This window comes from Sorex araneus, chromosome 5 (genome assembly GCF_027595985.1).
Source record: "Sorex araneus isolate mSorAra2 chromosome 5, mSorAra2.pri, whole genome shotgun sequence".
NCBI lineage: Eukaryota > Metazoa > Chordata > Mammalia > Eulipotyphla > Soricidae > Sorex > Sorex araneus.
In genome coordinates this window covers 43,725,686-43,779,774 of record NC_073306.1, presented here as the reverse complement: position 1 = coordinate 43,779,774, position 54,089 = coordinate 43,725,686, and the positions used below count along the sequence as shown (strand labels likewise).

Genomic DNA, 54,089 nt, shown 5'->3' with positions numbered 1-54,089 from the left:
CCTGACAGTCCCTTAGCTCACCTCTCCTCACTATTGCAGAGGAGGTGCCAAAAAAGGGCCGGGGAGGGGGTTGGGGGTGGAGAGCATAAGCATGTTGAGACAGTGCCAACAGCAGCCCTTCCCCAAACCACGGACAGCAGAAACTGGGAGCCCAGCTACCATACATGGTCAAGGAAGAGCAGAAAGGTGGTGCCTCGTGCTTGAGGCAAGCAGGGCAGAAGGCTGAGTGGGCACAGCTGCGGGAAGGGGTGTCTGATTTGGGGAGGGGGCCAAGTGACGGAAACAAGAAAGCAGTGTTTCAGGATGGAGAGCTAGTGCTCGTTTACCTGGACCCACTCCTGTTCTACCATTCCTAGAATCCAGCCATGGTCCTGCTCAAAGAATCAAGAATGACTTGTGTCATCGAGCCAATCCCAGTGCTCCAGGATGCAGGCCTCTCCCTGTAGGCCCTATCAGCAGTGGCCAGTCCTTCCTGGTTGGGAAACAGTTTTTCTCCTACGTTGTGCACCGGGTTCAGGCAGACATGGGGCAAGGAATAATGGGCGCACGCAGAGAAACCACTCCAGGAAACAGCTGATGGCCGCTCACTTTATTGCCAAGTACACACATATTTTATAGAGGGTCTCGGCTTAAGAGGATGGTCCAATCACATAAAGTTTAGCATTACTGACCTGTCACCTTTCCAACTCTGCTTTGCCCTGGCCCATTCCCAATTAGGGCTAGACACAGTTAGGAATGACTCGCTAAGTGTAGGTGACAATTCTTAGGGGGTTGGGTGAGACTCAGGGCCGGATACCTGATGCTTGTAAAATGCGCCCAGACACTCCCTACCGGGTCACTACCCAGGGACAGGTCTTATCTGCTATGCAGGGACAGACCTTATCTGCTCTGGTGCCTGTTGCCATGCTCCACACTTCCCTGGCCAGGGAGCTTGGGCCAGGGTAGGGTGTACCCAGGTCTGGGCTTTCTCTCTTGCTGAGACATGCTTTGAAGGCAGCAGTTGAGAACCCACCCCTGATCTGTCTCAGCGCTGTGGAGGCCTTACCTCCATGCCCTGAGCTGCCAGCAGGCGGTGCTCCGTGCCTCCTTCACATGTGCCAGCCAGTCCCAGCCCTCTCACCTACTGAGCTGTGCCCCAGGTCCCTGCAGTTCCCCACCAGGCACACCAGGCTTTCTTTTTTTTTTTTGCTTTTTGGGTCACACCCAACGATGCTCAGGGGTTACTCCTGGCTTTGCACTCAGGAATTACTCCTGGTAGTGCTTGGGGGACCATATGGGATGCTGGGGATCGAACCCGGGTCGGCTGCGTGCAAGGCAAACGCCCTACCTGCTGTGCTATCGCTCCAGCCCCGCAGCTCCAGGCTTTCTTGTAAGGGCCTTTCCCTGCACAAGTGGGAGTGCCGGCGGCAGCCTGGAAGCAAGTGCTATGAGAAGGAATCACTCCTCAGAGGAACTCATCTGAGAAGAGGGAAACATTTCAGGAAGCCTATCCCAGCTGATAAAAACGGTTATCCCTCGAGGATTTCCCTCCCAATCTGATGGAGAAGACTCAACAACTAATAGGGGGACCAAGAGATAGTTTAGAGGGTAATGCACTTGCCTTGCATGCGGCCGACCCAGGTTCAATCCTTGGCACCAGATATTATCCCCATCCCTGACCCCCATGCACCATCAGGAGTGACCCCTAAGCAAAGAACCAGAAGTAAGCCCTGAGCACCTCAAGGTATGGTCCCCAAATAAAAACAAAACCCAAAAGAGACCCAGTAAGTGTATCAGGTTGGGAGTGCTGCGTTACTTAAGGAGCACTGTAGCACTGTCTGTAGCACTGTCGTCCTGTTGCTCATCATTTGCTCGAGCGGGCACCAGTAACGTCTCCATTGTGAGACTTGTTACTGTTTTTGGCATATCGAATATGCCACGGGTAGCTTGCCAGGCTCTGCCGTGGGGGCGAGATACTCTCGGTAGTTTGCCGGGTTCTCTGAGAGAGATGGAGGAATCGAACCTGGGTCTGCCGCGTGCAAGGCAAATGCCCTACCCGCTGTGCTATCACTTCAGCCTATTACTTAAGGAGAGATTATATAATCCTCTGGGCAAAAAGAGTGCCTTGAAAACCCCTAATTTGATAGAAGTGTCAGCACCTTTGAAGTACCCCAATGTGACAGGAACAACCCAGTATTTCCTGAGGAGCCCTAGTCAGATAAGAATAAAGTACTCTTGGGAGTCTGTGTCTATTTCTGCTCTCCCATATCCGCTTTGCTTAGTATCTCAGTGACCTGCCAGTAGGTCAAAGTTCAACCCTGTTTAATTCTTCAGTGGGGGCTAGGAATATGGCTCAGTGGGAAGGCACCTGTCTGGCATGTGTGAGGCCCTGAGCTTGATCTCTGGTTCTACATGAGATTCTACATACACCCCTGGGCATGCCAGGAGCGATCCTGCCCTAATCCCAGTACCATCTGCCCAAGTACCAACAACAACAACAACAACAAAGGAGGAGGACAGGAAAAAAGTGACAGGCTGGAGCACAAGCTCTGCATGCAGGAGACCCAAGTTTGATTTTTAATTCCACATGGTTCCCTGAATATCACCAAGTGTCCCAGGAGTGAGCACTGAGCTGGGAGTAGTCCCTGACTACCACCAGGTACGTGTTCGAAACCCCTCACCTAATTATTCATCTATTTATTTCTTTTTGGCCAAACCCTGCTGTGCTCAGAGGTTCCTCCTGGCTCCACACTCAGAGGTCAGTGCTGGTGGGGCTCAGTGATCACTCCTAGCAGGGATTGAGGTATCATTTACGGTTCTAGGGATTGAACCCAAGTTGGCAGCATACAAGACAAATGACTGCTGTACTATCTATTCCTCCACCAGTGTTTTTTTAAAATTAAGATAGGGGGCTGGAGTGATAGTACAGTGGGTAGGGTATTTGCCTTGCCCACGGCCGACCCGGGTTCGATTCCCAGCATCCCATATGGTCCCCTGAGCACCATCAGGAATAATTCCTGAGTGCATGAGCCAGGAGTCACCCCTGTGCATCGCCAGGTGTGACCCAAAAAGCAAATAAATAAATAAATAAAATTAAGATAGAAACCTCCAATGACTCCTCACAGATTTCAGAATAAAGCTTATGGTCACAGTCATGGCTTCAAGGTCTTTGCTCTCGTCCCTGTCTTCTCTGTGTTGTTAACTTTATAGAGACCCTGTGAGATAAATCAAGGTTGCACAAGCTAGGCAGGTGCTCTACCCCTTGAGTTGTCTCTCGGGGCTCCTGTCATCTCAGCTGCTCTCTCTTGCTATATCTCCCTCCACCTCACTCTCTGCACTCTCACCATTCTTTTTTCTTTTCTTTTTTTTTTTTAATTTTTGGGTCACACCCAGCGATGCTCAGGAGTTACTCCTGTCTCTGCACTCAGGAATTATTCCTGGTGGTGCTCGGGGATCCATATGGGATTGAACCCCAGTTGGCTGCATGCAAGGCAAATGCCCAACCCGCTGTACTATCGCTCCAGCCCCTGCACCCCCACCAATCTGGAGGTCCTGCAGCTTCCTACACATCTGCTCCCATCTACTTGCAGTTCTCTCCTGCCGGTGGCTAACTCCTCCCCCTCTTCCAGGACCCATCTAGAGCTTCTTCTTCTCAGGGGGCTCCTTTTTTTTCCTCAGTGCTCCTCCTCTTAGCTGCAACCAGCTCACTGAATTCAAATGAGCCATGTGGAACTCTGACCTCCGCTGATCTGTCTGAACTGTCTGAACTGGCCACCATCTCAGCCTCTTATTCCTCCAACGTGGTTAAAGAAAGGAATCAACCATTTTGTACTCTGGATAGGGGAGAAGTCTGTCTCCCTCAAAACACAAAGACTCCTTCAGGACATCCTCCTGGATCACATCAAGTGGAGACAGAGTCCAGTCCTTGGGGCAGGGCTGGAACCAGTTGTGTGTGTGTGTGTGTGTGTGTGTGTTGCTGTTGTTGTTGATGCTGGTGGTGGTGTGTGTGTACATTTCATTTAATGCAAAGAAGTGCTTTTCCATCCAGCAGCTAGGATGACTAGAGTAATGAGCTCCTGTGGGTGTGGCAAGGGGGGGATATCCACCTGGCAGGATCGTTCCAGGAAAGTCTTCAGAGTTACACACACACACACACACACACACACACACACACACACACACACACCCCACACCTATGAAGAGTGTAGCAAGGGAGGGACCAGAATGATAACACAGTGGGAAGGACACTTACCGTGCCTGTGGCCCACCCAGGTTTGAATCCCAGCATCCCGTATGGTCTCCCAAGCCCGCCAGGGATCATCCTGAGGTCAGGGTGTAAATCTGATCAGAGCCAGCACTGCCAGGTGTGGCCCAGGGCAAAGGAAAAAAATTTTAAAAGACTGTAGCAAGGGAGAGCCTGGGAGAGGACGGGCAGGTGCATTACCTCTCCAGGGACCCATGCAGCTATTCCCAGCCAGGCCAGGCAGGTTTGGCTCAGTGCCACAGCGGGTATGCTGGCCTGCTTGGCCTGAGCCCCGGGGTGAGCCCTGACACACAGCAACTCCTTGTCCTCAGCTCAGCTCCTGTGGTGCATTTAGGAGCTGGCTGGAGTGTAGATGCACCTGCAGATAGGGACCAAGCCGTGGGAGCCAGCGTCCAACCATCCTGGCTTATAGCCGACTTCTCTGGGCCGGCGCTTCCCCCTGGAGCTAGGCTACAGCGGGTGGGGTGAGCTGGAGCACACACCCTAGGCAAGAAACTCGCCACGCGTGGAACCCAGGTCTGAGACTCAGGTCTGAGTGGGTAGTGGTTGGAGAGTGGGGGGACCTCAGGAAAAGTCTGGCGGCGGTGTTCAGGGATGACAATGAGTGAACTGAGCTTCTAGGGGCGGGACCGGCAGAGGCATGATCAGAGAAAGGCAAGACATTGACACCTAGGAAGGGGCGGGGCCCGTTGGCGGCAGGAGAGGCGGGGCTCGCAATGACACCCAGGAAGGGGCGGGGCCTACTGGCGGCAGGAGGGGCGGGGTTCGCAGTGACACCCAGGAAGGGGCGGGGCCTGTTGGCAGCAGGAAAGGCGGGGTTCACATACCCTCCACTTGGTGGACGCTACACACTTTGTGGAGCTGAGCCCTGGGAAGCTGCGCCCCAGCGTGCCGTCATCCACCGCGCACGGCAGCATCTCGGTGCCAAGGGGGTGGGGGGTAACTGAGACACAAGCTGAAGTTCTGGTCACTTCACTTAGCAGCCACGTGTTGTTCTGCAGCCTAGGGAGGGGCAAAGGCCAGTCCCAGGCACTGACCTGAGTGCTCAGTCCCCGCGCCCCTGCCAAACTCAGTGCACCCGCTCTCCCCGGCCCCCGACGACCACCTGGTTAGCTACTCGCTTGCAGTAGCGTTCTGAAGGATGGACGTCCAGGTGTCCCCAATCTCAAACCCTTGCGTCGGTGGGAGAACAGAAAGGAGGGGATGACGGATTCCAAGGTGGGCAGCGCCTGGAGAAGGAAATGGGGACAGCTGGGGAAGGTCGAATGATCATCTCGTTGGCGCTCCCCCAGCCCCAACGGCTCCGCAACGCCCACCTTTCCACGTACTCCAGACCACCCTGCACCTTGTTCACGTTAGCTGTGCCCTAGGGTAACAATGGGTGCTGAATTGCCATTTTATTCCCTCCATGTGTGTAGCTTATGGTACACGGGTGCACCCCCAGCATATCTCTATGTGTCATTTTCATGACCTTGATGTCCACCTGCAGGGCCGTGCAATGATGCCAGAATCACCCGCAACACTGGGGTGATTTTTTCACGGACCTAGGCTTCATGCCCTCACCTGCCTGAGGAGGAGAAGGACGGGTTATTCAGAGGGACCTGCTCCAGGGTGCTGGCCTTTCTCCCTTCCCCGCTCAGCTGCTCTCGCCTCAAGTCTGGGGACACCCCCACCCCCCCCCCCCCACACACACACGTTTCACCTCTTCTTGAATTGCCGACAGCAGCAGCCACAGCATCAACCACAGGTCTGGAGTCTCCTGGGGCCCGGGGGCCAGATGCAGGTGGTGGCCAGTGACTGTGACACAGTGGGGGCGCCTCCTGCCACACCCCAGCTCAGCCTGGGCTGGCTGGTGCGATCAGCTGGTAGAACCGCCTTGTCCCGGGAGGCCCAGGGCTGAGTAGGCGACGGACAGCTGCAGGCAAAGGGACAAGAACTGGCTGGACAGTTGGTGAGGCCTGTGGTCTGGTGGAACAGCGGTTTAGGTTAAGGAGGCCCTTTTGAGGAAGGGATTTCCCCCTCAAACCAGGCCCTCTTGATGAAGACCACGGCCAGAACCTGCTAAAGACATCTGGATTTCATCCAGCTGGGAAGACGTTTGCTTGAAGCTCTAAACCTCAGCCTGCATATCTGTCTGTCTCTGTCTCTCTTTCTCTCTTCATACATGCATATGTGTTGTGTATGTGTACACACACATATATATACACACATATATATGTACACACATATATATGTATGTGTGTATATATATATGCATATATATATATATTGCATCAGGTGGGTGTGAAACTGGAAACTAGCTACTTCCTTCCTTAAGTGGGTCAGGGTGGGGAGAATCCCTTGGTCCACCTTAAAGGCAACTACTGTGGTGCCCCCATCCTCAGACCCCACCTGGCCCTTCCTGCTGGAGGTACCCTCTAGGGAGGCTCCCTACAGCCCTCTCAAGTCCCTCCTGCCCCAATCACTCAGTCTTTTAACCAAGTGTGCATCATCTTTACTCTGGTGTTGGGATCCAGTAATGACTCAGGAAGGCTTGGTTCATAATAGAATTTTCAGTGTGGCAAGATATCCACTTAAGCAGGTAAATTATAGTGGATTAAATAGATTTACTGAAGGATTTATGGGTTCCTCCATCTGATTCTTTCCCCCGCCCCTCTCTCTCTTTGCTTTTTGGGCAATACCCAGTGGTGCTCAGGAATTACTCCTGGCGGTGCTTGGGGGAACCACCTGGGATGGGATGCAGAAATGGAACACTGGTTGGCTGCAGGCAAGGCAAGGGCCCTCCCCGCTTGTACTACCACTCCGGCCCCCCCTTTCATTTCTTATACACTGACCTAACCTGTGTGATGTACTGATTAGAAGAACCAAATTGGCTCCTGCCTTCAAGGGGCCTTACTAGCCTTTGTGAGATGCAGCTCAGGGGGAGAGCACTTGCCAGTTTGCCTTGCACTCCTGTAAAGCCCTGGCTTTGATCCCCAGCACCCCATGCATTTTGAACCCTGCCATCCTGCTCCAGAAAATAAAAAATAAAATGACAAGGGGACTGCTATGAGACAATTGATATTTGTGGATGTGAACCATAGTATCATGACCATTTAACGCATTCACAACTCTGTCCCTTTTTCCTTTGTTTTGTTCTTGGGTGACACCCAGCAGTGCTCAGGACTCTGGCTCTGTGCACAGGGGTCACTGAGGTGCTCAGGGGACTTTATGGGGTGCTGGGGATCAAACCCAGGCTGGCTCCATGCAAGGCAAACGCCCTACCCTCTGTACTTGCTCTTTGGTCGCCACAACTGTTCTTATGTACAGTTCTTGAGGGATTTCCAAGGGAACCTAGAGTTCCTTAGGGTACAGTTTGAAATTAGCCACTGTTCCAACAGAGCAGCAGAGACTAATGAGAGTTCCTCTAGAATCAACAGCTGTACCCAGGTTTTCTGGGCGCCAGGCCAGGCCTTCAGACACCGTTCCTTTGCTAAAGGGCCAGTTTCTTGTTTGAGGTCTGGGCTGGCCTCCTGGCCCCCCTCCCCCATCCTCTTCCCGGACTTTACTGGGGTCTTGGTCTTGGGAAGAGGGCCAAGTCTGTTGTGGATGATGCTTTCCTTATCCTGCAGCCGCTTCCTTTCTGGAAACTGGGTGTCTCCTTTTGGGCAAAGACAATGGAAAGGATCCAAGAGGTCAGAGGGACAGGGTTCCTCCTGGCCCCATCCGGAGGAGCATCACGTGGCTCTGTGCTGAGCCTTCAGGAAAATCCCAGCCTTCACACTAGGTTTCCCACACCCACTGGCCCACCCACCCTGACACTCGGCCTCTCTTCTCACCTGGAACCTTCCCCATCAGCCCCTTCTTTTGTGCTCAGCTTCTGCCACATCTCCTACCAGACTCACTTTTAATCCTAGAACTGCAGCCTGGCTGTCATATACCACCATGTCCCTGGTGTCACTGAAATTTCAGGCAGTAGGTGAAGAGGAGGAGGAAGACAAGGAGGCTGAGAGCCTAGACTCCGTGAAGGCACTGACGGCCAAGTTGCGGCTGCAGACACGGCGGCCGTCATATCTGGAGTGGACGGCCCGCATCCAGAGTCAGGCCTGGCGCCAAACACCACTCCAACCTGGGTTAGGTGGGCCTGGGACCATCTGTGGCTTCGCCTCAATGGATTCTGCCCTTGAGTGGCTCCGCCAGGAGCTGGTGAGTCTGGCGGGGTGGACAGCTGTGCGGAGGGCCTTAGGATCAAGACCAGCATCAGGGGTGTGGGAAGGGAAAGAGAATAGACCCAGAAACTGCCCACTTATGTGGCTGTGTCCTGGTTGTGGAGACCAGAATTGATTTGCCTTTATTTGGGGATTCTTTTTTGCAGGGAAGGGTGGCACACCCAGCAATACTCAGTAACTCAGGTGTTACTCCTGTCTCTGCAGTCAGGAATCACTCCTGGTGGGCTTGGGGGAACAAAAGGGATGCCAGGGATCACACCCGGGTTGTTTGCATATAAGATAAGAGCCTTCCTCACTGAACTATTATCCCAACAGTGACTTGAGGACTCTTTCTTTTTCTTTTTTTTGGGTCACACCTGATGATGCACAGGGGTCACTCAGTCTCTGCACTCAGGAATTACCCCTGGCAGTGCTCAGGGGACTATATGGGATGCTTGGAATCGAACCCGGGTCGGCTGCGTGCAAGGCAAACTCCTTACCCGCTGTACTATCACTCCAGCCCCTGACTTGTGGACTCTTGCTGAAGGATTCCATTCAATATACTGTTGCGTGCTCCTGCGGCTCAGGGGCTAGTCTTTATTCTTGGTGGACACCAGTTAAAGGTGGGAAAGCATGCCCCCCCTTACTTTGGGAATTTCTATGTCCCCCAGATTAAGTTAAATACAAAAGAAGACAATGAGTGCACCAATCTGAATGGAATCTTGGAGCTCATGGTGATTAGGTGATTCTTTTCTTTTCTTTTTTTTTTTGCTTTTTGGGTCACACCCAGCAATGTACAGGGGTCACTCTTGGCTCATGCACTCAGGAATCACCCCTGGCGGTGCTCAGGGGACCATATGGGATGCTGGGATTTGAACCCGGGTCAGTCGCGTGCAAGGCAAACGCCCTACCCGCTGTGCTATCACTCCAGCCCCTAGGTGATTCTTTTAATATTAAAAAAAAATTTTTTTTTTTTTGGCGTGGGCACCGTATTTCTTCTTTGTGCTCAGGGGTCATTTCTAGTGAGGCTCAGGCAGTCACATATGGTACTGGGAATCAAAACGTAGTCAGCGTACGCAAGGCTTAACCCCATGCAACCTTTCTGGCCCCATTCTTAAAACAGCATGTGCAGGGTTTAGGATATGGCTCAGTAGTAGAACACTTGCCTGTGAGGCCCTGGGTCCACGATCCCCAGAAACACCTTCCCACCCCCACACACAGACACACACAGACACACAGACACCACCCCCCCCCCACACACACATACAGAATGCAGGGGCTGGAGACATAGTTCAAAGTTCCCTTGCGTGGGGCTCACAGGGGCTCAGTGGTTCAATCCCCAGCACTCCAGATGGTTTCTTGAGCACTGCCAGGATCCCTGAGCACAGAGCCAGAAGTAAACCCTGAGCACCACCGCGTGTGGGTCCTTTTCTCTCCTAGCCACTCCCCACAAAGTTCAGTTTACAAGCTGGGAATTCCTCTTAGCTGATGCCTGGAACTCAGGCATCTGCATTTACTTACTAACTGGCTGATTAGTGTGGTTTCAGAGCCACAGCGTGGATGGAGACATGAAAAGCGCGCAGGGATGTAGATGGGGTGAAGGGCGTTGTCTGGGAGGGCGGAAATGGCTCCTTCCACCGCGGACCTCTGCAGCAGGCTCACGCCCCCTCTCGGCCGTAGCTGGACATGCAGGCGCAGGACCGGCAGCTGGCAGTGCAGTTGCTGAGACTGCGGGCGCAGCTGCACCGGCAGAAGGTGGACCAAGCCTGTCACCTGAACCAGGAACTGCTGGACGAGGCCGAGATGGAGCTGGAGCTGGCCCCGCCGCTGCGGCACCTCGGCCTGACGCGCATGAACATCAGCGCCCGGCGCTTTACCCTCTGCTGAGGGACCCCTGCCTCTCCTGGGCTCTCCTCCTGCGGCCCTTCTGGGGAAGGGTAATTGAGGGAAACCTCAGAGCCTCCAACCCCTGGCTGTGTGGACGGGGGAGTTTGGGGGTTCAACTCATTTCTCTGGGGGTAAGGCCCTAGACAGCATCCTGTCGCCCTGCTGCCCTTATTGGGGGGAGGAAGGGAAGAGGAGACCCCTATAGACCTCCTGGCCCCTTATTAAAGTCCTTTCTGCTTCCCAGGAAGATTTCTGCAGTCTGTATTTTGTTTTGGGAGCCACACCCAGCGATGCTCCGGGGTAACTCTTGGCTCTGTGCTCAAGAATCACTCCTAGGGGCTGGAGCCATAGCACTGCGGGTAGGGCGTTTGCCTTGCACATGGCCGACCCAGGTTTGATTCCCAGCATCCCATATGGTCCCCTGAGCACCGCCAGGAGTAATTCCTGAGTGCTAAAGCCAGGAGTAACCCCTGCGCATCACTGGGTGCGACCCAAAAAGGAAAAAAAAAAAGAATCACTCCTAGTGGACTTTGGGGACTATATGGGATGCCAGGGACAGAATCCCAGTCAGCTGTGCAAGGCAAGTTTCTACTCGATGCACTACCGCTGTACTCTCTGCAGGTGGGACTCTGCAGTCTCTCTCTCTCTCTCTTTTTTTTTTTTTTTTTTTTTGCTTTTTGGGTCACACCCAGCGATGCTCAGGGGTTACTCCTGGCTCTGCACTCAGGAATTACTCATGGCAGTGCTCGGGGGACCATATGGGATGCTGGGAATCGAACCCGGGTTGACCGCATGCAAGGCAAACGCCCTACCCGCTGTGCTATTGCTCCAGCCCCGACTCTGCTGTCTCTTATTCCACCCAAGCTTGCTGCTGGGACCAAGAATTGCCCTGAGCAGGGCGGGTCCAGAGGACTGATCTTTTTTCTTGAGTCACACGCACTGGGCTACTCGCAGCATTCTGATGTGGGTGGGATGACTCAGGGAGCATACAGCATCCGGGCCTAGGGGGCAAACCCAGGGCTCCCCCATGACCTCTGAGCTATCTCCCCTACCAAGCATCCCCACTCCCCTTAACTGCTCCAGCTCCATCTCACTAAGGATTTCAAATCCTCAAACCCCAGTGGAAGGCCACTTAGGTTAAGGGCAGCTGCAGAATGCGGGGCCTGGTGATGTGTGCGCCAGGCTGCCTCCCCGACAGATTCCGCTTAGATTTTGATGAGCGCTCTGACCTCTGAGCGGCTTCTGTACTTTTGTTTTGTTTTGTTTGGGGGACTACACTTGGCAATGCTCAACAGTTCCTCTGAGCTCAGGAATCTCTCCTGCCAGTGCTCAGGGGACCATGTGGAATGCTGGGGATCAAATCCAGGTCAACCGTGCGCAAGGCAAGCAAGCAGCTGACATGCTGTATTACGCTTCAGCCCCTGTTCCTGTACCTTTAAGGGGAAATGCTCCTTCTGGCCCCAAAAGCAGTTGGCTATGTCACAGTAAGCACTCAATAAATATGGCCTAGCAACTTTGTCAGCCTTGTCACCAGTGACATTATCCCTGGGGCCAGAGAAAATGTAACAGGCTGAGTGCCTGCTTTGCATGCGGGACGTCCAGCTTCAAGCTCGGGCACTGCATAGTCCCCTGAGTACCACTGGGCGTGAGCCCTGAGCATCAAGCTAGAAGTAGCCCCACCCTGCTGGGAACGGGCCCGAACCAGGAATGGGCTGAGGGAGCTTCGTTCTGGCTGGGCCTGCAGCTGGGACTCTGTGTCCTTCCGAGTTTTTTTGGGTTTTTTTTTTCGCTCTGTGTCGTTCGACCTTTGTTTCCGCTACTGTCTTTGTCTGACTTTCCAACTCTGGTTTCCTCTCCCCCCCCAACACTTCCTGTCTCCCCCTTCCCTCCACAGCTGAGGTGCACAGAGCAGCGGCTTCCACCTCACAAACCCCAACAATGCTCTGCGGCCTCCCCTCCCCCCAGCCTGCTCACCCTGCGCAGGCTCGGTGGCGGTAAGGGGGGGATGCGGGGGGTGGGGGGCAAGGCTGCATGGGGCCTAGACTCCCCCATCACAGGCCCGTAGCAGCCTGGCTTCAGGGGAAAGGGAGATTTTTTTCGTTTTTTTTGTTCGTTTTGTTTTTGGCATACACCTGGGGTGCTCAGGGTTTACTTCTGGTCCTACACTCAGGGGTCACTACTGGTTGTCTTGGGGGACCACAAGGTGGGGCTGGGAATCAAACCAGGATCAGCCACACGTGAGGCGGTACTATTGCTCCAATCCCCAAAAGAAAGATTCTTGGTGGCCCTGCTGCCTGTCACAATTCCCAGCTGCTGGCATGGAACAGAAGTGTCGCCCTGAGCTGCCTGTCCCCGAGGGTCTGGGCCCAGGATCTGCCGTGTCTCCGTCTGTCGCAGGAGAGGTGCTTGGCCTTGGCCTAACTTGCCCTGTCCTCCTGTGGGAGTCAGGGAGGGCAAGAGCCTGCCCTCTGCCCATGGCTAGGCCGTTCCTCTGCCCTCTGGGACACCAGCGTTGCCTTGCTGGTCTCACAGCCTGTCCGTGAGAGGGGCCTTAGCCTTTCTATGACAGGGCAAAGTCTGGTGCCCTGTGCCCTGAGCAGATGTGGCCGTCACCCTGTGGTCTGGCACATGCCTGTCTTCTGTGCTCGGCACCCCTTAAAGCAGGAGAACGGCCTCTCCTTTGTCACCTTGGTCCCCACGCTTTCAAGACAGGTCACTCAGCTCTCGGTCTGTGACATAAAGGGCCCTGGCATTCCACTGGACATTGCTTGCTCGGCCTCCATGGGCCCCAAAGGCGACCCTGGAATCTCTTGTCCAGGCCCCTCTGGGGGGCAGGGGGATGTTCTGCCAAGTATCCGCCCTCCATCTTCACTGGCCCCCGAGTAAGCAGGACCTGGCGGAAAATGTGTGGGACCCTTAAGGGTTGAGGGATGGGGGGCTATGATGGCAGGAAGCTCGGGGTGCTGGAGGCTTGTGGTTGGGTTGCTGGGGCCCCGGTTGGCTGCAGAGCCCTCAGGAGGAGGCAGGAAGTCAGCGTGGGACGTGGGTGCGGGGAGACAGTCGTGGCGGCGACAGTGAGGGAGCTGCAGCTGTCTGGGCAGCTGGGCTGAGCCAGCAGGACCATGTGAAGGGGCCAGAGGGCTCCTGGGCTGGGCAGGTAAGGAGCACTGGGAACAGGGCTCTCAGGGCCGTGCTGGCTGGCTAATGGGGGGCTGCTCGAGGCCAGGCCCCCCCACTCTGCAGCAGCCCTTCCTCTGGGGCCAGTACGGGGCTGGGGGTCAGGTGGGAGGCCGGTGGAGTGGCGAGGGTCACTCTCTCCTTGGGAGTTTGGGCTCTTGTCTTGCTACCCCCGTCTGCAATTGGCACATCCTTACTGGGAACACAGTACTTAGAGTCTGTCACGGGACTATGGGGTAGGAAAAGGACCCTCCGAAATTCCCAAGTTCCCAGCAGGGCTGAAATGGGTGTGTGGGCTTGGCACACAAGAGGCCGAGGTTCAGTCCTGGTACCACATGGTTCTCTGAGCACTGCAGGGAGCCACCCCCCCGCCACCCAGCACAGAGCCGGGAGCAGACCCTGAGCACCAAATATGGCTCGGAACAGAGCAAAATAAGATAGAAATCCCCAGGTCCAGTCCATCCCATGACGGATGAGCCTCTGAAGAGGGTGAAACTCTGAGGCGGGCCGGGCACTCGCTGTGCAGCTGCCCGGTGGGGCCTGGCAGGGGCAGGTCCTGGGTCCCCCTTAATTCTCCCTTGAAGCAGGCGATACGCAGCCTTGAGGTGGGGCCCTTGGAAGTTCTCTCATGCTGTGATGGAGCCAGTGATAAGAAGCTCCTCAGAGGGGCCTGGGAGATAGCCCAGGGGCTTACACACATGCCTTGTATCTGGCCGACCCTGCTTCCATGCCCAGAACCACAGAAGGTCTATGAGCACCCCCAGGAGTGACCCTAGAGCACAGAGCCAGGGATAGGCCTGGAGCAGTGTGCTGGCTGCAGCCCCCAAACAAAACCGAAATTAAACAACCCCAAACCAAACCAGAATCTCCAGAGAGAGAAAGGTGTCGTCCAGAGCATCGGGATGGACATGTGAGAAGTGACAGCATTGCTAGAGCGGATGGACGCTGGTGGGAAATATGAGGGGATATTTGTCATCCAGGATGGGCTTCCAGGGCGGATGTATCTGACCGGATGCTGGAGGGGAGAGAGGATGGTGGGAGAAGGGCTATTTTTATCCTGGACCGGGCTGCAGTGGCTCTGAGTAAGGAATTTCCTTCAGGAAAATTGCCGTTCCAGCCTCTGCCAAGTGTCACAGGATGTACCTCTTCTTATTTCAGCTGAACATGCACGTGCTCATGTGTGTGTGTGTGCGTGCACACACACACACACACACACACCACTGCGTGTACTGGGCCAGCAAAACTAGGCCTTCAGGCTCCAGGAAAGTCAGCTACCTGCCTACCCTCTCACTTTCTACCTCTGAGCCTTCATTTCTGGGGGTTGCCCCACCTGCCCAGATTTTCCAGTTTCCTCTGCCACCCATCGGCCCTTGGAGTTTTTCTTTTCTTTTCTTATTTTAAAAACTTTTTTTAGGGGCCTGAGCGATAGCACAGCGGGTAGGGCGTTTGACTTGCACTCGGCAGACCCGGGTTCAATCCCTGGCATCCCATATGGTCCCCCGAGCACCGCCAGGAGCAATTCCTGAGTGCAGAGCCAGGAGTAACCCCTGTGCATTGCCGGGTGTGACCCAAAAACAAACAGAAAATTTTATTAGTGAATTACCATGGAGTACAGTTACAAACTTATGAACTTTTGTGTTTGCATTTCAGTCATACAATGATTGTTTACCCATCCCTCCATTAGTGCCTATTCTCCTTTGGAGTTTTTCTTCACCTTAAGTTTTCACCTCTGGTCATGGTGCCAGTCTCTCTCCCAGCCCAGCTTCCAGACCTTCAGTTCTGGACAGCACCAGGAAACACGGCCCTCTGCCGCACTCTGCAGAGGCCTGGCCAGGACAGTCGCCCGCACTCAGCCCGTGCACAGAGCTGGATCAGAATAAGATCCCTCAGCTGCAGACTCAAAGACACAGACACTTCTCGAAGGGGAAAATGGCCAAATTATGGGGCAAGAGCTGAGGGTTTAAGGATGCAAGGATGCATCACTGAGATGATCCCGAAGGCTGAATCACCCCAAAAATGATCCAGAAGAGTAGAGGCCATTCTGAGGACAGGCACCCATTCTTTTTCTGTTGTTGTTTTTGGGGGCCCAACCAGGTTGTGCTCAGCTATCACTCTTGCCAGTGTTCAGGGGATCAACCATATGCAATGCGGGGGATTGAATCTGGGTTGGCAGCAGGCAAGGCAAGTGCCTTACTCCTGTACTATCTCTACCGCCCGAAAGATCCATCCTGGAGAGTATCTAAGACATAAAGCGAAGACCTCTGGGTTCTTTTCCTAGGTACCATGAGGGCAGAGAACTTAGGGCAAGATCAAGTGCCAGAGGATCAGTGGGTGTGGTGTGCTGCAAAAGGCATACATTTTATTTTATTTTATTTTATTTATTTATTTATTTATTTATTTTGCTTTTGGGGTCACACCCAGCGATGCACAGGGGTTACTCCTGGCTTTGCACTCAGGAATTACTCCTGGCGGTGCTCAGGGGACCATATGGGATGCTGGGAGTCGAACCCGGGTCGGCCATGTGCAAGGCAAATGCCCTACCTGCTGTGCTATCGCTCCAGCCCCCATTTTATTTTATTTTAGTTTTTGTTTTTCTGGGCCATCCCCAGCTGTGATGAGTGCTTACTCCTGCTCTGTGTGCAGGGATCACTGCAGGCGGCGAGCACCTTACTCAGTGTACTATCTCTCCAGCCCTTCTGGGGCCACTCTTACTATCTAGCTATCTAGCTGGTCTGACCATTCCCCCTTACAGTGTTATTTAGGGAATCAAAGAGACGATAGTGACAGACAGGGCTTCTCTCTCTCCTCCCTCCCTCTCCCTCTCTCTCTCTCTCTCCTCCTTCCCTCTCTCTCTCTTTCTCTTTCTCTCTCTCTCTCTCAATGCAAATGGTGCGCCCAAGGAAGACTGTTCAAACCCAGAATTACTCTCAGCACAGCAGGCCACTGAACCAGCGTTCCTCACACTTTGTGGTGCGGCTTTGCAAATTAGCTTGTTTCCTGTGTACAGTGGGTGTGAGAATCCAAGACTGATCCACAGGAGAGCCTCTCTCTCACAGACACGGACACACAGATACACACACACACACACACACACACACAGGTGGGCATGTGCACGTTCCCTGTCCCAAACCCCACACAGATGGAATCTACACATGCATACTGGAAACTGCTGTGTATTGATGTTCAGAGACAGAGGCAGGAGCTCCACACATACTGAATACTACAAATCAGTACACATAATCACAATTTGACAGTGTCACGGCCGAGTTCCATTTAGTGAAAGCAATTCTGAGGGGAGCGTGGTGTATGACTGATGGGGGCAGGTAGAGCCGAGCTGTCCAGGTATGTGACCCCCAACGACACTCTTCAGGGTTGGCTTAAAGCAGCCAGAGCTGCACTTCCGACAAGGCAAGCTAGTGCCAGTTCCATGGGCAGCATGGAGGAAAGGTGTTGCAGGGCCAAATCAATATGAACTCAGCTAACTCCTGTCCCTTTGGACCTCCTCGTTGGCATCAGCTCGCTGGAGTTCTCCCAATCCCTGTCAAGAAGGAGTCTCGCTGATTTTTGTCAAACATGGTGTCTCCTAAACTTCCTGCTCACAGCATCTTTCCCTGCGTCATCAAGTCCACACCCGTGCCTCATGGGCAGAGGAATGGAGAGGAGGGAAGCTGTGCAGCTGATTTCCCACATATGAACACGGGTTTTTTTTGTGTGTGTGTCAGGGTAGGGGGCCACACCTGGTGATGCTCAGGGCTTTCTCCTGGCTCGGCATTCAAGGCTCATTCCTGGTGAGCTCTGGGGACTACATGGGATGTCAGGAATCGAACCCAGGTTGGATGCGTGTAAGGCAAACACCCTACTCACTGTACTACGGCTCCAGCCCCATGTGAATGCGCTTCTTGGCAGAGTCTCTGCATTGGTGGTGGGTTTGGTGTTTTTGTTTTTCAGCTACAAAATTAGCACATGACTGTTTCTATAAAAAAAAAAAAATTCAAACAGTCCGGAGACATATAAAGAAAACCAAGAACTGCACAGCGCTAATCTCACTTCTGGGGTATGCTGGCTGTGAGCCATTTGGCAAACCTTCTTTCAGGCTTTCTCCTATGCACGACCACTGAAGAGCATAGCAATGAGCCTCGTTGCTGGAGGCAGGGAGACCAAGTTTCGGCTCGTCACTCCACCACTAATTTGTTTGTTATGAACCTCAGACATATTGCTCTACCTCATTTAGGCTTCATTTTTTGCATCTGAAAAAAACGGGGATTATAATATCATTTACGTCATAGGATTTTTATGAGAATTATCTGAAATCATGCAAATAAAGGTTTAGCAGAAGAACTAGACATAAAAGAATCCCAAGTATGTAAATATACTTGAATGAAAATGGGCTGTTAATCTACTGATAATCTACTTTCTGTTCTGTAAATTGCTGACCATGTTATAACTGAGATACATTTTTCTGTCAGTGGAGAGAAATCTACCCCATATTTTTTTGGGGGATGCTAGTTATCGAATCCAGAATCCAGAGCTTTTTATATGTGAAGTGTGTACTCCACTAGATTATTTTTTAAACTGTTTTTGCTAAATGATAGGTTGGAAACAAGTAATTATGAGCCACTGCACAGAGAGAGAAAGAGAAGAAAAAGAAAGAAAGGAAGGAAGGAAAAAGGGAGGGAAGGAAGAAAGAAAGGAAGAAAAGAGAAGAAGTAGAACATGTATCCCACAGGGGTGAGACTCTGGGTTCAATCTACAGCATAGACACAAGAAATAAAAATGGGTAGGTTGGTTCATGAACAGTAGGGGTGATTCTGAGAAGCTCCTGGCAGGCTATTTTGTGTTGTCAGTACGTCAGGTATCCCACACTTATCAGCAGCAGTCAGGCCCTGTAGAAAGGACTGAGTCCCAGGGCTGCTGTGCCCCTCTCCAGGGGTCAGGAGCAAGTGTATGGGCTCACTTGGGTCCCTGGTGCTAACATGTGAGGTGCTCCCTGGCATTTTGGATAGTAGGTCCTCTAGCTAAAAACTGACTCTTCTCACTGATGAGACCTGAGCCCAAAGTTCAGTGTGTGTATATGTGTGTGTGTGTGTGTGTGTGTGTGTGTGTATGTATACATATCACTGTATCACTGTCATCCCATTGCTCATTGATTTGCTCGAGCGGACACCAGTAATGTCTCCATTGTGAGGCTTGTTACTGTTTTTGGCATATCGAATATGCCACTGGTAGCTTGCCAGGCTCTACTGTGAGGGTGGGATACTCTTGGTAGCTTGCCGGGCTCTCCGAGAGGGATGGAGGAATCAAACCTGGGTCGGCTGCATGCAAGGCAAACGCCCTACCCGCTGTGCTATTGCTCCAGCCCATACACACACACACACACACACACACACACACACACACATATATGTGAGATATATATATCTGTCACTGTCACTGTCATCCCGTTGCTCACTGATTTGCTTGAGTGGACACCAGTAATGTCTCCATTGTGAAACTTGTTGTTACTGTTTTTGGCATATCTATTACATCACGGGTAGCTTGCCAGCCTCTGCCATGCGGGTGAGATACTCTCGATAGCTTGCCGGGCTCTCCAAGAGGGGCGGAGATATATATATATATATATATATATATATATATATATATATATATATATATATGTATACATATTACATATACATATATATATATATATATTTCCATTTGGGGCCACATGCAGTGGTTCTCAGGATCTTTTCCAGCTCAGTTCTTAGCGATTTCTCCCAGTGCTGCTCAGGGACCGTGAGGTGCCTGGGATGGCACCGAGGCCTCCTGTATGCAAAGCATGTGCTAGGCCCGTTGAGCTCTCTCTGCAGCCCAGTGATGTATTAGCTTGTTTATGTATTTTCATTTCTATTTTGACTGGTGATACTGGTTTTCCATTTGCCATAGGAAAGTTTCATTTTAGGTAAATAATACATTAAAAGTCAGTAGGTGTGGGGCCAGAGCAATAGTACAAGGGGTCGGGTGCTTGCTTTGCATGCGGCCAACCTGGGTTTGATCCCCAGCATCCAGGAGTGACTCCTGAATACAGAACCAGGAGTAACCGCTGAGCATCACCAGGGTTAAGATAAAAACAGAAAACAAAGCAAAACAAAACAAAACAAAAAACAGGACAAAACAAAAAATAAAAAGGTGGTGGTTGGCTGAAGAACTAAAAATCAAGAAGGGTGGAACTGGAGAGATAATACAGTGGGTAAAGTGCTTGCCTTGCATGCAGCCGACCTGGGTTCGATATCCCTCTTCCCATATGGTCCCCTGAGCACCCTCAGGAGTGATCCCTGAGTACAGAGCCAGGAGTAACCCTTGAGCATCCCCAGGTGTGGTCCCTCCCCCAAACAAACAAACAAACAAACAAACATCATAAAGGAAAAAAAATGATTGTAAATTTTAGTCTACTGGGTCAGAGAGGTAGTTTCTGAGCACCAAGCCAGGACTAGTCCCTAAGCATAGCTGGGTGTGGTCCCAGTGCAAAAACAAACAAACAAAAAATGAAACCACTTTTTTACAAAAGACTAGAAAATGCCAGTTTCGGGCTGGAGTGATAGCACAGTGGGTAGGGCGTTAGCCTTGCATGCAGCTGACCCGAGTTCAATTCCCAGCATCCCATATGTTCCCCCAAGCACCGCCAGGTGTGCATTGCCAGGTGTGACCCAAAAAGAAAAAAAAAATAGAAAGAAAATGCCAGTTTCATGTAATAAAATACCCATGGAGGCAACCTTGACTCAAATACCAACTGTTGTCATGTATCCAGTCCTTACTCTGTACCAAGCACCAGGCTCAGCATTTTATTATCTGGGATCATTTACATATCATATGTAATGCTCACAACAGCACTGGATGCAGATCCTATTTTTAGTCTTATTTTGCAGTTGAAAGAAAATCATCTTGCTGCTCAGGGATTTAGTAAATAGCCCAGAGAGAGGTTCCATACCGGTGACTGGTAGGCTGTGGCCTGAGCTTGGATCACTATGAGGCGGATGTGGTGAGCTGAGCCTCCATGACTATCTCAGACACAAGAACAGGACTAACAGGATTGATCCCTGGCACCCCAGAACTCCCCTGGGCTTACTCCTAGAGCCCAGAGCCGAGAGTAAGCCCTGGTCATTGCTGGCTTTGGCCCTCAAAACTGACCAACAGGGGGCCGGAGCGATAGCACAGCGGGTAGGGCGTTTGCCTTGCATGCGGCCGACCCGGGTTCGATCCCCGGCATCCCATATGGTCCCCCAAGCACCGCCAGGAGTAATTCCTGAGTGCAAAGCCAGGAGTAACCCCTGAGCATCGCTGGGTGTGACCCAAAAAGCAAAAAAAAAAAAAAAACTGACCAACAAAGCAAGCAACAAAAGCAAAGCTGCAGGGATTGCCGTGCCTTAAGGAAGATGCTGTCCTCCTAAAGCCCCTCGTTGCCACACACACAGGGGCGCTCAAGGAGAGGGCCTCACTTGAAGTGTTGCTAGGTACATTCGAGTTACTAGTTACTAGTACTAAAACCAAATACCGGCTTTAGTATCGGGGAGCTGGCTCAGAGAGCTGAGTGCTGGCTTTCACGTGGCAGCTTCTGGTTCAATCTCCGGCACCATGTGGTCTCCTGAGCACAACCAGGTGAGGCCCTAAAACCCTGAAACCCCCAAAATATCCATTTTAGCTTAGAATAATTCTTGATAGCCCTATTTATAGCACTGATGAACCAGTAGTATCAGTTCTATGTTCCAGTCTCTTCCAGCTTGTGAGAACAGATAGTTTTTCTTTGCCTATAAGAGATGTAGCTTTGGTTCTTTGATTTTTATTTATGTATTTTTTGTAAGCCCACAAACTTCATTCAAAATGGCTGGGGACGTTGGGGGGTGGGGGGGAAGTATACTGTGATTCTTGGTGGTGGAATATGTGCACTGGTGAAGGGATGGGTGTTCTAGCATTGTATAACTAAGACTTAAGCCTGAAAGCTTTGTAACTTTCCACATGGTGATTCAATAAAAGAATAAATTAAAAATAAATAAATAAATAAAATACGATAAAAAAAATGGTTATCAGAGCCAGCGAAGCTAGATCAGGGGCTAGGGGCACATGGTTTAAGTGTTTAGGGGTTCAGAGTTTCACATCCAGTATGTCATGACTCTCCCCAGCACCATCAAGTGTAGCCCTAGAGACCCCCAGGTACCTCTACATGTGGTCCTGGTGGACCCCAGCTCTGCTGGACCCAATCATTAGACATCAAGGTTGTGTTTGCTAACTATCTCCTGGGTGTACCCTGGGACCCTTAGTATTGTTTGGGGGCTCCCTCCACAACCTTCCAAAATAAAAAGGAAAGAAAAAGCCAAGAAAATGTTTTAAACTATTTTTGACAGATTTTGCCATGAGGTGGCCTTGGGGGATCAGCCTGCCTGCTTTGGACACAAGCAATAGACAGACCCAGGCCGGAGACCATCATATATTTTGGACAAGTTGTCCAATAAGTGAATAGATTTAGAGTTTTAGGAGGAAAATAATGTTCCCCCGCCCCATTTTTGTATGTTTGTTGTTTTTTCGGGGGCTACTCCTGGCTTCCTTCTGGCTCTGTGCTCAGAGGACTGACTATATGTGGTATTAGGGATTGAATCAGGGTCAGCCAAGTGTCTCGAAAATGCCCTACCCATTCTACTATCCTCTCCAAGACCTCACTCAGGTTCTTGCACTGCTAAGTTATTTTTGTGGTTTGTTTTTAATCTGAATACACTGTTAAGTTATAAAGAAGCACAAGTTCATTTGCTTCCTTTCTTTCCTAGTTGGTATTTCTCTATATCCTCCCTCCCTCCCTCCCTTCTTCCTCCCTCCCTCCCTCCTTCCTTCCTCCCTTCCTCCCTTCCTCCCTTCCTCCCTTCCTCCCTTCCTCCCTTCCTCCCTTCCTTCCTTCCTTCCTCCCTTCCTCCCTTCCTCCCTTCCTCCCTTCCTCCCTCCCTCCCTCCCTCCCTCCCTCCCTTCCTCCCTTCCTCCCTTCCTCCCTCCCTCCCTCCCTCCCTCCCTCCCTCCCTTCCTCCCTTCCTCCCTCCCTCCCTCCCTCCCTTCCTCCCTTCCTTCCTTCCTTCCTTCCTTCCTTCCTTCCTTCCTTCCTTCCTTCCTTCCTTCCTTCCTTCCTTCCTTCCTTCCTTCCTTCCTTTCCTTCATTTGGGCCATACAAAGTTGCATTCAGGGGCTACTCCTAATTCTGTACACAGAGATCACTTCTGGCGGGACTCAGGTAACCAGGTGGGGTGCTGGGGATTGAATCAGTGTCAGGTCTATACATGGGAAGAGCCCTATCCGCTACACTATCTCTCTGGTCCCATATGTTTTTCTTTTTTTAAAATTTTTTGGCATTTTGTGTCACACCCAGCGATGCACAGGACCTACTCCTGGCTCTGTACTCAGGAATTACTCCTGGCAGTGCTTGGGGGACCATAAGGGATGCTGGGGATTAAATCCAGGTCAGCCACGTGCAAGGCAAACACCCTACCTGTTGTACTATTGTTCCAATCTGTTTTTTTTTTTTTTTTTTTTTTTTGCTTTTTGGGTCACACCTGGCGATGCACAGGGGTTACTCCTGGCTTTGCACTCAGGAATTACTCCTGGCGGTGCTCAGGGGACCATATGGGATGCTGGGATTCGAACCCAGGTTGGCTGCATACAAGGCAAACACCCTACCCACTATGCTATTGCTCCAGCCCCCTCTTCTTTTTCATCTTGTTTCTAATGTATAGAACACAGTGTAGGCCCAGCCTGGCAAAGTAATGTCTGTATATGGAGATAATCACTGTATCATTGTCATCCTGTTGTTCTTCGATTTTCTCGAGCGGGCACCTGTAACATCTCTATTACACTCAGCCCTGAGATTTTAGCAGTCTCTCCTTATTCGTCTTTCCCAGCGATTGGAGTCTCTTTCAGGGTCAGGGGAATGAGACCCATCGTTACTGTTTTGGACATATTGAATACACCACGGGTAGCTTGCCCAGCTCTGCTGTGTCGGGAGGATACTCTTGGTAGCTTGCCAGGCTCTCTGAGAAGTATGTATATATATGTTACTGTATTTGGGATATGAATACGCCACGGGGAACTTGTAAGGCTTCCCGAGCGGGTAATAGACTCTCGGTAGCTTATCAGGTTCCCCAAGAGGGAGAACTAAGCTATTAGATGTCACTGGCTGCAATGCAGCCACATCCTTCTAGGAGCTTAGTTTTATAGTCTCTGGATGTTGACCGTTGATGGGATTACACGGGCGGGCGCCGGGGTAGTTTCTGGGTTTGACTACCTAGCTACTGGAAAATGGGGGATCTGGGTGGAAGAGGCCCAGTCCCGATCCGAGCAGCCTTGGAGATCTTCGCCCTGGATCCCACACACCTGGGTTCCTCTGCCAGTTCCTTCATGCGTGAGGCTCGCCCGAACGTGTGGAGAGTGGCCTTGAGCATGGCTGTGGCTGGGTTCTGGACATCTTCAACTGTCGAGGCTCTGCTTGGAGCGGGGTTGGGAGGGAATGCATCTCGTCCCCCGAGGGGCCCTGGTGAAGACAGCTAGGCATGGGGGCAAGAGACTACATTGCTCTCTTCCAGGAGCTTGGTTTTATAGTCTCTGGATGTTGGCCGTTGAAGGGATTACACGGTGCCGGGGCAGTTTCTGGGTGTGGCTGCCTAGCTACTCTTATTATCTCTTTTATGGAGATAATAAGAGTAAATAAATTGGGGGCTGGAGACATAACCCAATGGGCTGAGCACATTTTTTTATTGTTTTTATCCCTGGTTCCACTGGGGGTGACCCCCAAGCACAGAGTTGGGAGTAGTCCACAAAACAAACAAAAAAGTGAGTAAATTATCAAGAATCAGATGCATTGTAATCTAATTCCTAAATAACACTGTAATTGAAAATCTAGGCTGGGATCTCCAGGGGTTCAAGGGTCTTGGTCAGTTCTACAGGGTGAGGCTAGACACTGATACTGGCCCAGAAGGGACTGAAATCGAGCCCTCACTCTGCCGCCAAGTTCTCTGCCCCTGCCTGGAGGTTATGCTCGGCATCCCCTGAGTTTGGGCAGCCCTGAGTTTGACTGGGAATGTCCAAATCCTTGTGAGAAGAGGTCCCATACAATTCCAGCAGCCTACAGAGTTCCTGCTACCTTGACTGCCTGAATTGGGAAGAGAAGTCTGATTTCATTCATTCGAGAATCTTTCACTCATTCCAGAATTCCTGGTTCTGAGAACCCTAGGGGTTCCTTGACTATTCCTTTTCTTCCTTTCAAACAATAAGAGTGGTATTAAGCTTTAATACTAATCTTTTTCTGACCCCATTTATTAACCTGACTAGATAATTTTGGCTACCCATAAGTCTTAGTCAAGCTAAGACCAGAAGGTTGAAACCCATTTTTTAGCAGGGGAAGGTGTCGGTCCACATCTGGTGGTGCTCAGGCGTCTGTGCTCAGGAGTCACTACTGGAGGTGCTCAGGAGGTCACATGCAATGACAGGAATCAAGGAGGAGTTGGCTGCATGCAAGACAAATGCCTTCATCCCTATACTCTCTCTGTCCCCAGAGTCTATATTTTTGATGTATGCATAGATGATGCCACAGTTCCATAGGGACAGGCGCTTAACTATATAAATGTCCCCACCCTGATTTACATCTATCTATACCTCCCTTCCCGGTTATGCATGTTTACTCGATGCTCATCAAATCCAATGCCTCCTCACACATGGATTTGCATTCTCCATTGGTGAAAGTCCAGAGGGTCCACACATGGTGCGATTCAATTCAATATTGTTGTTTAATTAATTTATTTATTTATTAATTGGGCCACACCAAGCAGTGTTCAGGGCTTACTCCTGGCCTTGTGCTTAAGGATTACTTGGGCTCGGGGGACCATGTAGAGTGCCAGGGATCAAAGTCAGTCAGCTACAATCAAGGCAAGCACCCTACCCACTGTGCTATCACTCTGCCCCCCCCCCCACCCCGTCATTGTTCTGTTTTAATATTGATGAGAAAAGAATGGTCTCCTGGTGGTGGTCATTGTGTGGAGTTTGTGCCTTCTTTTTTTTTTCTTTTGTTTTTGGTTTTTGGGTCACACCTGGCGATGCACAGGGGTTACTCCTGACTCTTCACTCAGGAATTACTCCTGGCGGTGCTCAGGGGACCATATGGGATGCTGGGATTAGAACCTGGGTTGGCCGCGTGCAAGGCAAATGCCTTACCCGATGTGCTATCGCTCCAGCCCTGTGCCTTCTTTTTATGTCTGAAATGCATTTCCTCCCACATCCCAAAGGTTGTGAATTAGTTTCCTTGCGGTGTCTCATTTGTCCTATGTTCAGTTCCTAGCAGCTTGGGTTTTCCAAGCCCTGCCAGGAATGATCCCTGAGCAGAGACAGGTGTAAACCCTGGGCAATGTTGTGTGTGCTTTCTATGGCCAAAAAAAAAGTAATAATAATAGTAAGAAAATAAAGTAGAAGTGTTTTGGGGTTTTGTTTAGAAGTTTGATGATGTTTTTGTGACTAGAAGCATGCCATATAGGAACTTAGCTCAGGTTCATGTTAATTAGCCTGTGGTAAAATTGGTTTCATTTATAAAATTAATGCGGCAGTTTCGGGCTGGAATGTGGCTTGGATAGCAGTACACTTGCCTTGCATGTGTGACACCCTGAGTTCCATTCCAGCACTGCAAAATAAAAAAAAAGAAAGGAAGGAAGGAAGGAAGGAAGGAAGGAAGGAAGGAAGGAAGGAAGGAAGGAAGGAAGGAAGGAAGAGAGAAAGAAAGAAAGAGAGAAAGAAAAAGAGAAAGAAAGAGAAAGCAAGCAAGCAAGCAAGCAAGAAAGAAAGAAAGAAAGAAAGAAAAAGAAAGAAAGAAAGAAAGAAAGGAAGGAAGGAAGGAAGGAAGGAAGGAAGGAAGGAAGGAAGGAAGGAAGGAAGGAAGGAAGGAAGGAAGGAAGGAAGGAAGGAAGGAAGTGGCGAGAAAGAGAGAAAGAAAGAGAGCGAGAAAGAGGGGAAGCGATAGCAAAGCGGGTAGGGTGTTTGCCTTGCACGCGGCCGACCGGGGTTCGATCCCCAGCATCCCATATGGTCCCTTAAGCACCGCCAGGGATAATTCCTGAGTGCAGAGCCAGGAGTAACCCCTGAGCATCGCCAGATGTGACCCAAAAACGCAAAAAAAAAAAAAAAAAAAAAAGAAGGAAGGAAGGAATGAAGGAAGGAAGGAAGGAAGGAAGGAAGGAAGGAAGGAAGGAAAGAAGGAAGAAGAGATTCCTCCTGAACTGCAGAGACAGCCTAGCCTTGCACTCGTTTGCTTGTCTGGTATGTTTGAAGCCATGGTTTAATTCCCAGCTCTGTGGGGGACACTCCTGACCATGCTCACGGGACAGAGCCTAGGCAGACAAACTGCACACTCCTGTCCGCTGGGGCTACCACTCTGGTCCTATTTCACACATTTTTATAAAAAGGTTGTTGGGGTATCAGAATGACAGTACAGCAGGTAGGTACAGCTTGCCTTGCTCATGGCAGACCCAGTTCAATTCCAGGCATCCCCTATGGTTCCCTGAGTACCACCAGGAGTAATTCCTGAGTTCAGAACCAGAAGTAACTGCTGGATATGGCCCCAAAACAAAGATAAAAACAAAAACAGGCTGACGGGGCACCTGAGAGAGTCCAGTGGGTAAACTGCTTGTCTTGCTTGCGGCTGACCAAGGTTTGATCTCTGACACCTTATCTTGTCCCCTGAGCTCTGCCAGGAGGTTATCCCTCAGGGTGTGAAGCCAGGAGTAAGCCATGAGCACCACCAGGTCTGACTCAAACAACAACCGCAGAAGGCTGACGGGCTGGGGAGGTAGGCCAGTGGCTAGAGTGCATGCTGCGTATGTGGAAAGCTCCAAATCTGATCCCCAGCACTGTGCGGAAAGTCCCCTGAGCACCACAGAGAGTGATCCTAGGGGCTCCCGACACCACGAGGCCCAGACAGCATGGCACGGCTAGGCTAGAACATACAACCAACGGGCTCAGTCAGGCAAGTATCAGTGGGAATGACCCCTACGTCCTCTGAGCATTGCTCAGGAAGGCCCCCAAGACAAACAAATGAAGAATATGAGGCTAAGAGGGTCAGAGATGGTATAGTGGATAAGGCTCTTGCCTTGCATGCAGCCAAATTAGGTTTGGTTCCGGGAATCACATAGGTCCCCCTTGGCCCCACCAGAAGCGACCCCTGAGCACTGAGTCAGGAGTAAGCCCTGATCCCTGAGCACTGCCAGATATAGCCCTAAAACAAAATAAACAAAAAAAGGTAATAGTACTATTTCCTTTCAGATTTCTGAAATACTGCCTGAGTATTTTAGGAGTGACCCCAGAGCACAGAACCAGGAATAAGCCCTGAGTACTGCTGGGTGTGGCTCTAAAACCAACCAACTAAAAAGCGCAAAACCAAAAATGAAAAGAACAACAAAACTACCTCCAGCAAAAAGCCCCCCACCCAGATTTCTGGAATATTAAAATAATCTCTGCATTTAGTTTGGATATGATATCTCCAATATACATTATGCTATACAGAAGCCTTCACTGTATCACTGTGTATCACTGTCATCCCCTTGTTCATTGATTTGCTCAAGTGGGCGCCAGTAACATCTTCATTTGTCTCTGTCATGTGCTAGTGTAGCCCAATGGCATCTGCTCACTCCAGGAACATGAAGAGCACGTTGTTGTTACTGTTTTTGGCACATCAAAGAAGTCGCAGGTAGCTTGCCAGGCTCTGCTATGTGGCAAAATAAATAAATAAATAAATAAATAAATAAATAAATAAATAAATAAATAAATAAAATAAAGAGGTCATGCGGTCACACACTGCAGGAAAAATTGAGTCACTCTCTTCCAGGAGCATTGCTTTATAGTCTCTGGATCTTGGCCATCTGAGATGACATGGTGCTGGGGGCAGTTTGTGGGTGTGACTGACAAGCTACTGGAAAACTGAGGATCTGGTTGGAGCAGGCCCAGTTCCGATCCGAGTAGGCTTGGACATCTCAGCCACAGGTCCCGCATACCTGGGTTCCTCTGTCAGTTCCTTCATGGGTGAGGTTCATCCGAGTGTGTGGAGAGTGGCCTTGAGCATGGCTGTGGCTGGGTTTTGGAGGTTTTCGGCAGGCCTTAAGGGAGGGAATCAAGGAAGAACATCGGGTGAGGAGATGGCTTACATTCCTGAGAGCATGCTTTACATATTAGAACCCCATCTTCTACCCCTGCCCCAACGGTCTCCTGAGACCTGCTGGGATGAACCTCTGAGCACTGCTGGATGTTGACCCCAAGTTAAAATGAATAAATAAGGAGAATATTATCATGGACCTCCTGAGAACAGGAGGTGTCCAGTGGTGCTAGGCTGAGAGCCACTCCCTGCTGTAAACTCTGGCATGGCCACATCCTGGGCCTTCTGATGTCAGCCAGGCCCCGGGCCCTAAAGCAGTGTTTCTCACCCCAGGACACTATGGTGAAAATTGTGTAAATGAGAGACCACAGCACAAAACTAGGGGCTCAACCGGTAGCACGGAAGGCTACAGGAAGGAAGAAGGTTGCGGAATACCTCTGAAAGCTCACACTTTGGCGGAAGGCAGGATGGACTACCTTCAGCTAGAGGGCCCCAGGAGTCCAGGACCAGCCCCCCAGAAAACGGGTGGGTTCAGGTTCCTCCCAAAGCTGCAGTTCTTTGGGTTTCATTGCACACAGTCTGGTTTTTCTCTCTCTCCAGTCCCAGTCTTTCCCCCCCACACTGTTGCGATGACTGGGGAGGAGGGGTCACATGCACTCTTGGCTGTGGTGCTCACGGAGGGGCTGCACATTCTCTGTCTTTCTCATTTCTTTTTACTGTGCCGCTTGTACACATTCTGGTTAACTGGAGGTTGCCGTGATGCTCACACACAACACTCATGGAGGGCTCTCCTACCTGACTTTCTACTTTTAGTTGAGGTGCTTTTGGGAGGTCATGGGTTTGTTTTGGAGGGGCAGATTTTTGGGTCACACCCAGCAATGCATAGGGTTTACTCCTGGTTCTGCACTCAGGAATTACCCTGGAAGTGTTCAGGGGACCATATGGGATGCCGGAGATTGAACCTGGGTCGGCTGTATGCAAGGCAAACACATCCTAACCACTGTACTATAGCTCTGGCCTGGTCATGTTTTTTTTTTTTTTAGGGGACAGTGGATTTGAGCCACACATGGCTGTGTTCAGGAATTAGCCCTGGCAGTGGCTGGGGGATTAGATGCGGTGTCAGAGATCAAACCTGGGTCAGTGCCATGTTAGGCAAAATGCCGTAACCGCTGTACCCAAGGAGTGGGGGTTCACACACCCCTGTTATGGCTGGTCTTTTTCCGATTCTTTTATTTTTGGTCATATCCAGTGGTTCTTAGGGCCTGCTCTCAGATCTGTGCTCGGGGTCATTCCTGGTGGTGCTTGGGTGTCCATATGGTGCTGGGAATTGAATCTGAACTTCCTACATGCACAACATGTGCTCAACTCATTGTGCTATTTCTCTGGCCTTGGGGTCAGACCTACAGCCCTGGATTTTACGGCTATCAGTCCTTTCTGGTAGACCCATGTTCAGAAAGGATACAGGTCCTGCTTTCTTGGATCCTAGCACAAGGCCTGTGGCTCTTTTCCCTCCCCATGTGACTCTAGCCTGTCTAGAACCAACTTATGGCTCTCTGATCTCTGGCCTTAGTGCTTTGTCTTTTCTAGTGGACCCTCTTCACTGCTATATTACAGTTCACCCCCACTTCTCAATCCCACTTTTTTCTTTTCTTCTTCTTTTTTTTTCGGTTTTTTTTTTTTTGGCTTTTTGGGTCACACCCGTCGATGTACAGGGGTTACTCCTGGCTTATGCACTCAGGAATTACTCCTGGTGGTGCTCAGGGAACTATACGGGATGCTGGGAATGGGACCCAGGTTGGTCGCGTGCAAGGCAAACACCTTACCCGCTGTGCTATCGCTTCAGCCCCTTTTTCCTTATCTTCTTAAGTCCTTCTCTGAATTCTTCGCCTCACCCAAATGCCAAGCTTGGCAGGGACCTCAGTGATCAAAGTCTATACTGCATCTGATGTTGGAGTTCTTGCTCCACCATTACCCAGCTGTGCTCTTATAAAGCCTGTTTGAATATCACAAACAAGTGCTCAACTGTTCCAGACTGCTTGACTCATCTTATTCTCTTTTCTTTTTTTTTTTTTTCTTTTTGGGTCACATCCGGCGATGTACAGGGGTCACTCCTGTCCTTGCACTCAGAAATTACTCCTGGCGGTGCTCAGGGGGCCATATGGGATGCTGGCATTCGAACCCAGGTTGGCCGTGTGCAAGGCAAACACTGTACCCGCTATGCTATCGCTCCAGCCCCACATCTTATACTCTTTTCAAGTTGCTATCAGTACTATTTTGGTTTTTTTTTTTCTTTTTGGATCACACCCGGCAATGCACAGGGGTCACTCTTGGCTCTGCACTTAGGAATTACCCCTGGCGGTGCTCAGGGGACCATATGGGATGTTAGAAATCGAACCTGGGTTGGCCGTGTACGAGGCAAATGCCCTACCCGCTGTGCTACCACTCCAGCCCCACTATCAGTATTTCTCTGGAGACTTTTTTTCTGATGATCACTTCCTGATATTTTAAAAAGTTTGATCACACTTGACTGTGTTTAGGGGCTATTCCTGGCTCTGTACTTGGGAGTGACTCCTGGCAATGCTTTGGGGGGACTATATTTGATTTCTGGGATTGAACCAGGGTTATCTGTGTGCAAGCAAATACCTTATCCTTTGTACTATTTCTCTAGTCTCTGACCTTTATAAAATTAGCCAACCAGGGACCCAGGAAATGATTCAAACTGCTGAAGTACATGCTTTGCCTGCAGAAGGCTCAGAATCCATCCCTGGCACTGCATGTTTTTTTGCTGGGCATGACCCCCAAACGCCAAGGCATAGTACTGCTGTCTGCAGACTAAAAGCAAACCAAAAAATAAAATAAAATAAGCATGCAAAAATAATTTTCAATCAAACATGAGTGGAACTCTAGCTGAGAAGAATTTCTCAAATGCTTTCTCCCTCTTTGTCATTCTTTTAACAGTGGGAGGAAAGTGAATATTTACCCTTTACCTCCCTTGATGTGGTTTAAAGTTCCATACGTAGTTTGCATTTTTATCCATTGTAGATCTGTGTTTGTTTAACTATATGGTTTAACACTTCTGCTCTGGGAAGGCACACTCCCTTGACTTCCGGTACTCATGAGAGATTATGAATATCTTAGTGGGAGAAATATGAGCCAAAAGTAAAGAGGATTATTATTATTATCATTATTACTTTTGTTTTTGGGTCACACCTCCTGAGCTCAGGACTTAATACTGGCTCCACTCAAGATGACTCCTGCAGGGCTGGAGTGATAGCACAGCGGTAGGGCGTTTGCCTTGTACACAACCGACCCGGGTTCGATTCCCAGCATCCCATATGGTCCCCTGAGCACCGCCAGGGGTAATTCCTGAGTGCAGAGTCAGGAGTGACCCCTGTGCATCGCTGTGTGTAACCAAAAAAAAAAAAGGTAACTCCTGGTAGGATTTAGGGGAACCATATGTGGTGCTATCCCAGCACCCAAGTTGGCTCTAGCACCCTTCCCATTATACTATCTTTCTGGCTCAAGAGGATTTTTTTTTATCACTTCCATCCTTCATGTTCTTTTATTTTTGTAGGGGTAGGGATGGGGGTGGGGGTAGGGCCTGTGCTATCTTTCCTGACCTGATCAGTTCCATCCGTCTACTCTCCAAATTGGGATTGTAGATGTTAGAACAGGCAGTAGTATAAGTTTTTCTAAGCAGTCAACTAAGTTACCATTTATGTGAGCTTATGAGAAAGGGATGATAATGCCCATTTGGCAAAAAAAGGAAAAATGAATTTAGAAAAAATGACTTGAGCAAAGTTACCCAGAACCTGGATTTGTTCTTAGGTCTCTGGCTCCAGGGCCTGTCCTGAGACTTTTCATGAGCAGCCTCCACTGAGGAGGGAAGGTCACACTAGCTGTCACACTGGCTGTGTTGGAACACTAAATGCCCGAAACAACTGCATAATGAACAACTTTGTAAATCATGGTTGGTTTGGTTTTTTTTCTCTTTGGGTCACACCCTGCGATGCTCAGGGGTTAGTCCTGACTCTGCACTCGGGAATTACCCCTGGTGGTGCTGGGAATCGAACCCAGGTTGGCCGTGTGCAAGGCAAACGTCCTACTGCTATTGCTCCAGCCCCCCAATCACGGTGTTTTTAATGAAAACAAAAACCTCCACTGAAGGCCAGAGCAATAGTTCAGTGGGTAGGGCACTTCCTTGCACACAGCTGACCTGGGTTCGATTCCCAGCATCCCTTAAGGTTGGCTGAATACTGCCAGGAGTGACCCAAAAAGAAGAGAGACAGAGACAGAGAGACAGACATAGAGAGAGAGACAGAGACAGAGAGAAAGAGAGACAGAGAGAGAAACTCTAAAAAAAATGAAAGAAAAGTGGCTGTAGCTATAGTACAGCGAGTAGGGTACTTGCCTTGCAACTTCTGTCCCCAGCAGCCCATGTGATTCCCCGAACACTGCCAGGAGTAATTCCTGAACACAGAGCCGGGAATAAGCCTTGAGCACTGCCGAGTATGGCCTAAAAACAAAACAAAACAAAATAAATATAAAATCCACTGCTTCCCACTTTTTTGGGTGCCATGCAGGGAGCGTTGCTGGGGTGGAACCCAGGCCTCTGGCCTGCGAAGCACACGCTCCAGCCTCTGGGCTTTCTCCCTGGCCTTGCGTCCCACTTCTACTTGGTACCAGTTTAGATCAGCAACTGCAGCTCTATTCTGCCCCAGATTATACCGGGCTTCTCTCTAGCTCTCAGTTTCCTCACCTAAGACCAGAGGTTAGACTTGATAGTTTTATGATCTTTGAAGATAGGAGTGTCTGTGCCTCAGTCTTCCACGTACTTAAGTAAACATTTATTAAGAACAAGTTCTGGTTGCTGGGGCATTCAGGAAAATAAAATGCAGTTTCTTTCCTTTTGTTTTTGTTTTTGGATCACAGCTGGCGGTGCTCAGGACTTACTCCTGGCTCTGGACTCAGGAATCATTCCTGGTGGTGCTGGGGACCATATGGGGTGCCGGGGATGGGACCTGGGTCAGCCTTGTGCATTGAAATTGCCTTCCCCACTTACTATCTCTCTTTTTATTATCGGCCCTTTCTTTTTTTGGTTTCTGGCCAGGCCTGGCTGTACTCAGGTCCTCAGGGCTTACCCATGACTCTGTGCCTGGGTACCACTGCTGGCAGGACTCTGGGAACTATATAAGGTGCCAGGAAACGAACACCAGGTAGTCGTATGCAAAGCAAGGGCCCTGTTTGCTTGCCCTATTCTCTGACTCCCTTAAGCATAGTTTCTGATTTTTATGAACCCTCATTCATAAGATGGGTTCATGCAGGGGGTCAAAGATGCAGATAAACTTAAGTACCCAGTACCGATACTGATGTGTAGTCTGAATAAAATGATATCTATCACAGGGCAAGGAGTCGGGGGAGGGGGCAAAGAGTATTCTAGAGTGGGTGATACTCTGAACTTGAAGATTAAGTTCAAATTTAGTAAGTGATATAAAAGACAATTTTCCAAGGCGGGAAACTATGTATGCAGAGGCACAGTGAGAGAACAGTATGGGGTTGGGAAAGGCAAAAGTAGTGAAGCCTTGCTCTTGGTCTCTCTGTCTCTGTCTCTGTCTCTCTCTCTGTGGAGTAGAATAGAAGGAGAAACAGATTGGGTCTTGGTATTAAAGGGTCCTGAATGTCCAGAAAATTTATCTGAGGACTAATGCTTTCTTTTTCTTATTTATTTTTAATTTTTCAGCTGAATCACTGTGAGATAGAGTTACAAAGCTTCATGATTGAGTTTCAGTCATAAGATGATCGAACACCCATCCCTCCACCAGTGTACATTTTCCACCACCAATGTCCCCAGTACCCCTCCCACCCCATCCCCTGCCTCTATGGCAGACAATTTCCTTCTTCTTACTCTCTCTTTGCTTTGGGGCATTATGGTTTGCAATACAGATAATGAGAAGCCATCATGTTTGGTCCTACTTTCAGCACACATCTCCCATCCCAAGCGATCCCTCCAACCGTCATTGACTTCGTGGTCCCTTCTCTATCCCAGCTGCCTTCTCCCCCAGCACAGGAGGCAGGCTTCCAACTGTGGAGCAATCTTCCTGGCCCTTGTCTCTACTGTCCTTGGGTGGGACTAACGTTTTCTAGGTGGTTCTCAGGAGCATCCTTAGGGAAGGAGATTCCCCCAAGGTCTTCAGAGGGAGCACCCTCATATGTTGCAGGCAGAACAACTCCGCTTCTACCTGCTCTTGTCTAGAGGGTTCTGCTTGGTTTCATCTGACAAAGTTTCCACTGCTAAAACAAGCAAGCAAACAAAAAAAGTGACCGCCAATGGGGCCGCTGGAAGGTTTTCTGCTGGAGAGAAGTGGAGAGAAACCTACCTCTGCAGGAGACAGACTTTCCGTGTGGGCTGGAGTTGGGGCAGGGCCCCGGGTTTTGCTTAATTTAGGGGAAGAGGCTTTTCTTCAGCTGCTGCCTGGACTGGAGAGGGGGCATTGTGATTAGGAGCCAGGGCGCACGCTTCTCTGATAGGGGAACATTTAACTTTAGGTCTCCGGTGGGGTTTGGAGAAGAGTGAGCTCTCTAAGAGGTAGTCTCCAACCTGGGGGCGGGTAGGGGGAGAGGAAGGGGAGCAGGCAGGAAGTGGGCAACTTCTAACAAAGGTGCCTGTGGCGGTTTGCCCAGCCCAGGTGGGAGGGGCGGGGCCTAGGACTGGGGTGGGGGTGTTTGTGTCACTTAACTTGCGACCTGGGGACTCCAAGGGAAGGAGTTTTGAGCTTATCTGTGGCTAGTGAATGGGGGGCTGACAACCTTAGGTACTTTGGGGATGCCCAGGGCAAGGCCCTAGGATGCCTGATTCGGGAGGTGCCGACCGTGGGGAAAGCCCTTAGCGCCCTCTCTGTTCACCCAGGGACCATGGGCTGTAGTTGCAGCTCAAACCCTGACGATGACTGGATGGAAAACATCGACGTCTGTGAGAACTGCCATTACCCCATAGTCCCGCTGGACGGCAAGGCCACGGTAAGAGGCGCTCCGAGGCTGTGTGAGGGAACCGCGCAGCATCCACAACCGAGGAGAAAGAAAGAAGGGCTTTGAAATACCACTCGGGCATTTCACCCTGGACGGGAGAACAGGAAAGGTGGCTCAGAGAGGGGAGAGAACGCTCCGAAGGTCACACAGCAAGTAGTTGCAGTCTCGGGGGTAACACCCAGCCTGCCAGAGAAGTGGAGAGCTGGCCAGGGGTAGGGAAGCAGGGATGGGATCCAGGTTCCTCTCTCACCCTCCTCTCCTCTTCCATCCTACAGCTGCCTTTGCGGAATGGCTCTGATGTGCGCGATGCACTGGTCACCTACGAGGGCTCCGACCCCCCGGCCTCCCCTCTACAAGGTGACCTCTAACAGCTCTTCGCAAGATCAGGCCTGTGGCCAGGTGGCCATTGGTCTCTGTCCCCTTACCACAACCCTCTAGCCTGTCCAGCCCTCTCTTGCTCCTGCCCTCTTACTCCTATGCCCAAACCCCCCCTCCGCCCCCCACTCCCCGCCGGCTCAATCCAGGCTTGTTCTCCCTGATGCCATCTGTCACTCATTCCAGACAACCTGGTGGTCGCCCTGCACAGCTACGAGCCCTCCCACGACGGAGACCTGGGCTTCGAGATGGGAGAAAAGCTCCGAATATTGGAGCAGTGAGTGACAACCACCGCCTCCCCTCCCCCCATCACACAGCTCTGCGGTGCAGGAGTGTGTGAACAAGAGGGGTTCCCCACCCCAGCACTTGCCTGCGGGTGCCCTTGAAACAGAGGGGGCGGGGGTGCTGGTGGGGCTTCACCCGCCTCTCTGAGAGGGTTTCCAGCTCAGGGCAAGGCTCAGCAATCCGCCCTGACTATATTACCGCTGTCTCACAGGAACGGGGAGTGGTGGAAGGCACAGTCCCTGACCACCGGCCAGGAAGGTTTCATCCCGTTTAACTTCGTGGCCAAAGCGAACAGCCTGGAACCCGAACCGTGAGTGGGGACCCGTCATGGAGATGGGTGGGAGCAGATCTAGGAACCCCGGCAGAGAGTGGGAGCTAGAGGTGGTGGTGAAAGCTTAAGGGTGATGAAAGCTTAACGGCTCAAAGGCTTTCATTATTGCCTTGCGCAGCTGGTTTTTCAAGAGCCTGAGTCGCAAGGATGCGGAGAGGCAGCTCCTGGCACCCGGGAACACGCACGGATCCTTCCTGATCCGTGAGAGTGAGAGCACTGCAGGTGAGGCCCTGGGTGGTTCCGGGGGCGGGGCCACATCAGAGGGCGGGGCTTCGGGTCATCTTGGGGGGCGCGGCCCTGGACCACGCGGGGTCCGGGGTCTCTGGACCTTCCTGGAGGCCTGAACGCACCAGCTGGGCGCCGGCCTCTCCTTCCTTTCCTTCCCACTTGCTCCGCCCTTCACTATCCCAGGCTCATTTTCACTGTCGGTGCGGGACTTCGACCAGAACCAGGGAGAGGTGGTGAAACATTACAAGATCCGAAACCTGGACAGCGGCGGCTTCTACATCTCCCCCCGCATCACTTTCCCCGGCCTGCACGAGCTGGTTCGCCATTACACGAGTGAGCCCGGCAGGACCCCCTGGGCCGTGCCCCCGTCTCGGTGCCCTGCCAGCCCCGGGGTGCCCTCCCTTCCCCGGCCGCAGTGGGCGAGGCGCTGAGCCCGCTCGTCCACAGCCCCGAGAGCGGGCCTGAGTGGCGGGGGGCCCGGGGGGCTCCCTTACTAACAGTCGCGTACCGCCCTTCTTGTCCTCGCAGACACCGCGGACGGGCTGTGCACGCGCTTGAGCCGCCCCTGCCAGACCCAGAAGCCCCAGAAACCTTGGTGGGAAGATGAGTGGGAGGTTCCCCGGGAGACGCTGAAGCTGGTGGAGCGGCTCGGGGCTGGCCAGTTCGGGGAGGTGTGGATGGGTGAGTGAGGGTGTCTAGGGCTTCCGGGCCGGGGTGGGGGGTGCGGGGTGGGCAGGCGGGGAGGCGTCTGCTGAGTGCCGCGACAACGCCTTGGTCCAGGGTAGCGGCCGGTGTAGGGCGCGAGGTCCCGAATGACACCCCTAACCCCTCCACGCTCCAGGGTACTACAATGGGCACAGGAAGGTGGCGGTGAAGAGCCTGAAGCAAGGCAGCATGTCCCCCGACGCCTTCCTGGCCGAGGCCAACCTCATGAAACAGCTGCAGCACCCGCGGCTGGTCCGCCTCTACGCGGTGGTCACTCAGGAGCCCATCTACATCATCACGGAGTACATGGAGAACGGTGGGCACCGCCGCCGAGTGCGGCCGCTGGGGGCGCTGCCGCGCGCTCGGCCTCCGCAGAGGCGGGAGGAGACGTGGCTTTGCGTTTAACCTTGCTCAGCTAGGAGGGTTCCCAGGGTCCTCCTGGGTTCCCCCTCAAACCGGCCGTGCCATTGGCCGTGTTCAAAGCCGCGCCACGATCTCAGTGGATGGGTGGATTTCTGGTCTCATTTGTCTCTTCTACTCCTGCGCTAAGGGGGGAGGGGAGTTAAACCCTACAGCTTTATTTTTCCCTACTGGGTGAGCCCCACTCCATCCCTTGGCTCACCGTTGGACTAAGTGAGAGCTCCAGGAAAGTGTAGAAGTTTCTCAATTCATGGACCAGAGAGATAGTATAGCGGTAGGGCACCTGCTTTGCATGTGGCTGACCCAGGTTCAACCTCAGCACCTCATATGGACTCCCCAGCCTACTAGCAGTGATCCCTGAGCGTAGAGCCAGGAGTAAGCCCTGAGCATTGTTCGGTATGGCCCAATCTTTCACCCCTCCCATCCCCCAGGTTTCTAAATTCAGTTTTGGCATCAATTGCTTCAGTGGCACAGGTTAATTCCCCGACCCACCTCTGGTACTCAGTTCCACTATGTGCAACAGGAAAATCTAAATAAGCTCACCCAGAAATAGTATCGAGCAATCACCAAGGGATTTGATTTGCTTAACTATTCTAGCCTCACCATTGGGTTACCTTGGACTAATCACTTTGCTTCTTTCTGCCATGATTTCTTCATGTTCAATGGTGGTGAATAATATAAGAGTAACTCTCTTAGAGGGTCTTTGTTAGGATAAAAGAGTTAGGACACTCTGCCAATACACTCAATAACTTCGTTGACATGTGTTTCTGATTCCTTGGGAGTTAAAATTCTGTCCCGCCTTCAGGAAGGGGAAAGCCATTACTTGGCTAATGGGATCTGGAAACGGTAAATGGGTTTTATTATGTAGGTTGATTTCAGTTGTTAAGTTGCTTGGGGTTCTGTGTGGAGGATTCTGAGACGCATTGAAAACAGGTCCTGGGACTGATTAACAGCATCTGCCACGGACATGATGGAAGAATGTCAGTGTATGACCGCATAGTTGCTGTGTCTGGGGAGAACTTTGATGACAAATTCAGTATTTATAGTGGGGACACCCAGGTTGCTGTCATTCTTTTGGGTTGCTGTCATTTCTTGCACACAGTTTTGATCTCTTGAGAAGAAACAGCTGTCACGAGCTTCGTGCCAGCAACTCCCATTCTTGGTGTTCTACTTGTCATTCTCCACTACCAGAGAGGTAGTTCCTTGAGGACGAGGCCCAGGCCCCTCCTTCCCACTTAGCACATTCAGCACACATTTATTGCGGCTTACTTGGGGCTAGGCAGAGGGCGCCTGGAGAGACAAAGCAAGGTTCCTGCTGGCAGGGAAATCTGGTTTCAGTTATGGGCAATGTTTATGCCATAGGAAAGTTCCAGTGTATCAAAGGAATGTAGATAATGATTCAGCTTATTAGGCTTGATAGAGAGGTTTCCTAGAAATAGTTTAGCTGGGTCATGGACGAAAAGTAGATTTTTTAGTAACAGAGTTGGGACAAAAACAGACTTTGTTATGAGAGCCCAGTGAAAAAGTTTCAAAATTATCTAGGGTGGGTGGAGTGAAAGAGGCAGGAGTGGGGGGATGGGTAGAAACTATTGTGCTTTGGGTGCCGTATCCCACTTGTTGCCTGAGGCTTACCAACCACTGCAAGCATGCCCTGGACAGTTTCCCTAGAGAAGACCTTCGTGTACCCCTGGTATCCTCACTCTGAGCAAGCATTCCTCCATCTTCAGCTTACTCTCCCCTGCCACCAATCAGACACCACTTCTAGATCCCCAGGTAGTAGGGAAGGGTCTGGAAGCTTCTCCCTGTGCAAACTGGAGTCAGCCATTCTAACTTCTGTCCACAGGGAGCCTGGTGGATTTTCTCAAGACCTCCTCAGGCATCAAGCTGACCATCAACAAACTCTTGGACATGGCAGCCCAAGTAAGGAAACAGGGGTGCACCTGGGCCCGGGCACAGTCCAACTGGGGTGAGGGTATGTGGCTAAGATGACTGACCTGTGTCTGGTCTGAAGATTGCAGAGGGCATGGCCTTCATTGAAGAGCGAAATTACATCCACCGTGACCTGAGGGCTGCCAACATCCTGGTGTCTGACACCCTCAGCTGCAAGATCGCAGACTTTGGCCTCGCACGCCTCATTGAGGACAATGAGTACACAGCCAGGGAAGGTGGGTTTGGGCTCTCAGGGAAGACGGGAATCAGCAGGATCTGACCAAGCAGATTCAGGTGACCTCACTCTCCCTCCTGCCAGGGGCCAAGTTTCCCATTAAGTGGACAGCACCAGAAGCCATCAACTACGGGACATTCACCATCAAGTCGGATGTCTGGTCCTTCGGGATCCTGCTCACAGAGATTGTCACCCATGGCCGCATTCCTTATCCAGGTCAGATCCCCACTGAAATGGTGATAAGGAAGGGCAGTAAATCCATCTCTTTCCACTCCTTTCCAGGCTCAGAATCGGAAACTTCTCCTCCTTCCTTGGGCAGATCTGAGTTTAGCTTTCGCAAGCAGATGCCACATCTGCCAGGGCTGGTCTCTGTCCCTGTAGAGAGAGCTCTCTGCCCTCCAGTACTCCCAGATCTTTTCCTTACTTTGGACACAGACTAGTAGGATAAGGAGCATCTGGCCCAGGAGGGCAGAGGCCTGTCTTTAATCACCCAAATTGCCACAAGGCTAACTTTCTGTGTGGTCTTCATCAGCTCATTTCTTCTTTCCTCATCTGTAAAATATAAGGTTAGAAAAGCACTTGGGGAGGGGAAGGGTAGAGTGGTAGTAGAGCTGGTAGGGTACTTGCTTTGCATGTAGCCAACTCTGCTTCTATTTCCAGCATCCCATATAGTTCTCTAAGCACCACTCCTGAACTTCATTAGGGGTCTCCCACAATTTTTTTCTTTTTGGGTCACACCCAGCAATGATCAGGGGTCACTCCTGGCTCTGCACTCAGGAATTACTCCTGGCGAGGCTTGGGGGACCATATGGGATGCCGGGGATTGAAGCCGGGTCAGCCACATGCAAGGCAAACACCCTACCCCTGTATTATCGCTCTGGCCTCCACAAATTAAAAAAGAAGAATAATAAAAGGACTTATGGACTGGAGAGATGATGCAGTTGGTAGGGCACTTGCTTTGTATGCGGCCAACTCAGATTCCATGCCTGGCACCTTGTATGGAGTGAGTCCACCAGGAGTGATCCCTGATCCAGTCCTGAGTACTGTCTGGAGTAGGCAAAGAAAAAATAAAAATAAAGAGAGATGGGGAGAGAGAGAGAGAGAGAGAGAGAGAGAGAGAGAGAGAGAGAGAGAGAGAGAGAGAGAGAGAGAGAGAGGGCTTTTAATGATACTAAGCACTAATGAGGTTTAATTATTATTAGTGTTATTATTGTTATTTTGTTTTTTTTGGGGGGCCTCCTCAGCAGTGCTGTGGGGGCTACCAGGGCGATACTTGGTGGTGCTTTGGGATGATGGGTGATGCCAGGGCTTGGACCTTGGGTCCCAGCTCTCTTTCAGCCATTTCTCTGGCTCTCTGGCAGAAAATAATAGTAAATAATTATAGTAAAAAATGATAGTAAATAATAATTATTATCTTGTCTTGGGAGGGAATCAAACCCAGGGCCTCTCACATACAAAGCAAATGCTCTTCCACAGGTTATATCCTTGGCCCCTCAGATTATGGTATTAATGATTGCTTTGGGTAATTTTTTTTAATTGAGTCACTAAGAGATATGCATAAGAGATATGCAGTTACAAAGTTGTTCATGATTGGGTTTATGTCTTTAAAAAAAATAAAAGAGAGTCCAGAGGATGGAGCAATAGCACAGCAGGTAGGGCATGGCCTACCCGGGTTCGATTCCCAGCATCCCATATGGTTCCCCAAGCACTTCCAGGAGTGATTCCTGAGTGCAGAGCCAGGAGTAACCCCTGAGCATTGCTGGGTGTGACCCACAAAGCAAAAATAAAAATAAAATAGCATAAAAGAGGGGCCAGAGTGATAATATAGCAGGTAGGGTGCTTGTCTTGCATGTGGTTGCCCTAGTTTGATCCCTGGAACCAGGCATGACTCCTCAAGCCTTCCAAGGAGTGATCTCTGAGCTCAGGAACTCAGAATATTCCAGTCTGGGCTGGAGTGATAGTACAGCATTAGCCTTGCACATGCCAATCCAGTCTTGATCCCGGAGCACTTCCAGGAGTAATTCCTGAGTGTAGAGCCAGGAGTAAGACCTGAGCACCACTGGGCATGGCCCAAAATAGATAACTAAGTAGAGAAAAAGAGAAGGGTAGAGCGAGAGTATAGTGGCCTTGGACACAGCCAGATTTGATCCTTGCATCCCTGGAACCTCCAAAACTCTTCCAGGAGTGGTGCCTGAGGGTAGAGTAAGGAGTAAGCCCTGAGCATCACCAAGTGTGCCCCCCACACCCATCCACCCCCCACTAGGAAAAAAAAAGGCAAGAGAGAGAGGAACAGGCAGGAGCACATGCTTTGCATGTGGAAGGCCTGGGTTAATTTCCCCAAGCACATCGGGAGTGACCATCAAGCTAGGAGTAGTCACAGAGTACCACTAGGTATTCCCTTCCACCCCCCAAAAAGAAAAAAACCCCAAAACAAAACAAGTAAGAGAGACATGTAAATAACTCATTCACCATTCCCACCCACCCATAATCTCCTGGACAAAGTCTCTCTTTTTTTTTTTTTTTTGGTTTTTGGATCAGACCCAGTAATGCTCAGGGATGATTACTCCTGGCTCTGTACTCAGGAGTTATAATTCTGGTGCTGCTTGTGGGAAGTCAGGGATTGAACCTGGGCCGCCTCATGCAAGGCAAATGCCCTACCCGCTGTACTATTGCTCTGGCCCTGGACAAAGTTCTTTACCATTGAATTTAGCCAAGACCAGAATGGAATTGTTTTTTTTTTTTGGGGGGGGCCACACCTGGTAGTGTTCAGGGTTCCTCCTAGGTCTACACTCAGGAATTACTCCTGGCAGTGCTCCGGGGACCATACAGGATATCAGAGATCAAATCTGGGTCAGCATGTGCAAGGCTAATGCTGTACTTTCACTCCAGCCCAGGCTAGGAATATTTTGAAAGGAACTTGCTAGGCAACTCTGAGGCGAGGAAGTGGAAACCAAAGACAGGTAGGGAGGGAGGAGCTGAATGGTGGATTTGCAGAAATTTCCCACATCCACGGGGCAATGAGTAAAAACTTGCTCCTGGGAAGGTGAAGGCACCTTCCAATCAGGAGAGAGCCCAAAGGATTTCTCTGCTTGGCCCTGTCACAGAGCCCAGACACCGCTGAGGCTAGTCAAGCTGTGTACCAAGGGTCCTTACTGCCCCTCCACTGTACCCACAGAGGCAAGCCCATGAAGGGTCTCTCTATTAGAAGAAAAAGGACAGTGAAAGCCTAATGATAAATTGCGACTGACATCTGGCTTCGGGGTCAGGGAGACAATGGGGAGTAATGGGAAAACTCACATCTGCTCTAGCAGATGTTTGCCATTAACACAGGGGGCACTAATAATCAGGGCTTTGGGGTTGGTGGGGTTTTTTGGGGTTTTTTTTTTTTTGAGAGAAAAACCAGAACTTGGAGTTTTAGGAAAACACACTATTGTCTGAAGCCTTGGAGATAATTCAAAGGTTTGTGGTGCATGCCTGAAAGTCAGTGGTTTCTGGGTTTGTTCTTCAGAGTTTCTTGACCTCTCTAGCACCACTGGATGTAGCTCTCTGCACCCCTGGGGAGGCCCCCACCGAAGGGGAGAAAAAGCATCCATTTTTCAGCTATTAGTGATTATTGATTGATTAAAAATTAAAAAGATAGTATTTAGAGTTTGGGAGTGTAGCTCGAGTGAAAGAACACATGTTTTGCATGTGTAAGGTCCTGAGTACAATCTCTAGCACCCCAAACCCGTTCCCTTTCCCTGGCCCAGCACTGCCAAGTATGTGAGTACCACACTAGTGTGGAAGAAAGAAAGGGAGGAAGGGAGGGAGGGAGTGTCTTGCACATAAAAGACCTGGGCTTGATTCCCAGGCATGTCCTGAACACCACCAAGAGTGGCCCAAAAACAAAAAGAAAGGAAGGAAGGAAGGAAGGAAGGAAAGAAGGAAGGAAGGAAGGAAGGAAGGAAGGAAGGAAGGAAGGAAGGAAGGAAGGAAGGAAGGAAGGGGAAAAGGGGGAAGGGAGGGAGGGAGGGAAAGGGAGAGGGAGGGAGGAGGGAGGATGGAAGGAAGGAAGGGAGGAGAGAAGGAAGGAGGGAGGGAAGGAAGGAAGGAGGGAGGGAAGGAAGGAAGGGAGGAGAGAGGGAAGGAAGGAAGGGAGGAGAGAGGGAAGGAAGGAAGGGAGGAGAGAGGGAAGGAAGGAAGGAAGGAAGGAAGGAAGGAAGGAAGGAAGGAAGGAAGGAAGGAAGGAAGGAAGGAAGGAAGGAAGGGAGGGAGGGAGGGAGGGAGGGAGGGAGGGGGGAGGGAGGACATTATGGAAACCAAAACAAAGTAGGTCTCTGGGTTGTCTTTAGTCCGAGGCCGCTATGGATTTGCACCCTTGACTCTAGCCCTGGGTGAATCTAGCTCCCCCCCATCTGTGTCCTCCAATGTTTGAGTTTGGAATGTGGCTTCTACTACTGGACGTTCCCAGGAGCAAGGCTGAGGGAAAAGGCTCGCCATTGATAAGCCTCCTGTCCCAGGCACTGCGGAGTAAAAGCTTCTTGTTTTGGAGGCTGGAGTGGTTGTACAGCAGGTAGGGTATTTGCCTTGCCTGCAGCCAGGTTCAACCTGGCATCCCATATGTTCCCCCGAGCACTGCCAGGAGTAACTCCTAAGTGCAGAGCCAGGAGTAAGCCCTGTGCATCTCTGGGTGTAACTCAAAACCAGGACCCTTGAAAGATGGTCTTTGGGGATGCCTGTCAGGGTCTCCTCTCAGGCGCCAGAAGGAGGAACCGAGGCCACCTGAGTTAGAAACATAATTCTTTTTTTTTTTTTTTCCGGGGATGTGTGTGTTACATTCAGTAGCACTCAGGGCTTACCCCAGCTCTCTGCTCAGGGATCACTCCTGGCAGTGCTCAAGGGCCCGTCTAGGGTGTTGAGCATCAAGCCTGGGTCAGTGTGCGTCTATACTATTGTCATGACTCCCAGAAACACTTCTGCCACAAATGACCTGTTCTTTAAAACAGCTTCTCTCTGACTCCACATGCTTGCAAACTGCCAGGGGCCAGGATAGAGCAGAGGGAGGACACTGATCTAGAGATAATTTTATTGGGCTCACAATAAGGCCCGTTTCTCCCCTAGTAGATTGTGCCTTGCTGGGAACAATGTCCAATGAGCTTCTTGATGTAGCTCATGTGCCTGTTTGATCTGAGGCTGGAGAAACCTCATCACAGCCCATGCCGAGGCTGCCCATCCTGCCCTGGGCCCTGCCCATTCCTTCCTTTTCCACCAAATGGTAGTGTTAGGACCAGAGAAGTATTACAAGGGAAAGGCACTTGCTTTGCTGTCAGATGACCCCAGTTGGATCACTTGCAATGTGTATGGTCCACAAACACTTCCAGGAATAACCCCTGAGCACAAAGCTAGGAGTAAGAATTGAGCAGCTGCTGGGTGTGCCCCTTCCCCCAGCAGAAATAAAACTGTCCTTTTTGTTTGTTTTATTTTGAGGCCACATCGGTGGTGCTCCAGGCTTAATCCTGGCTCTGCATTCAGGGATCACTTCTTGCAGGGCTCAGGGGACCATACAGGATGCCAGGGATTGACCGCAGGTCTGTCTGCATGCAAGGCAAGAGCCCTATCTGCTGTATTATTGCTTTGGCTCCATACTACCACCATTTTTTATTTTTTAAATTTATTCTATCATTATTATATAATTTTGGAGTTGTATTCAAGGACTACTCCAGACTCTACTTGGGGACTTCTCGTGACAATGCTGGGGGACTATATGGTGCTGGCAATCAAACTGGGATCTGTTGCATGCAAGGCAAGTGCCTTTCCTTAAGCCCTGTACTATCTCTGGCCACTAGACTTGTTATTTTTGTTGTTTGCTTCTTCATTTTTTGGACCACATCTGACTATGCTCAGGGCTTACTTTCTGGCTTTGCATTCAGGAATTATTCTGGTGATGCTAGGGGTACCATATGGGATACTAGGGATCAAACCTGGGTTGGCCGCATGCAAGGCAAATGCCCTACCTGCTGTGCTACTGTTGCAGCCCCTAGACTTGGTGGGTTTTTGTTTGTATGTTTGTTTGTTTTTATGCCTTGTTTTATTCAGTCTTCATAACAACTCAGTGAGCTAGGGGCTACTATTCATTCAATTTTCCAGGTGAGGAAACAGAGGTTCAACAAGGCGACATGGCTAACCCAAGTTCTCTCAGCCAATGTGTGCGCTGCTTGAAGTATGCTGAGAATCGAGTATCCCAGCCATAGCAGACATTCCGAGTGGCCTGACATTTAGCAGGGACCCATTAGCGGTTGACCATCTTGATTGACTCACCATCAATCAGGAGCAAGATATTTTGGGGAATGTTGCTCATACCGTGCTAGCTGCTAAGGACTGTGATCATCACCCCTGGCTCCATGCTCCCACGGTCTGGAGCCTTAATGTCATCTCTCTCACCCCCCTCTAGGGATGACTAATCCTGAAGTGATTCAGAATCTAGAACGTGGCTACCGAATGGTGAAACCTGACAACTGCCCAGAAGAGCTGTACAAATTGATGATGCTGTGCTGGAAAGAGCGCCCAGAGGAACGGCCGACCTTTGACTATCTGCGCAGTGTGCTGGAGGACTTCTTCACGGCCACGGAGGGCCAGTACCAGCCCCAGCCCTGAGAGAGGCCTGGCGGGCTGGCCTGAGCCCTCTCCCATCTAGCAGACATCGTGGTGGTGGTGGTGGTGGTGGTGGTGGTGTGTGTGTGTGTGTGTGTGTGTGTGTGTGCGCGCGCGCACGTGCGCACGTGTGCGTGTGTGTGTGTGTGTGTGTGTGTGTGTGAAATTCTTGTGCCATACTCTTATGGCTTATGCACATCATAGACTCTGTGTTGGCTCCTGCCTGCATGTGACACCCACCTCACATGTCTCCTAGGTGGGTTTTGTACGTATGGGCTCTGCACATGTATCTTACACAAATGTGGCTGATACTTGTCTCGGACAGTTGTCTTCTCTGGGTCCTCCCACTTCCTGAGAATTCCAGAGAGAAGAGAGAGGTGTGTGACTGACATCTTCTGCCCATCCCCTTTTCCTTTTTCCCAGGTCATCCAAACGCTCATTGAGAACACGGGCCTTATCTAATACCTCTGTGTGCTCCTCCTAGTGCCTGGCACATAGTAAGAGCTCAATAAACGTTTATGAATGACAGGTGTACATGTCTCTGTTTCCCATTTCCATTTCTTGCCATTGGGAGGGGGTAAGGGATATCAAAGCGATTGTAAAAAAATACAAGCGTGAGTGAGAAAGGGTCATGTGTGTCCACGGACTCTTGGGGCGGCGCTCTCTCTCTCTCTCTCTCTCTCTCTCTCTCTGTCTCTCTCTCTGTCTCTCTCTCTCTCTCTCTCTCTCTCTTTCTCTCTCCCCACTTGCGTTCGGTGCTCTTGAGCCGCTGTGTGTGAACCGGATTGGGATGGCTCCTCCTTTGTGCTCTGCTTCTGTGTGTGCCACTGTGCTCTCTTCTATCTGTCTCTCTATCTCTGACTCTGTCTCAGTAGTCTCTCCTCTGATCTCTTCCAACCTCTCTCTGTCTCTGTCGTCTCTCCTCTGGTCTCTTCCAATCTCTCTACCAATCTCCCTTCTGATCTCTCTTCTTCCGATCTCTCTCTCCGGAACCCTTCTGCTTCTCTCTCTGGATCCCCCTCTGATCTTACAGTCTTAGTTTATATTGCAATACATAGGGTGGTGATACAAAGGTGGGTTGAACATTAACAAATGAACAAATAGAGGTAAGGCCACTCCTCCAGGAGATTAACTCAAGGATAAAATCTCATCTGAAGACATTACTCCAGATTATTAGGAGATGGTTTAAGGGCGGGATCCCATCCAGGGTGTGTTGCTTTCTTCTGTCCTCAGCCAGTAATCCACCTAAATTGTTATAGTAAATTTACTTCTAATATTTCTAGCAATATCATTCTATATGAGCACAGTAAGAGATATATCAAACTTAAAATTTGGTTCTTCCTTGTAAAAAACTAAGGCTTGCTGACAGGCGCATGCACTCGAGGGCTCTCCGGGCAGCTCTGTCTCACCGCCCACGTTCGGTGCCCCGGAACCGCTTTGTGTGCTGTCGGTCGAGGGCAGGTGACGGAAGGAAGAAGGCCAAACTGGTTGCTCGATCAGTTTATTTCATTCTCTCCGCTTCTCTCCCGGCTCTGGATCTCTCTCTGGATCTCTGGATCTGGCCCCTGTGGATCTGGCCCCCAACCCACTCTTACAGCCTAGTTAAATCTCCCCAGCACGAGGGGTTTGGGGCGTACACATAGGGTTGGTCACCATCAATAGGGTTGAGGTTCCTTTCCCTCAGGGGATGCTTCTCCTAGGACTTAATTCTCTTTCAGCAGGAGGATCCACCCAAGGGCGGAGTCCCATGAATGTGTTTCTCTTCTCCTCAGCCTGCAAACATATAAGAATTCATAATATTAATAATTTTGTATGGACACATTAAGAGATGCGTTAAAGCTTATAGAATTGCTTTCCTGGGGCCATCTCAATCTCAGACTACAGTGCTCAGGCCAGATCAGTCTTTCCTATCCCTAGCAGGGTCCTAGTCTCATCATTACTTTTGGATCATGACAGCATTTGTCTATGATCAAAGCTCTTAACTTATAGTTAAGAATTAGGCACTTTGGCCAGGCCCATCTCGATGCCAGGGTAGCACATAATTCACCGCTTGCCCTGGATCCGTCCCGTCCCTCGTCGGGACCCTGCTTTTAGGGTGCTAGGAACTGAGGGCAACTGAGGCTTAAGTGGAGAAAGCAGATGCCCGGGAGGGAATAATATTCGGGGCCAATTAAATCCCAAGTTACAAAAGCATAATATTGTCTTCTCGTGTCCATACAAAAAGGACATTGCTTTAAAGTAAATTATTCAAAAGGCACAAGAAGAGGAGAAAGGCAATATTAACTTATATAATATAAATTCAGTATCCTAGGAAGGTCTGACCTTCCAAATTAGCAGAGTCAGATTAAGGGAAAGCTGCAGATTAACTGTTTTGGGGAAGAGAGCATAGAGAAGTGATTATAGCTAAACAAAGGGATGGGAGAGATTTGGGAACACCTTGATGGGTGAGACTGGGGTAAGCCTAGACTCCGGGGAAAACTGGGACAAGCTACTTGTGGCAGGGGGGGAGAGGACAAAGTAATGTCATCCTACACTTCCTGAGGACATCTCACTATATATTCCAAACCACAGTCCTCAGGCCAGCTTAGTCTTCCTAATCCCAGCAGGGTCCTAGTCTCGTCGTTACTTTTGGATTATGACAGCATTTGTCCAATGACCATGCTCTCAACTTATAGTTGAGTATTGTGGTGCTTCAGCCTGACCCATTTCGATGCCAGGGTAGCTCACAGCTTACCCTGGGTCCATTCCGTCCTTGGTCAGGACCCTGCTTTTGGGATGCTAGGAACTAAAGGCAACTGAGTCAAGAAAGCAGATGCCTGGTGGTGCTTGGGAGGTCATATGGAATGCCAGGGATTGAATCCAGGTCGGTCACATGCAAGGCAAACACCCTACCTGCTATAGTTCTGGCCTCATAACATTCCCATCTTAAAAGAAATGCATTTTTTCTTTGTTTGCTTGTTTCTTTTTGGGTCCCACCCAGTGGAGCTCTGGCTAGGTCGCCCTGGTAGTATCCAGGAACCATAGAGGTAGCTTAGGGCTCTTGCTTGTGAAGGATGTGCTCCAGTCCTTTCTTCCATCTCCCACCCAAGGAATTGTATTTATTTACTTTTTGGGGGGCGGGGGGTAGGCACATCTGGCTGTGCTTAGGGGTCATGTCTGGCTCTGTGCTCGGAAATCACTCCTGGCAGTGTTCTGGGGATAATACGAAGTGGTGGAGATGGAACTCAGGTCAGCCATATTTTAGGCAAGCCTTCCTCTCTGTACTCTCTCTCCAGCCCCTATCTATTTTATTATATTTTTATGGGAGGGACTTGAACCATATTAACCTGTGCTCATGGCTTACTTATGACTCTTATGCTTAGGGATCACTTCTGGTGGTGCTCACAGGACCCTATGTGGTGCTAAGAATCAGTCCCAGGTCAACCACATGCAAGGCAAGTGCCCTACCCATTGTATGGCATGCTACAAGGTGATGAGTGCTAAGAGAAAATAAAGCAGTGCAAGAGGAATTAGAAGTGTCCTGTTTAGGGGCTAGAGTGATAGCACAGCGGGTAGGGCGTTTGCCTTGCACGTGGCAGACCCGGGTTCGGTTTCCGGCATCCCATATGGTTCCCCAACACTGCCAGGAGTAATTCCTGAGTGCAGTCAGGAGTGATCCCTGAGCATCACTGGGTGTGACCCAAAAATCAAACAAACAAACAAACAGAAGTGTCCTGTTTAGAGGAGATCTCAATTACATTTTTATTTTAGAAGCTGGAGAGTTAGTGGGATAAGGCACTTGCCTTGCATTGTTTTGTTTTGGGGCCACACCCAGTGATGCTCAGGGGTTACTCCTGGCTCTGCACTCTGAAATTACTTCTGATGGTGCTCATCCCAACCACATGGAATGCCAGGGATCGAACCCAGGTCGGCTGTGTGCAAGGCAACTGTCCTACCTGTTGTATTATTGCTCCAGCCTCTAAAGCAATTTTAAAAGAAGATATTTAGTTAATTGAGTGATTTGTTTATGGATTTACAGCACACCTGGCAGTGTTCAGGGACTATTTCTGGCTCTAACCACTTTCTCCAGTACCCCAAAACTAGAGTTTTAGGGAGCTGGAGACAAAGTGCAGGAAATAAGGTGCTTGCCTTTCATTGTGCAGATCCTGGTTTGAATCCCTGCTACCACATATGATCCCCCTAGCACTGCCAGAGATCACTTCTGAACCCAGAGCCATAGCCAAATGTGGCCCAACCCATTCCCTTCAATACATAAATAAATGTGGCTTTTTTTGGGGGGGTGGCCACACCTGGCAGTGTTCAGGACTTATTCCTAGCTCTGCATTCAGGGATCACTTATGGCAAGCTCAATGGACCATATGGGAATTGAACTCAATTTGCTGTGTGCAAAGTAAGCCTAACCCTATGTACTATCTCTCTTTTAGTTTTAATTTTATGTTTGGGCCAATCCTGACAGCACTCAGGGACACTGTTGGATAACATTGGTTTGTCCTTGCTCCTCCCACGGGGAGCTTTAGGTTTATTGAGTTACTCCTATCACAGGCTCCCGACACACCCAATTCCATCAGGCACTAATGATCCTATGTTGCTTTTCTCTTTCCTCTATGTCCTTTGCAAGGTTTAGCAAAGTCCTTTTTTTTATACAGACTCAGGAAGACAGCTGATGTTATGCTTTTGTAACATGGGAGTTAATTAACTCTGAATAATATTTACTCCTGGGCATCCATCATATTTACTTAACTTAAACCTCAGTTGCCTTTACTTCCTAACACCCCCAAAAGGAGCGTCCTGGCAAGAGACAAGGATGGACCCAGGGCAAGCAGTAAGCTACCCAGGCATCGAAAATGACAAACTAAGCGTCATAAGAAGTATAATAAGTAAGAGCACAGTCATGGAACAAACTCTGTCATGACCCAAAAAGAAGTAACTGAATAAGGACCCTGCTGGGGTTAGGAAAGACTAGCCTGACCTGAGAACTGTAGTCTGGTATGAATAGAGAGATGTCCCCAGGAAGAGCCACTCTTTTAGCTTGTGTATCTCTTACCGTGCTCATACAAAATGACTAAAAATAAGTGGATTACTAGCTAGGGAAAGGGGAAAGCAATACACCCTTGTTGGAATCCCACCCTTGAAAGGATTTCCTAGTAATCTAGAGTGCTGAACCCCCAGATGAGATTTTGTCCCTGAGTTAATCTCCGAGAAGAACTTCCCCTGAAGAAGGGGCTTTACATCTGTTTGTTGTTATGACAATGTTCAACCCCACCTCTGTCTACCCCCACCCGTCACGATTTCTACATAACTATGCTATAAGAGAGAAGTAGGGGAGCGGAGAAATAAATGGCCTGTTCCTTCATCCCCTGTTCCTTCATTTGCCCATCACGGTCGGCCAGCCTGGGGAGACAGTTCTCGGCCACCAAACACATGCATCATGCACCCAGACTTTTTGAACTCACAGGACACCACCCAACTCGGCTAGGGAACTCATGTGATTCTGGGTGGAACCCAGGGCCTCACGTATGCAAGGTCTGTTCTCTCTCACTTGAGCCACAGCTGTTACCCTAGGAATCCAGTTTTGGGGAGGCCTTGCCTGTAGTCCTCGTGGACTTACAAGGCCTTCCGGTCACACTTGGTCTGGCTGTTGGTGCTGCAGAGCGGGTGGTGGTAGAGGCCACATAATGCTGTAGTACTGTAGCACTGCGGTAGCACTGTCGTCCTGCCGTTCATCAATTTGCTCGAGGGGCACTAGTAACGTCTCCATTGTGAGACTTGATAGTGTTTTTGGCATATGTCACACATTTACATTACTTGCCTGACCTCTGTGGGTGCTGAGTATGTGATTTCTTTTCTGTCTTTTATGACAGAAAATGCCTCTACATCTTCCGATCCTCCTCCTCTTCCTCCTCTTCCTCCTCCTTATTTGGACAAGGGAGCCAGTCAGAGAACTTTGTGTACTAGTTATTAATTCTTTATTTCTATTTTATTAATGTTTTCTTCTTGGTTTTTGGACCACACCCAGTGCTGCTCTTGATTCTGTGCTCAGAGATAACTCCTGGAAGAACCCTGGGGACAACATATGGTGCCAGGGATTGAATCTGGATCTTCTGCTTTGCAAGGCAAGTGCCCTACCCACTGTACTATCTCTTCAGCCCCTAGTTATTTCCATTTTATAGAAAGGGTAATAGAGACCCGTCACAGGCTAGCAAGGAAGCAGCATCGCAGAACTGGAAGCAGGGTTTACTCCTTACTCCTTTGCTTTTCCTGTAACAACTGCTTAGTCTTAGCTCTTCTATTAGTTTCATAATTAATGACCCAAATGCAGTTCCCAAGTGAGGTATACAAGTGCCAAGTACTCTTTAAACTATAAGAGGTACAAAAATATACTTTACTGACGGTAGGATCATGAGTAAGTAACTTACACAGCACATTTAAGCACTTGGTAAATAATGCTGTTGTCGGTTGTTATTTTAATAGCCCATCACAGTATTTTTCAGCCTTTCAGTTTTTAATAAAGACCAGTTGATGATTGATCTATCTAGTTCAGAGCTTCTCATAGGGAGGGTAGGGAGATTTTACACTCTCCTCCCACTCTGTCCTGCCCTAGGGACATTTTTGCAATGCCTGGAACCAATTTCACTTGTCACAGCTGATGGAGGGTCTACTGGCATCTAAAGAAGAGTGGCCAAGGACACTGTGAAATCCCTTACAATGCACAAAGCTCTCTTCCTACAACAAAGAATTATCCAGTCCAGGAGCCAGAGGGATAGCATGAGGAGTCAGGCTTTTGTCTACAACCAACCCAGTTAGGTCCCTGGTATTATACATGGACCTTTGAGTTCTTCCAGGGATGATCCCTAAGCACAGAGCCAGGAACACCCACTGAGCAGATATGGGGTGTGGCATCCAAACCCAAATGGGGTTAAAAAAAAAAAAGTGGGGCTGGAGCAATAGCACAGCGGGTAGGGCGTTTGCCTTGCGCCGGCTGACCCGGGTTCGATTCCCAGCATCCCATTATGGTCCCCTGAGCACCGCCAGGAGTAATTCCTGAGTGCAGAGCCAGAGTAACCCCTGAGCATTGCTGGGTGTGACCCAAAAAGCAAAAAAAAAAAAAAGTAAGAATTATCCAGTCCAGGGGCCTGATAGCATAACAGGTAGGGCATTTGCCTTGCACACAGCCGGCCCTGTTTGGCCCTGGTTCCATCCCCAGCACCCCATTTGTTTCTCCCACCCTGCCAGGAGTGATCCTGGAACGCAGAGCCAGGAGTAAGTTTGATGTGCCCTTCAAGCCCCCCAAGAAT

General features: G+C 50.3%; 2 protein-coding genes across 2 annotated transcripts; both read left to right on the top strand.

Annotated features, from left to right (window-relative positions):
* The first annotated feature begins 8,110 nt into the window (after nt 1-8,110).
* On the top strand, nt 8,111-10,338 carry FAM167B (family with sequence similarity 167 member B). The gene is made up of 2 exons (XM_004603564.2): nt 8,111-8,428; nt 10,111-10,338. The coding sequence occupies exons 1-2, from the start codon at nt 8,168-8,170 to the stop codon at nt 10,315-10,317; spliced, it is 468 nt and encodes a 155-aa protein (XP_004603621.1). The 5' UTR covers nt 8,111-8,167; the 3' UTR covers nt 10,318-10,338.
* Nucleotides 10,339-13,405: 3,067 nt separating this feature from the next.
* Nucleotides 13,406-46,797, top strand: LCK (LCK proto-oncogene, Src family tyrosine kinase). Its single transcript, XM_004603565.2, has 13 exons — nt 13,406-13,474; nt 35,538-35,647; nt 35,932-36,013; nt 36,218-36,308; nt 36,528-36,626; nt 36,766-36,869; nt 37,059-37,208; nt 37,404-37,556; nt 37,717-37,896; nt 39,844-39,920; nt 40,012-40,165; nt 40,249-40,380; nt 46,595-46,797. Exons 2-13 carry the CDS (start codon nt 35,543-35,545, stop codon nt 46,795-46,797), a joined length of 1,530 nt encoding a protein of 509 aa, XP_004603622.1. The 5' UTR covers nt 13,406-13,474; nt 35,538-35,542.
* Nucleotides 46,798-54,089: the final 7,292 nt, after the last annotated feature.

Bases quoted from the DNA above. Each gene is read 5' to 3' on its own strand.
- FAM167B (XM_004603564.2), top strand. From the start codon at position 8,168: ATGTCCCTGGTGTCACTGAAATTTCAGGCAGTAGGTGAAGAGGAGGAG. The intron at 8,429-10,110 runs GTGAGTCTGGCG...TCTCGGCCGTAG, and splicing joins AGTGGCTCCGCCAGGAGCTG to CTGGACATGCAGGCGCAGGA.
- LCK (XM_004603565.2), top strand. From the start codon at position 35,543: ATGGGCTGTAGTTGCAGCTCAAACCCTGACGATGACTGGATGGAAAAC. The intron at 36,014-36,217 runs GTGACCTCTAAC...CACTCATTCCAG, and splicing joins CCCGGCCTCCCCTCTACAAG to ACAACCTGGTGGTCGCCCTG. The intron at 36,309-36,527 runs GTGAGTGACAAC...GCTGTCTCACAG, and splicing joins AAGCTCCGAATATTGGAGCA to GAACGGGGAGTGGTGGAAGG.